The sequence below is a fragment of the Chionomys nivalis genome, chromosome 9 (genome assembly GCF_950005125.1).
Source record: "Chionomys nivalis chromosome 9, mChiNiv1.1, whole genome shotgun sequence".
NCBI lineage: Eukaryota > Metazoa > Chordata > Mammalia > Rodentia > Cricetidae > Chionomys > Chionomys nivalis.
Genome location: NC_080094.1, coordinates 46,303,616 through 46,375,704, shown reverse-complemented (window position 1 = coordinate 46,375,704; position 72,089 = coordinate 46,303,616). Strand labels below are relative to the sequence as shown.

At 46.6% G+C, this 72,089-nt stretch overlaps 1 protein-coding gene across 1 annotated transcript; it reads left to right on the top strand.

The window, feature by feature from the left end:
* The first annotated feature begins 65,918 nt into the window (after positions 1–65,918).
* LOC130882109 (speedy protein E4-like) lies at positions 65,919–71,070 on the top strand. Its single transcript, XM_057782040.1, has 9 exons — positions 65,919–66,009; positions 66,186–66,296; positions 67,000–67,116; positions 68,021–68,137; positions 68,315–68,521; positions 69,903–69,961; positions 70,281–70,366; positions 70,734–70,908; positions 71,011–71,070. The coding sequence occupies exons 1-9, from the start codon at positions 65,919–65,921 to the stop codon at positions 71,068–71,070; spliced, it is 1,023 nt and encodes a 340-aa protein (XP_057638023.1).
* Positions 71,071–72,089: the final 1,019 nt, after the last annotated feature.

Below are 72,089 nucleotides of genomic sequence, written 5' to 3'. Positions count from 1 at the left end.
CCGTCCATCACTGAGGGACATCATAGCAGGAACTCAAGGCATGAACTGAAGCAGAGACCATGGAGGAACGCCGCTTACTGACTTGCTCTCTAGCTCCTGTTCAGGTGGCTTTTTTATATAACCCAGAACCCCTGCCTAAGGACTGTGCTGCCCACAGTGGGCTGGGTCTTCCTACACCAATTAGGAAACAAGAACATTTTCCCACAGACGTATCCATAGGCCGGCACAATTGTGGCAATTCTCCAACAACTCTGAGCTGAGTTAACAGCTGAGACTACCTAGGAGGACAGCCCTCCTCACACACATACACTGGTGACTCAACTCCAGACATCGTCACCAGAGCTGTGAGAACAGAGAGAACACGCTCCTGTTATTACAAGCCACCAGACTGTGACAACACATTTCAGCAGCCCTGGAATGTTCACAAGGGGCAGGATGGTCAGAGAAGGGCATAACAATAAGTGTGGAAGAAGAGATAACTAATCGTGGCACTTCCTGGTCCATTACACCCCTTTCCTCAGCACTAGACATTTTCCCAACACACTGCAAGTCTCCCCAGCTGACTGCACTCGGAAGCTCAGAAACATCCAGTCTGGAACTTGACTGAACCTCCTCCAACCACTTGTCTCTGCTGAGCTGCTTGTTCCTCCATCCCTCCATGTGCATATGCTACAAGCCTGCATCAGGACCACACCTTTCCTCTTCACTACCTCCATCCAGTCCATCACTCAGCCCCTTCTGCCTTCCAGGGGCCTGCCTCCGAAGAAGACCTTAGCAACCCCTCCACATGGTCCCTGTCCTCTGATCTTTGCGTACTCCCCTTGACAGGGCTTGTTACAGTTCAAATCAGGTCACATGGCATCCCGCGTAGGTGTGTCTACTCACTCCTTCCCCAATGCATTAGTTACTTGCTTGTTGCTATGACAGAAAGTCTGGTAAAGCAACTTAATGAAGGAAGGGTTTGTTTTGGCTCCTGGTTCAAGCAATGGAGCCCATCATGTCAGCAGGTATTTATTACATGGTTTGTTCACACCTCAGCAGAATGGGAAAGAGAGAGCTCGGGCGAACACCACAGTGGATATGGCCTTCAAGGGCCATCCCCAGCAACTTACTTCTGCTAGCTAGGTTACAGCCCCAAAGTCTCCACAAACTCCCAAAACAGTGCTACCAGCTAGATGCCAAGTATTTGAACACAGGAACCTGTGGAGGACATTTTAGATTCACGTCATAATATTCCAGCCCTCAGAGGCTAACGGTCATTCACTTGTGTCTGAGGAATAGTCATAACCATTGTCAACACTGTTCAGAGTCTCTTCCTGAGACATGTGGCAATGTCTTAATTGTGAACCCAAGTAAAGAAAAAAATCTTTAAAGTTACAGACATCCAATTGCAATGTTACAGCAGACATTCCACACCAGAGAGAGGAATAATGAATTATCAGGCAAAATTCAGGGAAAAGTAAGACCCAGCTGAAGCAAACACAGTTCCTGCATCCTGGTTCCAGGACCTGGGTCCTGAGTACTGGTACCACCTCAGCTCCAAGATGCTACAGTCTTTCCGCTCTCTTTTCTGCAATGATCTCTGAGCTTTGGGAGGAAAGGGGTGTGACTTAAATGTCTCACTTATGGCTGAGTTCTGCAAAGACAATTATTCTCTGTACTTGGACCTTTCAGATTGAAACCATGGCACCCAGCCACCTAAGCCTGACATGAGGATATGCAGAACCCTCAGTTGTGAGTGTCTGTGTTGATCACCATCCATGCGGGGGCATCTCTGAAGAGGCCCGAGAGCTGCACTGATCTATGCGTAGAAATACAGATTTAGAAAGCATTTTGGTACTATGTCCATTTAGCGTACTAATAGTAGTAGGTTCACCCCGGTCCTGTGAATTACCCAACCATGCGTTCTTGGCCAGACTTACAGTACCAGGCCTATTTCCTCCTGTAGAGTGAATCTTAAATCCAATCAGAAAGGGGTTATCCTCCTAACATCCATACCACTGTTGCTGCCACGGGCATACCTTTCCCCCAGTCATCATTATAGTGCACAGAATTCATAGCTGGGTGAGACTATTGGCAGCTTTAACCCAGGCAGCCTATGTATCACCTTCTGATACTATGAAAGCCAGCTATGAGGGAGAAGCTTCCTGATCAGCACCAGTTTGATTTCTCCACGTCCTGCGACTAACGTGTGTGATATTTTCAACAATATCATCAAGTTCTGGTGGGCAACTGGAAGCACAGCAAGTTATGGTTTGGGGATCTCCGGGACACCTGTGACCAACAACTTAAAAGAAGATCTCTCACACCTGATATTGGAATATTTATTTGGTGACTTATGGCTTCTGGAAGGAGCATAATCACCTGTGTAGGGTAACTCCAATTGAACTTTGATAAGACTATATATTTTGTGTGCTTATAAAATAGATTTCCACAGGGATTTTTCAGATACCCCTGGTGTTAGTTATACCACGCCCAACCCACTCATATTATGCCCGACGTTCCTGTCAGTCTTCACTTGAACATCCATCCCTCCCCCCTTTCCCTTCATATCATCTGTGTTCTACAATCTCCTTCCCTTAAGGTTTTTCAGCATTTTCAAAGGTAAATCTCAGTTACAGAGACTGGGGTGCACAGAGTAGTGAAGTACCCCCTGAATCTCAGTTACAGAGACTAGGGTGCACTGAGCACTGAATTACCCTCAGAGGTTTCTTTCCTTTGCACGCCTTTGCAAATGTTATCCCTGATACATCTGGGCAAAACAGATGACAGGCATGCAGCTCTCACCAAAGTGATTGCTTTAAAACCAGAATAAACAGGTTTAACAACAAGGAGAACCAACATTTGGACTATGATGGCATTCTGACCCAAGCTCAGCATCAGCACCCGACTCCCATCTTCACCTCCCTGAGTGCACACGACAGGTCAGCCAACTATTTTTAGGCTGTATTGTCCTCCTGGACTGAGCAGATTAGCATGGAAACATCCATGGAAACACACATACACACATGAAGAAAGACATTCACTTTCAGGCAGAAAAAAACCATGACTTTTCAATTCTACACCTATGATTTGTGATAGTCACAAAGTGGATATAAATGAAGCACATTGCCATCCACTCTCACAGTTCCACCACAAGGTCCGTGACGCTTTAAAGCTCCTTTGTGGCTGTATTAGCTTTATATGGCTGAATACTGAAGTGTCACACTCTTAACAACTTAAAGCCACACCCATGTGCCACATACAGTTCATTGAGTCAGACGTCTGGTCATGGCACCATTAGATTCTTTGATCCATCTCAGAAGGCTGACATCAAAGTGTAGATAGTAGACTTCCTTTCTAGAATCTTGTGGAAGGATTTGGTCAAGTTTACTCAGGTTGTGGGATGAATGGTCTGTAGAACTAAAGTCCCTAAAGGCTATCATGTGGGTTGGCTGCCACCCACACATATTGCCATATGGTCCCTTCCATCCTCAGACCAAATGGCAGAGTCCCACATTAATTGCTCTCGCTCTAGGCATCTCCTTCACCAGGAAGAGCCTGGCCCCTTCAAAGCGAACACCCTGTTAGCTCGGGTTCACTCAAGATAATCTCTTTTCCCAATAATCAATCTACTTGAGACCTCATTCTACCTGCAGAATTCCACCCCAGCAGCACCTGCTTTGGAGTCTGACTGCACAGCTGGAGAAGGTGCATGTGCCCCAGGGAGTAGAGACTTTGGAAGCCATCCTGATGGCTTAGATTTGGATACATAGGTCCTTGTCTTCTTTTCAACAAGAGTGGGAAAGGGTCCTTCTAATTGTTTCCATATGTTAGAAAATGAAACTTCTTTTGGAGCTGACAATCCACTCTGTAGCCAAGCTGGCAACATTTCAGAGACCAAATAAAATCCAGCCTACCCCGAAAGCTGTTTGCGTAGGACCTGGTGTTAAAGTCTCCCAGCAGTTATTACTATTGGCAGAACTGCAGGGTCACTTGGGCATTGTAGGTTACCAAATGGTGCTCTTGGGACAATCGGGATCCTGAGCAGGTAGGCCTAGCTGGGTGTCTCCTGCACTTGCTGGCTCATCAAACCTCAGTACACAGAGCGATGCCCTGAAGCAGCCTGGGAGCCTGGATGACTGCAGAGCCCAAGGCTTCATGCCAGACCTGCTGAGCCCAAGGCACCTTCCCACAGGGTTCAAAGTTTTAGATGAACACAGTTACATTTGAGAAACATGGCTGCAAATCCCCCAGGTGATGGGATCAAAAGTTGAGGATAATGGGTTATGATTAGGCCATGAGTGTGATCTTCAGATAGAATTAATCTCCTTATCAAAGTGCTCTCTCTCTCTCTCTCTCTCTCTCTCTCTCTCTCTCTCTCTCACACACACACACACACACACACACTGTTCTTCCATGCAGACACATGCATGATCGTGAAGAACAAGCGCTTCCGCAGACACTGAACCTGCTGGCACCCTGACTTTGGACCTTTTAGCCTCCACTGTACACTATATTAGCAAACTGCCATCTGCTTAAGCGTGTTGACAGCAGACTCCAGGAGCAAGGACGCTCTCCCTTGTCACATACTCAAGCATGTTCATTTCAAGTGTCCTCCCAAACTGCTTGTCCTGGGGCAGGCTGGCCCTCTAATTCTGTGACCACAAAGCTACTGGAAGGCAGCATAGTTTACTCAGTAAACGGACCTGGATTTGAATTCTGCATCCCCTTTCTAGCCATGTGATAATTTGGATGTCATACTCATGCTCAGAGCACTGTTTTTCTTGGATATTCAATTCTCCTGGTTTGACTTTTCCTCCAGAACCACCACACTTACTCGGGACTGGAAGGCTGGATTGTTACCCATGGCCCTGAGCTCTGCTGCTCACCGGGGTCACCCAGGGACCCTTCCTGATAGAAGAAGCCCCAGATAAAATGTTTATTATTCAGTGTTGGACGAAACAGCTCCAGCTCTTTTCCTCTTCCCTTCAGCCCACAGCTACGCTGACTGGAACTGGTCCAGATAGTGAAGACTAATTGTTGATAATTATTGGCCAAAGACTTCCAGCCCACTGCTGGGGAAGACAGATAGAAAGCAGGCAGGGGCGTCATCTCAAGGCTCCCCAAGTCTCCCGTAGCTATCCTCTTTTCAAAGCATTCTGAGGAGCAATTAAGGAACCCCTAGAACTCTTTCTCCAGTGGCACCTGTTCCAATGAGTAACAAGATGAAGGATGGCAGTGCAGCCCCACCCCCTCCCACCTCCCTATTCACCAGCTAGTCCCAGAGCCCACCTTGCTGACTGACAATGCCCATCCTCACTCTGGTGTCTGATTCCCTCAGGGAAGGTGACGCTTCCCTTTCAGGAGGTGAATCTGCCCTACTGTAGAGTATGTCTAGCCGAGAAAGAGCTCAGGGAGTTTGGGAAGTCCCAGGATCCAGGTCTGTGGCTTTGTGTCAGAAGAACATGGGCTCCACCAGAGGCTTAGCAGCCAGTATTCTGGTCTCAGCAGTTTCACTTCCTTGTGTTTGGCTAGGAGCAAGTACCCTATCCTGTCTGGATCTTTGTTTCCCTCTCAGCCTGGGGTGGTTAACAGCATCTCCTTCACAGGGCTGAAGGTCTGTGCAAGGACTATGGAGAGGCGTTACTATGCAGCCTTGGCTACGCAAACTCCCCTAGTGCAAACTCATCAGATAACAAATAGGATGGGACCAGCATGACTGGCTGGGAAAGAAGCGAACTTGCATCATGGGTTTCCACGTCTGTGGGGTGGTGTTTGGGTTCTTGAGTGGGGCTCCTTTCACAAGTATGATGACTATTCTTGTCTGTCAACTTGACTACATCTGAAATTAACTAAAAACCCAAGCCACTGGGCACACCTGTGAGGGATTAACTGGATCATTTGAAGTGGAAAGGCCCACCTTAATTCTAGCTCACTCGAGTTCAGAAGACCCACCTGAAATCTGGTCCACACCTTCTGTTGGCAGCCTATATAAAGAACACACAAGGATGCTTTTGCTCTTTGCCTGCTTGTCCTGGCTCTCATTGACAAGTTCGAACCTTCACTGGTATTAGAGGCCCCTTCTTCAGGATTCTGACATATACTGAAGACCAGCTAAGGCATCCAGCCTCCTGGACTGAAAAACTACAGGATTCTTGGATTTTCTGTTGGTGGACAGCCTTTGTTGGACTAGCTGGAGCTGAGCCTGTATGCCGATCTCACAAATCCCTTTTTTTTTAAATATGGAGATTCATTCTATCAGTTCTGTTCCTCTAAAACCCTGACTAACATAACAACTGAGCCAAATTTGGATTGGTGGGTGCTAAAGGAAACCCAGCTTTGTTCCTAGACTCTTCTGGGGACACTAGGTGTCCCATCCTGACTGGGAACAGGGCTCCTGATCTGATCACTCACATCCCACCCACTGGTCCCTCAGAATTCTGGAAACAGTCACACAGTAAAGCAACCTGGGCCTTTCTCAGGCTGTAACTGAAATGGATAGCAGGTCACAGTGGCCTCTTCAGCAGGTTATATCCGGGAACTTGTGGGTCACGCAGGGTGTCCAAGGGTGTGAAGGACAACATGGTGGTTGGAAATGGCTTATGCTTCGTGCCTCCATTTAGAAATCAAATGTGTGAAGTGAAGGCCCCGCAGCTGGCCTTCCAGAGCACCACACTTTTAATTTAATTTTTCTAGAATATATTTTTAGTGGTTATTGCCTTTGGAACATGACAGTCATTTTCTCATCCGGAGCATGAGGAAAAGCAAGGATCACCATTGCAATAAGTTGTGTTTCCAAGGGCTCACTGTGGATGAACCAGAGATGTTCTACAATGTTCTGTGTTTTCCGCAAGAAAGACAGTAGCATTCTTTTACCAAACAGAGGTGTGAAAAGTGTGCCTGTCTTCATGCGATGTTTGGAATATGCCACTTCTGCCAAGTGGGTTTTATTAGGCTTGGAGACGGGGCCTAATGACCCCTGGAGGACAGTTAGGAAATCATCAGGGCCTTTTTTGCTTACCATGATGGCTCTCGGCTCCCATCTGGATCCACAGATACTATGTTGTAGTGATTATATAGTTAGAAGCAAGACATTGAGTAAACACCATTGGACAACCCCTTCAGTAGTACAGGATACTGGTAGGTGGTTCCTTTGAGAAGAGAGAGGAGTGGGTGTAGAAAAGAAAACTGAAATGTTTATCTGGGGCTCTCTCCATTTAAATGTATACTGTTGACCCAAAGTATATTTATATCCAAGACAGAAAAAATAAGCCATGTTATAAAAGTTCCCTTTGGGGACAAGATAGGGTCAGTGTTATCAGAAATAAGGCCTCCCAAGTTCCTTCCAAGATTCTGTCTTCTATACCCAGAAAGATCTCCCTGGACCTTGCTATTCTCAGCAATTTTCATTAAGGTCAAATACTCCATTGCCTGGTCCAGTAACACAGCCTAAGCTTTTTGGCAACTGGTGGGTCCCAGACTCTGCTCTTACCCTTTAGAAGATGCTCCATCACCTGGTCCAGACTATGGTCCCAAATCCAGCCAGGCCTGCTGTGTTCAGCCTCCATGTGCTGAGAAACTGTGACTCTACCCCTCAGGGTTTTGGTTACACAGGGACATGAAAAATATTTCTAGGACAGTTTCTACCCCAACAAACATGACTATCCTACCATAAAATATCTTCATTCCAAAGTCCTGAGGCAGGTCTGGGCTTGGGGTAACCTGAGCCTTTTCCTTTCCCTTCTATCACAAGAAACATCTCAATTTTGGGGTCCTTGGTCTAACATGAGGCATCAGAACGCTCGCTAGAGTGACACCGGAAGCTTTTAGCAAGTTCGTTGCCTTCATGGTCTTGCAGGGGGCGGGGGTCAAGCTTCTTAAAGCTCCTGCAGTGACAGAGCTCTCAAGGCTTTGTTTTCACGGTCTCTTACCACATCGATTTCTGCAAAGCCATAGGTGAGTGAGTCTTGTCACCTAGTCTCCCGGAGTTATACAGGGTGGGTATTCAGTGAGGGAGGAAGAGTGGATGGATGGATGGATGGATGGATGGATGGATGGATGGATGGATATGTGGGTGGGTAGGTGGATGAATGAGCTAGTGGGTATATATAAATGGATACAGGTGAATAGACAGAAAGGTGGAGGGTAGATGGGCAGAGGGATGGATGGATGGATGGATGGATGGATGGATGGATGGATGGATGGATGTTGTCAATAAACTCAACCCACATGAGAAGCTCTTTGCAGGTAACCATGGTTTCAGAGTGGCTCCTGCTACTTCCTGAAGAGAAACTAGCTTTCCCTTCTGCCCAAGGCCTCCTCTCTGGACTTTCTGAAGTAGCTGAAAGGAGAAGCGGGTGGTACTTTGGGTTCATCACAATGTCTCAAATCATTTTTCAGGCTCTTGGCCCAGCCCCTCAGACCTCTTGCCAAGCACTTTTTTGCTTGGTTTCTAAGCCCTTGGGAAATGTTATCTGAATGTTTCCAATTCGTTTATGCTCAGCTCATCAAAATGCCATTTTATAAGAGCTGTTTAAACTCCAAAAGGTCTGGGAAACTTTTCCCTCATATATTTATATGTGGAAAATAGCCAGGGTTCTTCTATTAAATGGGAGGCCCCACTGTGCCGTCAGGCCCCATGCTCCTGATGCGTGCTCTTCCTGCTCCCAGGACAGCCTGACAGACTTAGTAGTGGACACATCCAAGGCCAAGATAACACAACTGGTCAACTGGGTCCTGTCCAAGTCGTGTTATTGTTACAACTAAGAAAGAACACTTGGGCCCCTGTAGAAGATCTGAGTGTCCTGAATGTCAGATGGAAGTCTCTCCCGAAGGCTTTCTCCTGACCTAGCATCCTACAATGCAAATGTTATGCAAATACTATGCAAATATTATGTAAATGGAATGCAAATGAAGCGCTCCTGTTGGGGAGAGGGAGAGTGTATCCCCCTCAGGACAGCCGAGGGCCTCATCATCCTTCTCTATTTCTTCTGCACAGTGCATGTGAGGTTTCTGGATAGCATCTCCCATATACCCCAAGTGCCAGATGATCCAAGACCCCTTTCAAAAGAAGCTAAGAAGCATGGAGGGGCAGGGGTTGCCTTCCTCAAGATCTCCAGCTTGTTCTCTCAGTAGCCTGGAGACAGAAAGAGCATAGATTTACAATGTCTGTCCTAACATTCCTCTCTCCTCCTGAGGCTCTTCTCTCCTGCCTGCGGCAGTGCCCGAAAGGGAAGGATGAACATATCTTACCAGGCCACTCGTTGTTGTTGTTCACAGAGTTCACAGTTGAGTAGGATGGTTGATGAGTTTTCTTCCTGGGTAAGAAACAAAAAAACCTTCCAGCACTCTGAAATCTAGCAGCTGGGGAGAAGCTTCCAGGTCAGTAGCAGCTTGAGTTCTCCTTGTCCTGTGACTCAGGTAGGCAATGTCTTCAGCAGTGGGGTCTTACCATCGAGTTCTGAACGGTAACCAGGAGAAATGACAGTAGTTTGTAATGTTTTGGGGGGAGACTTTAAAGGACCTCACTGATAAATAGCTCAAAAAGAGATAATTCGTACCTGGTAGTGATTTTCTTATTTACTGATAGTTTTTGGTGTCTGGAGGAAGAAGGGTTCTCCTGTCACAAGGTGACTTCATTTAAATCCCTTTTATACCTTAGTGTGTGTGTTTATTTTAGGAGGTTTCCGTTGTAGTAAGTTTCCAGATGGCCTTTAGTATTAGTTCTCCTTCCCCATACTCCCTCCTCTACCCTGCCCTCTCACCCCTCACCCTTAACCCCTCATCCCATTTAACCCTCCCTGTTTCATTATCCTCCATTTTCATCAAGTGGTTTGTGTTTTACTTGTGTTTTTGTGGACTATACTGATTGACTTTCAAGTGTTGAACCAATCTTGCCTCCTTAAAATAAACTCCACTATGTCATGTGGTATTAATCTCTTAAAGATTTCTAAAATTTGCTTACTGATATCCTGTTAGGGATTTTTGGCATCTGTCCTCATGAAGTTTGCAGAGATTTGGGTCCTATTTTTGGTTTTATGTCAGGTAATACCAGCTTCATAAAATAAGCTGTAAAGTGCCCCCTTCTATTTTGGGGGACTAACTGTATAAAGTTTATGTTAAACCTCCTATAAATATCTGGTAGAATTCTCTTCAGAGAAACTATCTGGCCTGGAACCTTCTTCTCGGGGAGCTATAGGCTATAGAGCATACTTTCTGTTTGTATTTCAGTCTCAGGGCTATTAGTGTTTTGTCTTGGGTGCTTGTGGATGTTGGAATTTTCATGGAATAGATCCATTTTCTCGAAATTGTCAAATTTATGTATGAAGTCTTATTTGTTATCTGTGTGATGTCTGTATCAACTTTAGTTTTATCTTTTAGTTTATTTGTAAAAGTGGCAGCCTGTGTTTGCTCTCTCTGACGGTCTTGATATAAGTTTATTCGTTTTATTGAGTTTTCCAGAGAACCTGTAACTGGAGGACAGGTGGAGGAGGAGGGAAATGGAGATGTGGGATGAGCTCTTGTCATTTCTCCTGGTTACCGTTCAGAACTCGATGGTAAGACCCCACTGCTGAAGACATTGCCTACCTGAGTCACAGGACAAGGAGAACTCAAGCTGGTACTGACCTGGAAGCTTTACCCCCAACTGCTAGATTTCAGAGTGCTAGAAGGTTTGTTTTTTTTTGGTTTTTTTTTTTTTTTTTTTTTTTTTTTGTATTCTACCCAGGAAGAAAACCATCTTACTCAACTGTGAACTCTGTGAGCTACACAATGAAAAGCCTGGCAAGATATGTTCATTTGTACAATAGTGGCACAGTGTTATGGATGTAACCAACAATTTCATGATTGGACCCAAAGCCTACTCTACAAACGGAACTCATTCCTGGAACCACTAACCCAAGCACCTGTGGCTCGGCAGGTCAGAGAGGATGGCCTAGTACTATTATTCTGCTAAATGATCACAGTAATGGACTGTCTCCTAAATTCTCATTTTTATACTCATAGATTAGTATATTATTCAACCCTCATCAAAGAAGATTCTTTGCAGTAGGCGGCAATGAATACAGAGACTCATAACTGGTCAACATTCAGAGAATAAGAGACTTCAGAGTACTCGGCCCTAAACTGAACATCTGTACCACACTCCTTCCTTCCAAAGCTCAGAAATCATCATGGAATAGGGAGTAGAAAGATTGCAAGAGCCACAGGGAACAGAAGTCCTCAGAAAACAGTATTTGCCAGACATGATATGGTAGTTGCACATGTGAACTCACACTGGCTGGGACTGCATATATAAACTCAAGTCAGCCAAAATCCCAACATGGATGGAAGAGAGCCTCAAGAAGTCTCACCCCTAACTGATGGATACTGGAGAGGAGAGTCAGTTTCCATCACGGATGTGGTCCCTGAGAGGAGATGGTCCCACGCATGTGCACACATAGGCACACTAAATGGACTCAGTGGTATCAAAGAGAGGGTGCACATGAAGATGGAAGGAAAAGTGGTGGGGGGACGGGGAAGAAGTTGGAGGAGAGTGAATGGGGGTGAGTTTGATGAAAACAGATTATATGCATGTATAGACATTGAATAAAATATTTTTTAAAAAATTAAAATTTTGACAGAAAAAGAGACAACATTTAACAAAATCTGACACTCATTCTTGCCAAAAGTCTCAGAAAAGGAGCTGATGCTTGGCGTTCACCAACAACCACAGCTAACATAGGATCTGATGAAAGATTGAACGCTTTGCACCCAAGACTGGGAACAAGGCGAGACGTCTGTTGTCACAGTTGTTAATCAACTTACTTCTGGAAGTTCCAATAGCACCATAAGGCCACAAACGAACAAAAGGAAGGTGGCACCGTGGTCTCCATGGAAACCACTGTGGAATCTCCCCTCCCCCCAATTTTTTTGAACCAGCATTGATAAATTTAAGATGGTCACAACCACCATGTTTGTACATACTGGTGCAGATGTATGGGAACCAAAAGCAGAATTTCAGCCACACTCTGTCTAAAAATGAAATATGAGGGTATTAATCTAATGTAATACAATTAGGATTTTTATACTAAGATCTAAGGACACGCTAATAAAAAAGACTACAGCAAAGATGTCAATCTTCTCCAAGCAGAAGTCCATGTTTATTAACACCCTTTCGATCAAAATCCTAGCAATATATTTTTATTAATTTTTGGTTAGCATACAAAGAAATGGCTCTCATTGTGATGGGTGTGTCTATGTGTGTGTGTGTGTGTGTGTGTGTGTGTACTTTTTATACTTTGTCTCCCTCTGGTAGCCCTCTCCTGTTTTCTTGCAAGATATTTTTAACTTTATACAAGATTATTCTAAAACTTATACAGAACCTACTACTATTGTGCTAAGGGAACATAGCAATCAAACAACTCCCTGCGACATGTTGCTATACCCACAGGTAAGCCCATCACTCAACCCTCATCAGAGACACCACTTTCTGTAGTTGATGGGAATCGCGAAGAGCTCCACAGCTGGGCAATGCAAAGAGAGTAAACGGCTTTGGAGCACCCATCCCTAAATGGTAGGGAAGATCTGTGAAGACTTGGGAGAGGGGAAGAAACATAATCAAAACACACTGCATGAGAAATAAAATTGATAATAAACGTAATTCAATTTTAATTGATTTATTTAATAAAAATCAATTAAAATTTATACAGAAAAGCAAAGAGACTAGAATAGCTAAAGCAATCATTAAAAACAAAACAGGAAGAGTCAGTCTGCCTGAACTGCGGAGCTAGTGTCCAGCTGCAGTGACCGAGGGTCAGTCTGGCTGAACTGCAGAACTCACGTACAGCCGCAGTGATCAAGGGTCAGTCTGCCTGAACTGCAGTGATCGAGGCCATGACTGGCTGAGAAACCTACACACAGACCAGTAGGAGAGAGGGAGATCTAAGAACCAGTAAGAGGAGGCGTCTGACTTTGACAAGCAGCAAGCGCGAGTGAATGGAACACACTCATCTTTGAACGGGCAATGCTGGAGTAACTGGATGACCAAGGAAAGAGAGAGGAAGAAGGGAGGGAGGGGAGGCAGGGAAAGCAGAGGGAGAGAGCCCCCATCGTCTACTCTCACATCGTCTGCAATGACGCCAAAAGATAAAGTGTGCTGACATAAACCATGAACTATGGGGCTGGTGAGCTGGCTTAGCAGGTAAAGGCAGATTGAGTTCCATCCTCTGAACCCACAGGATGGAAGGAGAGAACTGGCTCCTGTAAGCTGCCCTCTCACCTCGGCTCAGACTATAGCATGGGCGCTCATGCTTCTACACACACACACACACACACACGGAAACAGACAGAGACAGACAGACACACACACACACATGGAGACAGAGAGAGAAGAGAGAGAAAGAGAGAGAGACTAAGTGAATAAATAAATAACGAATGTAAGGAACCCCCCCCCACACACACACACACAGCGTATGAACATTTAAGTATCTCTATAGGAACATCTTCATAACCACAGGCTTGGGAAAGAATTCTTAAATCTAACCCAAAAGCACACTCTGTAAAGGACTGGACCTCATTGCTTTCATTTAGCATTACCTTGTTGAGAGCAAGGTGGTCACAGGCCAAACGCGTCTCTCCCTTCTGTGACAAATCACCATAAAAATGGCAGTGTACCACCACACCCGTAACCTTAACTGTGTGTGCAAGATCTGCTCACAGTGGTACCTATTGAGTACCTGACAGGATAAGTAGCAGATAGGGATCTCAGATAAGAATCTTTAAAATTCTTTCCATCACAGACCTGGAGAACCTTTCAACAAGCTACATGTATGACAAAGGACTCATACCCAGAATACATATTTTTAATAACTCAAAATTAAACAATTAATTAGAGGATGGACAAAGTTATATACATAATCCTCTGACAACCAAACAGATGCCAAAGAGGCACATGAACATGTGTTCCCCATCCCGAGCCACCAGGGAAATGTGAGTTGGGAGCATGAGATCTGTCACTGTCCACCTATGGGAACTATGGAACTAAAGCCAGGAACCATAAGTGCTGGTGAGGAAAGGGAGACCGGGGCCCTTGCGTGGCACAGTTGCCAGAGCATAAGGGTGCTCTCACTCTGGAGAGTGGGTCTCCAGTTAGTTCAACCATAGAGCGTTAGACTCTTAAAAAGCCCCCTGGAAGCTCAGCAACCCTTGCAGGAGAGGAGGCAGAAAGACTGGAAGAGCCGATACCAGGGAGGTGCAGGATGGCACAGGGTCTTCTAGACGTGACGGGACTGTGACCCTTAAGAACTCAGGACAGCTGTGATTACCTGTGCGAGATCATGCCAGCTGACACTCCAGCGCGCGAGGGGAGGGGTTCATGAGCTCCTACCCCCAACTGAGGAGCTATGGACAGTTGATGGCTTCCAGGAGAGAGAGAGAGGTGGTTTTCTTTAAGGGTGTGTTCCCTGGTAGGCCAGTGTGCTTCAGTGGATGGATGGTCTCACACCCGGGAGAACATGGGAGGCATGAACTGGACTTCATGGGATATAGATACATATATATATATATGTATATATATATAGGCAACATGAAGTTGAGATGGGTAGGGATGTGGAGTGGATCTGGAGGAGTTAGAGAAGGGGCGTGACTATGGTCAAAATACATGAAATTCTCAAATAATAAAATTTCATGTTAAAAAACAGAACTGAGGGAAGCTAAATGTAACACAGGCATGGTTATACATCTGTAATCCTAGCACTTAGGAGGCTAGAGCAGGAGACCACAAATTCAAAGACAGCCTGGGCTACATAGTGAGACAATGTCTCAAAAAAAAAAAAAAAAAGCCAAACCCTAAAACAAACCGAAAAAAGAAAAAACAAAACCAAGGGAACAGGAGGAAGAGGAAAGAAAAAGTTAAATGTACTCTTACTTTCCTTACAATCCAGCGACTGAAACAGTGAATATCTATCTCATAGACACAAGACACAATCCAGTGATTATAAAAGTGAATATTTATTTCATAGACACAAGACACTATCTGCCCAGAAACTTACATACACACACACACACACACACACATAGAGAGAGCACTGCACCTGTTAAAACTAACACCAGATAATACAGTGGATGATTTAAGAAACTGGTACAAGCCGGGCGGTGGTGGTGCACGCCTTTAATTCCAGCACTTGGGAGGCAGAGGCAGGCGGATCTCTGTGAGTTCGAGACCAGCCTGGTCTACAAGAGCTAGTTCCAGGACAGGCTCCAAAACCACAGAGAAACCCTGTCTTGAAAAACTGAAAAAAAAAAAGGAAGAGAGAGAGAGAGAGAGAGAGAGAGAGAGAGAGAAAGAAAGAAAGAAAGAAAGAAAGAAAGAAAGAAAGAAAGAAAGAAAGAAACTGGTACATAGGGTCTTCAGAAACCATATGATTCTGGGTGTGTGTGTGTTTGTGTGTGTGTGTGTGTGTGTGTGTGAGAGAGAGAGAGAGAGAGAGAGAGAGAGAGAGAGAGAGAGAGAGACTATGTATATGCCTATGGCTCGGTGTGTGTGAGAGTGTGTGTGTGTGTGTGTGTGTATGTGTGTGTGACTATGTATATGCCTATGACTCGGTTTGTGTGAGTGTGTGTGTAGTGACTGTGTTGATGTGAGTAGAGATGAAGATCCACAGAGAGAGATTTTAAGAAAGCTCTCACGTGGAGGGGCTGTCCCAGACTTCACAGGTCACACTGGAAGACCAGAAAAGACTGTTAGGAGTGTCTGAATAATTCTCTTCCTTAGGGGAATTCCATTTTTCTAACATGGCCTTCCCATGAGTCAGTCACATGTACTCCATGGAAGACAGTCTTCCTTACCCAGATCTGTTGACCTAAATGCACTCTCACTCCAAGTCCCTTACACAAACATCTAGAAAGTTGGGGGAGTGAAAGGCCTGCACACCTAACACTGAGGAGGCTGAGGCAGGAAGAATCATGAGTTCTAGGCTAACCCGGGGTAACAGTGGGACCCATACTCCAAAGACAAAAGTAGGGGATAGGAGAGGAAGAGAAGTAGGGATGAGGCAGGGGTGAGGGCTGGGTAAGGAAAGGTGGACCAAATATCCCGTATTATGACCTACCGTTTGGCCCATAAAATTAGCTACCACAAGGAGCTCTACTCAGTGATAAATTAAAAAAAAAAGGCTGAGTACACACACTAAACTGGTCAGGACTCAAGGCAATTCTGCTGAGTGAAAACCAGCCAGTCTCAAAAGGTCACACACCACACGATTCCATGTATGTGACATTTGAAGAATAACAAAACTACAGACATGGAAAAGATCAGTGGTTGCTGGAGGCGTGGGTGAAGGGCGCATCCACAGGGGTGGGAGGTGTCTGTGGGGATAGACTCCGTCTTGACTACAGTGGCAGTCTGGGGACTACGTGCCTGTAATAACATGCCACTAAGCCTCACAAACGAGATACCCGTGACAGGCCCTGGTTTGGACACTGTGCTGTAATTATGCTGGAACCAGGATAAACTGGGTGGGAGGTGGCCAACCCTCTACACCAAATCTGCAATTTCGTGTGAACCTTGGATTATTTCAGAACAGATGATGGAGGGGGAGGAGGAGAAATTATTCCAAAGAGCCCACATGGAGACTCAGCAATGAACACAGATATCTGTTGAAACAATATGCATGTTCTCAACTTTTTTCCTTGTGTGTATGTGTGTGTGTGTATTTGTGTGTATGTGTGTATTTGTGTGTATATTTGTATGTATGTGTGTGTATTTGTGTGTATGTGTGTGTATTTGTGTGTATGTGTATTTGTGTGTATGTGTGTGTATTTGTATGTGTGTATGTGTGTGCATGTGTGTATGTGTGTGTATTTGTATGTGTATATGTGTGTGCATGCATGTATGTGTATTTGTATGCGTGTATGTGTATTTGTATGTGTGTGTGCATGTGTGTGTGTATTTGTATGTGTGTATGTGTGTGATCACACTGATGTCACAGCATACATATGGAGCCCAGAGTATGAGGATGATCTGTGGGAGCCAATTCTTTCTTCCCCTCACGCAGATCCCAGGGATGAAATCCAGGTGATCCAGCTCGGCTCAGCAGCCAGGGCGTTTACTCACTGAACCATCTCACTGGCTCCTTTTCCTCTCTCATTTAAATGGCAAAACACAACTTTTAAAAAAAATGTAGACAAAAACCTGTCTATTAAAAATTGATGCCTAGAGTCAGGTGTGGAGCCACATGTCTGTAACCCTAGACTTGAAAGGTGGATTCAGGAGGAGCAGGAATTCAAAGCTAGCCTTGGCTACATTTTAAGTTTGAACCTAGGTTGGAGCCAAATGATACTCTATCTCAAAAAAAAAAAAAAAAAACAACCTGGTGCCTAGCTAGGTGTGGTGGCACACACCTTAAATCCCAGCACACGGGATCCAGCTGAGACAGGAAGACCTAGGGCATAAGGCCAATCTGAGTGACACGGAGACCCCATAACTACTCAGGGACTAACAACTGCAGTCCGGTGGTGGAGCACAAGCAAGCATGTATGCAACCCCAGGGGTAAGTCCCCAGAAAATTACCTGCTAGAGCAAGGTGGAGAGGCTGGGCCAAGTAAGATCACCTTTCACCCACATGTCAAACCACCCCTAGGGTGGCCAAGCCCCAGGAACCCAGGTCCCTGGAGGAAGCTAAAGCCCTTGCTGGTCCCTTATCCCCCCCCACACTTCACAGATCCTGAAGTGGTAGAGCGAGCAGCAACATCAGCAGACCGCATGTGGAAATCGGTTGCTTTGGAACCCAAGCTTAGCTTCCATTCCCTCCTCTTCTTCTGACAAGTTCATCTCCATCAGAATCAACAGCCGAAGGGGAAAATGCCCTCACTGCTAAGGTCACGGAAATCTGCACAGCTGCCCTTCACAGGAACACACTAGACCGCAGAGGTGGGCAAACCCTCCTCAGCAGGTTCTTTATCTCAGACTTCATTCATTTCTATTACAGCTACTGCTGTAATAGAAAGCCATAAACTGAACGACTTAGAAACAACAGAAGTCTCTTGGCTCATGGTTCTGCGGGCTGAGAAGTCCAAGGCTGAGGGACCTTATCTGGGGAGGGCCTCGGTGCTGTATCATAACATGGCAGAATGATCAGTGCGGGGGGGGGGGTGAGGTGGGGGCACAGTGAACAACGTGAACCAAAGCCCAATCAACCAACCATACTGGTCTCACTCTGTAGTCCAGGCTGGCCTTGAACAACTCTCTGTCTTGCCACCTTCTTCTCCCAAGTACTAAATTTACAGACATGCGCCCCAATACCTGACTCTGCCCCACCTTTTAATACTACTCCAATGGCAATTACATTTTTGGTGGGAACAGTTTGACTAGAGCGGAAACAGTTAGCGATAGTAACCGAAGAAGGGATCAGAGCGACTGTTGAAGCTACATAGATCCATTTAATCTGGCTTTCCAGATGCAATATCCAACTTGCATTTTAAACAGTTTTCTAGGATAAAAATAAGAACCCTGTAGACATGACCTTAGGGGACCCTAAAGAGTTGGCAGCCAACTGCCTTTAACAGGATTGTTAGACAGGACAGGGCTGGCTCGTGGAAATAAAATAGTGGTCCACGCAATGGAACTTCACCAGGGATGCTCCTTGGACCTTCCCTGGCAACCTCGCCTCCTTCTTGCTTTACACATCTCCTTTCCTCCAGCCAGGGTGCTGGGAGGAAGGGGTTAACTAACCACCCTGGGGCTGGCACCTCCGGTTGGTACTTCCTCCATCGCCCTCTTGGGGTAGTAACCCCGGCTGGCTGGTTCCTTTTCTGCCTGTGGTTGTTCATGCTGACTCAGAGCGCCTGGGCAGAGTCTGCAGCTCTGATGGAGCAGGCTTCACATTAGATCGTATTTCCCACTGTCATTAAATATTCCTGGAAAACAGGAGGATGTTCAACAGTGCAAATGCAGCCAAGGCCATCTGTGTGGTTGACGCTCATCTTGAGCAAGCCAGACCTCGTTGCCTTGCCCATGGAGTGGAAAAAGTATGTCTGCACTTGGCCATTGGCTGGCAGTGGGCTACTCACTGCTTCCCCAGCAAAGACATTGCTTTGAGTGTCTGTTTAAACCACAGAACATGATAACTACAAGTAAATCATAAATGAATAAACCCTATAGCAAAGGTCCTTGAGGCCCTGCAGCCACCTGACCAAGGGAAAATACAAACTTTCCCACATGAGCACTGACGGATACTAGACTTATAGATTTTAAAAGATGATATCAAAGGGTCTTTGGATCATAAATCTTTTTTGCTTGTTTGCTGTTTTGTTGGGTTTTTTTGTTGTTGTTTTGTTTTGGTTTTTTTTGTTTTGTTTTGTTTTGTTTTGACAGGGTTTCTCTGTGTAACCACCCTGGTTGTTCTGGAACTTGAACTCATAGAGACCCTACTGTCTCTGACTTCCAAGTGTTGGGATTAAAGGCGTACACCACCACTGTTCAGCTCCATAAATATTTCTAAATAATTATTTCCACCACACAAAAGACTTCTCAAATCCACAGTTTAAAACTGCTGGGTATCTAGTGGGCAGTAGTTAATGCAGACACTCAGAACTGGTTAAAGGGCCAAGAATTAGTGAGGATAATGCTGGGCAGCGGTGGCATACACCTTTAATCCCAGAACTCAGGAGGCAGAGAGAGGCAGATCTTTGTGAGTTCAAGATCAGCCTGATTTGCAAAGCAAGTTCCAGGACAGGCCCCAAAGCTACACAGAGACACCCTGTCTCGAAAAACCAAAAAAATAAAAATAAAAAAAAGTAGTGAGGCTGAAGTAGTTGGCCCTAAATGGCACACTCTGTCTACCAGGCCAAGGCTCAGGGGCTATTTCAAAAGAGAAAGCAGAAGAAACATAAGAGCTAAAGGATGGGAGATGCGACACAAAAAGACATCTTCTGGATATGACGTAGCCATCAATTCACTGCAGTTACGATTACCTGCACAAGATTAGTCCTGTCAACATTTCATCATGGGTAAGGGAGGGACCCATAAGGTCCTACTCCTCCTTGAGGGATTATTGGTAGGTGACAGTTGCAAGGGGAGGGGAATTCTTCAGTGATGTAGTCACCAGTAAATTATCCTCACTCCCAGCAAATAATCCCTGCCCCTGCCATGTTCAAGCAAGCAACTTTAATTAAACTCAGCGAGTTGTTGTGGAATATTACTTTTGCTGTGTAAAGATGAGTTATATTTGTTTATGCTGCATTTGTTTAACAATGTATAATGTGTTGCTTTGCCTGCCTAAGGAACCTGGTTAGTCTACTAAAAAGCTGAGCAGTCAATAGCTAGGCAGTAGAGGGATAGGCAGGGCTGATGCGCAGAGAGAATAAGTAGGAGGAATCGAGGCTCACGAGTGAAGAGAGAATGAGAGAGAAAGGGAGATGTCTGGGACTGGTCAGCCAGACACAAAAAGCAGGAAAGCAGGACACACAGAATGAAAGAAAAGTGAAAAGTCCCAAGGCAAAACATAGATGAAGAGAAACAGGTTAAATTAAGTTATGAGAGCTAGCAAGAAAGGAGCCTAAGCTAAGGCTGAGCATTCATAACTAATAATAAGTCTCTGTGTCTCTTTATTCAGGAGCTGGTTGGAGCCCTCCCCCCAAGAAAAAGCCTGTTACAGTGAGGTTCACATAGAAATAAGACATGAAGTGGAGAGGACCTTGGAAGAAGGGTTCCGGTTAGAGGGGGAAGGGTTAAGTGAGGGGAACGAAAGAGAAAACAACTGAAACCCATTGCGTGCATATGTGACCTGTCACAGAATTCTAAAAACCCACTAACCATATAAAATATTTTAAAGAAGGCAGTTTTATTCTGTATGCTGTGATGTTTAAAATAATTTACCTCAAGTGGCTCACCTTCTAGGAACATGAGCTGGTGCGAGTCAGTTTCTAAATCCACAGGGCAATAGTCAGGTAGGAACCTTCACACAGTCCATGTTTAGGTTGAAAAGGTGCAAAAACGCCCTGTTCTGCCCCTGTACCCAACACTCAGCCAGTCAAGGTCCAACAAGCACTAGCCTTGTTTAAATAGTGCATATTCAATCCCAGAACTGCAACAGGCACTTTTCTGGAAAAATTTCAATGACTCGTTCCTTCATGTTGGTAACTGGGGGTTGAACCCAGGACTCACAGATTGCCAAGCCCACGGTCCACCACTGAGTACCACTTCTAAACACAATGCCAGTGTTTTTGCTTCAAACAACAAGATGAAAGTCACCTCACAGATAAATCTCAGCACTCTGGTTGAAGTCCAGAGCAACAAGTATTTCAAACTGAGGGTCCCAGAGTCCCCTGACCCTACATGGGTGTCTCCTGGTCATCTACCCTAAGGCCTCCATGTTGAGAAAGCCAAGATTACATGTAGGCATTCTGGTCTACTAAAGTTCTAGCTGATAGCTGTCGGGGGCGGTCATCAATAGAGTCTGACCTCAGTTTGGAGAGCGGAGTCTACATTCAGCTTGCTGAGGTAGACCAGAGAGTTTCCTGGTAGACTCAAAGGGAATTAAAAGGGCACATGGAAGAGGAAGAAGAGGAACCAAGGGGTTGTTCACCCTTTCGATACAGAAAGGGAAGAGGGGGACAGGATCATGTCTAGGTCACTCTGTGGATCTCTCAAGTCTGTTCCCTATCATTTATCCCTGAGTTTGATTTTTTTTAAAACGCTAAAAGGAATGAATCACAATAGGTAGCATCAACTGCCTCAAACACATGTGAACCTTGGGAAGATTCTAAGTCTCGATGTTTGCATCATAACCATGAGAATCCCCAGTCACCGTCAGTAGAGACTGTTCAAGAGGGCTAATGCAGCTCACAATGTCACACCATATCAAAGACAACAGCAGCAAGTTTGTCAATGAGTGTTGTCGATTCTAAGAAATTTGCTATTGTTCAGGATTTATGTAAGAAAACGTGCATTCCCTGAAAACTAAGAACTTACACATGGAAGATACTTGTCAAAAATATGGACTAAATGACTCAAAGTTTGCAAAAATCACAGCTCCTTAAAAAGGCTCAGTAACAGAATTTGGTTCTTTAGGCTCTTCTGGAGGTTCCCAGCATCACCCCCATGCCAAGCTTTTGAAACTTCCAGAGGGGAGATCAGAGTCTTAAGTCCTGCTTGAGAAGCCATGTCTGCCTCACAGGTCCCAGTAATGACAGGAAGAATGTGCTGTCAGGAGGGGACTGTTGGGAAGGTGGAATAGGAAGGGGCAGAAAAGGTAACTAGTGTGTGATGTTAGGAGAATTTCTAATGTCTCAAAGCATTGATGGTGACTATGACTGACAACTGTATACGAGAGTAACTAGTAGAGAGGACTTTCATAGTCCTAATGCCAAAAAAACATGGCTAAGTGTTTGGGGTTATGGACATGCCAGTGTCCGTGATTTTTACACATTGTATACATGCATTGAAGTGCCACTGCTATCAATCTGACAAACCTACAATCACCTATGAACAGACTCATTTGAAGAATTTCCCAGAGGAGATGCCACTGGCATGACACACTTTATTCTGTGGGCATACACCCTCGATCCTGAGGACATTTGGTAGAGAATCACCAAAAGTGGCTCCTCGCCAGAGCCGGTTACATAATGACTTACACAACCATCACATTTAGCACTTAGTGTGGCTGCCCGCATATCTGCTAGTGGCCATCTTAATTAAGTTGTTCCAGATATCCACACTGGTGCCATGTTGTCTAAACCTTAGATTCATTCCCTTCAGACACTGGATCCCATAAGCATGCATAATTATTAGGTGCCAATCAAAGGCTCCATGCAGTTAGGGGGTATATATTCATGCAGTTAGGGGGTATATATCCATGCAGTTAGGGGGTATATATCCATGCAGTTAGGGGGTATATATTCATGCAGTTAGGGGTATATATTCATGGTTCTTTTTTAAGAGACAAATGGTCCTGTTCCAGGTGTGTCCTTGTAAGAAAGAAAATGGAGACAAAAGCCCTGGCCCTCCTTCCCAGTGTCAAGATTCCTGTCACTGTGCACAGCGGCCAGAATGAGGGCTGCTGCACACAGCATGGTGATGCTTGTGTCTCCTGTGTTCCCAATCAAAACAAGACAGGGTTCTTCACTGGGTAGGTCAGTCAATTGGCTGAAAGAAACTAGTGTTGACCCCAAGGGCAGCTGCCTTAGACAAAGCTTCCTCTCAATGTGGACTTAGGAACAGAAAGAAAATCCCACATGAGCCTGGATGAGAGGGTGGGGGATGCAGGGGGCTCACTCCCTCTCCCCTTGCACATGAGTAAATCGTTTCACCTTGTGTCCTCTCCCAGGAGAATAACATGATCCACTGGGGCAATGAAAGTTGTTTCCCTCCATGGGCACAACTACAGGAGTCGCCCTAAGAGAGGCCCTTGGTTCACAAAGTGTTCACAGAGTTCACAGAAGTGAAGACGCCCTGACACTCAAGCCTGGCTTTTCTCCTCCTGGCACCTTGGTACTTTTCAAGTACCACTACGAACTCACTATGGTGAAGAGACAGCCTTGGAGGAAGCAGAGAGGAGAGAACAGGACACATCAGTGGACACCAGGAGAATGACTGTGGAAGGCCCGAAAAACTCGCCCCAGACACACCTTGGTTTCCATGGCAGCCAGAGGATGAGTGGGTACCAGGATGCTTCGTGGAGTCTCCCATCTCTCTGTCCCTCTTCTGAACACCAACTGCCATGATGTATTTATAAATCAAAGTGTCAGGAAGTCAGCCACACAGATGCCTGGCAGCACCCTTAGCTGACTGTGTATCCTGCAGCCAAGCAGAAAAATAAACACCATGACTAGACTTTATATAAAGAACTGACCCCACCCTTCCCTCCATTTCCCTAGAACACTGTAGGCCCCATGGAACATAGAGTTCTGTTTAGATACCTCCTCTCAGCTACCATTAGTTCAGATCCATCCTTTTAAGCCTAGTAGACTTCCCTGGATGGCAGGGTGGACCGGCGTCAGGTGTGATGCAGGATGATCTTCTGAATTCTGTGAATATGTGTTTCTCTCATTGATTGATAGATAAAGATATTTGGGTCAATGGCCAAACAGAACATAGCTAGGCAGGAAACCCAAACAGAGATACAGAGAGAAAGAAGACAGAGTCAGGGAGGTTCCATGTAGCTGCAGGAGTAACACAGCAGGGCATCACTGGTAAGCCATGGCCATGTGACAATACACAGATTAGTAGAAATGGGTTAATTTAATTGGAAGAGTTAGTCAGTAATATGCCTAAGCCATTGGCCAAACAATTATAATTAATATTAAGCCTGGGAGTGGTTATTTTATAAGCAGCTGTGGGGACCAGGAGAGACAGAGAAAAGTCTCCATTTACACAGATGTCCAATAAATACTAGTGAAATACTAAGAGGGAAACCTTGGAAGTGGCTTATATGGGTTTTAAGATCCTTAATGCCCTCTGAGCATCAGCCCCTTGGGTCTCAGGACGTCCATGGTTCCTGTCTGCACAACAAACATGGCAACAATACGAGCCCACTGGGTTAGGAGCCATCCCATGCTCCCCCATAGGTCTCTGAGGATCAATCCTCCCCATGTGTGGGAATGAAGAGACTAAGAGAATCTCTCATCGGCCTCAATAGCAGCATCTGGTCCAGATGAGGGCTTCATCCTGACCAAGATCCACCCCAACCCCCACCAGCAAAAAATGCAATGCAGTACATCACTGATCCCCAAGCCCCACTGTTGGTCATCTACAGTGGCTTCCCACACTGAGCTCAGGCTCTGCAGCAGCCCAATGAGAGGCTCAATCTCTCGGGCCCAATGTACTCATGAAAACAAGCCCCACTGCCTATCATCTTCCTCCTATACCATCCCATGTGCCTTCTACAATTGCTTGTGGGAAGGAGAAAGAAGACAGCCACTAACACAGACCACAGTGCACTAATTGATGTCCCTTCATGGAAGGCCTGGTAAGAAAACTGCAGGACTGGGACCCACTTGCTTGACTACTTGCCTTAGCGTGCCTGAGGCTGTGGGCTTAATTCCCAGCACTACATAAGCCAAAAGCTGTTATTCGTAACTGTAATTCTGGAAATCAACAAATGGAGGCAAGAGGATCAGAAGTTTAAGGCCATCCTTGCCTATGTAGGGAGTTCAAGACCCAACAAATTTTAATTTGAAAAATGCAAAGAGTCGAGCATAGTGACAGTCACCAATAATCCCAAAATTTGAGGATCTAAGACAGGAAGATTAGGAGTTTACAGCCAGAACTTCATAGCAATGCCCTGTCTCAAAACCAAATGGACTAAGCTAGGTCCGAAGGCATAAATTCATAATCCCAGCTGCTTGGGAGGCTGAGGCAGGAGGAGCCCAAGCCTAGGGCCAGTATGGGCTATGGTACAAGTTCCAAACCAGTCTGCGCAGTTTAATAAGGGTGTCATCTCAGCCGGCTGGTGGTGGCCCAAACCTTTAATCCCAGCACTCAGGAGGCAGAGGCAGGTGGATCTCTGTGAGTACAAGGCCAGCCTGGTCTACAAGATCTAGTTCCAGGATAGGAACCAAAACTCACAGAGAAACCCTGTCTCAAAAAACATAACAAGAGTGCCATCTCAAAATAACAAATATTTATTCTCAATAGAAGAATCTCAGATGGCCAAGATACACAACATCCTTAGCCATCAGGGAAATGCAAGTCAAAACTCTGAGGTTCCATCTTATACCAGTCAGAATGGCTAAGATCAAAAATACCAATGATAGCTTATGTTGGAGAGGACATGGAGCAAGGGGAACACTCCTCCACTGCCAATGGGAGTGTAAACTTGTACATCCACTTTGGAAATCAATACAGCAGTTTCTCAGAAAATTGGAAATAAACCTATTTCAGGACCCAGTTATACCACTCTTGGGCATATACCCAAAAGATGCTCAATCATACCACAGGGATACTTGCACAGCTGCTATATTCATAGCAACGTTATTCATAATATCCAGAATCTGGAGACATCCTAGATGCCCCTCAACTGAAGAATGGATAAATAAAATGTGGTATGTTTATACAACGGAGTATTATTCAGCTGTTAAAAACAATGACATCAGAAAACTTGCCGGCAAATGGATGGAACTAGAAAAAAATTATCCTGAGTGAGGTAACCCAGGTCCAGAAAGACAAACCTGGTATGTACTCACTTATACCTAGGTATTAGCTGTAAAGTAAAGGCTAACTGTAGTGCCCGCCTGTCCTGTACTACGTAACAGTGCGGTACTACTCCTGTATTGTGACGTCTGCCCTACAGGACCATTCGCAAGCCAGGCAAGGACCTGGATATTAAACACACAAAGACACACAGACAGAGACACGGGTCATCTTTGAAACAAGAATGCCCCAAGAATGCCCCCTTTATTGTGCCCAGGGGCAGCTTATATAGGGATCCTTAACCGATAGCCACGCCCCAGCCAAACCCCCCAGAAACCACTCTCCTGCCATCAGGAACTCCTGAGGGTCTCATGCTCAAAGCAGCTTGCAGGCTGTCTCAGAGCAGAGGAAAACAAGTTGTTTACAAGAAATTCAGGATCTGGGGGTTCACTGCTCCCGACAGATAACCATGCTACAATCCACAGCCCCAGAGAGGCAGGATAATAAAGAGGGCCCAAAGAGGGATACACGGATTTCCCCAGGAAGGGGAAAGAAATAGAAGAGATCTCCTGGGTAAGCTGGGGCTGGGTGGGGATGGGAACATGAGGGATCAGGCTGGAGGGTGGACAGATGGGAAAATGAAAGAGATGACTTGATGGGATGGCATTTCTGGGCCATGCAATGGAAACTCCCACAAATCTACAAGGATAACCCCAGCTAAGATCCCAGCTAAGATAAGAAATGGTGGATAGCCAGCCTGAACTGACCATCTCCTGTAATCAGATTAGGAACTACCTGCAATTGCCACTGGAGAGCCTTCATCCAGTAACTGATGGAAACAGATACAGAGATCCACAGCCAAGAACTGGGCTGGTCCCAGGGAATCCTCTTGAGAGGGAAGAAGGACTAGATGAGTCAGGGGGATCAGACTCATCATAATGAAACTGACAGAAGCAACTGACCTGCTCATGGGAGCTCAGACTATGGACCAACAGCTAGGGAGCCTGCCTGGGACTGGCCTAGGCCCTCTACATATGTGTGACAGCTGTGTGGCTTGGTTCTTCTTGTAGGACTCCTGGCAGTGGCATTGGGGCCTGTCTCCAACACTTTGGCTGGCTTCCAGGAACCTATTTCCCATGCTGGGTTGCTTTGCCCAGCCTTAATACAAGGAGAAGAGTTCAGTCCTACTTCAACTTAACATGTCACACTTTGTTGGAACCCTTAGGAGGCCTGCCCCTTTCTGAACAGGTGGAAGAGGGGTAGATTGGGGAGGGGTATAGAGGGGAAGCTGGGGACAGAATGGGAGGAGAGAGTGTGGACACTGTGGTTGGGGTGTAAAGTAAATGAGAAAATTAAATAAAAAATAATTGTTTTAAAAGGTTGTGGGACCAACAAGATGGCTCAACAGTCAACCACTCTGCTTGACAACCTAAATTTGACCCCTGGGTCCCACATGGTAGAGGAAGAGAACCAACTCTCCAAAGTTGTCCTCCAACCTCCATAGACACGCCATGGTACACTTGACCTCCATAGACACGCCATGGTACACTTGACCTCCATAGACACGCCATGGCACACTTGACCTCCATAGACATGTCATGGCACACTTGACCTCCATGGACACGTCATGGCACACTTGACCTCCATAGACGCGTCATGGCACACTTGACCTCCATGGACATGTCATGGCACACTTGACCTCCATGGACACATCATGGCACACTTGACCTCTCTAGACGCGTCATGGCACACTGAGCATGCACATACACACAGGCAGATCAATGGATAAATAATAAAGTTAATTCAGGGACAGACCACTTCCTAGAATCATCATGTATAAAGGATCCTGGGTTCACCATCTAGTACCAAAGACTAAGTAATGGCTGAGCTTGCTTCTTCCAGGTGCTAGAATGCAACAGGGCAGGGACAAAGCATGCCTGGAGCTCTGCCCTTCTGGCTCAATGAACTCGGCAAAGCCCTGCTGCCCCTCTCCCTGGGAGTACACTCCATGACATTTGTCTCCAATAACACCCGGTTCAGAATCATCCAGGCCCAGACCGAGAGGTCACTGTTTATATCAGTTTATAATATATTATATTACTTAGTTCCAGGCTTTTTCTTTTAGGCCACCAACCAATTCTCAGTCATGACACAGGGATGCATTATTAGCTTTGAATGCTAGTCCCATCTTAGTCTTGTTTCTGTCTAGCTCTTTCAACTTAAATTAACCTGTTTCTCTTTATCTACCTTTGGCCTCAGGGCTTGCTACCTTTCTTGCTTCTGTATATCTTACTTTCGCTGCTTCTCATGTCTAGCTAGCTGGCAGTGACTGCCTGGCTTCTTGCCCCTAGCATGTCCCTCATTCATTCCTCCTTCTCTTCGTTCTTCCTTTTTCTTAACTCAAGCCTAAATTTCTCCTCCTATTTATTTTCTCACTCTGCTAATCCCGCCTATCCTCTCCTGCCTAGCTATTGGCCGTTCAGCTATTTATCAGACCAATCAGATGCCTTAGGCAGGCAAGATGAAACAGATGCAACATATCCTTAAATAATTAAACACACATCCTTATATTGTTAAACAAATGCAGCATAAACAAAAGTGACACACCTTTACACAGTCAAAGTCATATTCTACAGCATAAACAAAAACAACACATCTTTACCCAGTCAGAGTTAATATTCCACAACATTGCTTTTGTTTTGTTTTTACTTCTTTTGTTTTGAGACAGTGTTTCTCTGTGTAGCCCTGGCTTTCCTGTAGACCAGGCCAGTCTCAGACTCAGATATCCACCCGCTTCTACCTCCTGAATACTGGGATTAAAGGTGTGCATCACTACAACCAGCTTTAGTTACTTTTATTGCTGTGACTCCATACTTGAAAGTGGAAGGATTGACTTTGGCTTACCGTGTAAGAATCAGTATAGCTCATCATGGCAGGGAAAGCACGGCAGTGAGAGAGGAAAGCATCTAGTCCCACTGCGCTTGAAGCGAGCAGAGAACAGAAGTGGGCCTGGCTATAGAAGATTAAGACAAGCCTCTAGAAACCCACTTCCTCCAGCAAGGCTCTGCCTCCTAGAGGTTTTATAATCTTTCAGAACAGCTCCACCAGCTGGGGACAAGTGTTCAGCATGCCATCTTTAAATAAGAACACTATTAAATGGCATTCTAACCCACATATGGTCCAAGCGACAGACTAAAACCTACAGAGCTCATCGTCTACACTCACAGGTAAACTGAGGCAGGTACAGTGAGAATGGTGGTCAGTGGGCCAGCTTTAAATCACAGTTTGGCTCCTGTTCTGTTTTACTAGCAAATGACAACCACTCGGAGACCTACAGTGAAGGGCCCAAGCTGGAGCCTCCCTTCCTTTTCCCTCCATATGGAGCAGAGAAACCTCAGCTAGCATTTCAAAGGAAAGTTTGAAAGATCTCACTGAGACCTGGGGACCAAGAGAAGCAGTAGGCACCGATAACTCAGGAGACAGTAGTTCTCGTCAGTCTGTTAGTGTTGGCAGCAGGAGCGTGTGCATTTAGTAAAATCAGCTGCCCGGTGTCTGAATGTCTGAGCAGATAGAAAGAAATTCAGCACAGACTTTGGACAGATACTCTAACTGTAAAGCAACGGGTTTTGAGGCGAGAGATGTTGGTTCCTGTAAGCAAGCAAAGCCATAATGAGCATGCTTGCTTACTTCTGAGGCAGGGATTTGCTTCCAGAGGCCTGAGAGGCTCCTGAGGACTGGTACAGTAAAATGGGTAATTCAGATTAATGACTTGATCTCTTGATGCAAGCTCAGTTGAGCATCACAGAAGCCTGGCTCGGTGTCTGCTCAGGAATACCCCACTCCTTATCTAGGACTCATACTGGCTCCATGAGAGACTTGCCAGGTCTGGTGTTCATGTATCTTCTCCCCACTAAACTGGGGGGGGGGCAGCACTTACGAAGACTTAGGCAGTGATGGTTCAGACACCCAAACATCTGTTGTTCTTGCTAAGTAAAAACAAGTGACTAGTCACAGCAAAACCATGAAAGAAAACCACAGTGACCTAAGGATTTCTGACTCACCCTTCAACCTGGGTACTTTGTGACATTCCGCCCAGAGCTCTCAGCCACCTGCAGCAGAGCTGAGACCTGCAGCTTTGTCTCCCTGGCTCAGGGTAATTGCCCTGCCCCCAGATGGCTTTTGCCTTCAGAACAAAATAAAGAGAAACCACCTTCCCTCCCTAAGCCCAAGTGACTAAGAAAAGCTGGCAGGGACCCTCCCTCAGACCATAATTGTGGGAACCTCTTGCAAAACAATTTTCGTTGCCAGATAAACTGTGTCTTTTTCCCAGCAGCCAAGTGCCACACCTCAGAGACGGGTGAGAGATTTCCTTTAAGATACCACTGAGCAGATGTGAGGTGCTGGAGCTCTTCTGCCCACTAGGGGGAGTGGTGCAGAGTGGCATCCTGAGGGAGGCTCCATAACAGCCCCAGTGTGTGCATGGCACCGGGGCTGCTCTAGCCAGCAGCCTGCTGGAGCTCAGGCATCAGCAGCCTTTAGCTGGCGCAGGGTTCGCATCGGTTGCCACTCAAGACCCTTTCTCTGCAGGATGGACGGCTGTGAGTCCCAGCTGTCCAAGGGAATATAGGAGCCAGGTGAGCGCCATCTTCACCTTAGAAACCGCGCCAGAGTGCTTTGTCGTGTTCTACAACGCACAGCACAGGTCTTTTGAGTCACATCTGACAGAACTGGGGCCATACCTCTAGTCAGATGCAGTCTTTATAGATAGGATTGCATGGTTAGCTGCTCCCCAACACTGCCCAATGTGGGTGACCTGTGGGGAATTAGGAACCCTGTCTCTGTCAGAATCTCCTTCACAGCAGGGGCAGTAAAAACCACACTGGACCTTCCATCACCTGAGCCGCTGGGTTCCACAGCTCAGTTACCTACAAGTCTCAGGCTGCCAACAGAATGTCTCTGCTCCCTAAACACCAACCAACGGGTGCCGTGTTAAAGACCTCAATGTCGGGGCAGCAGTGGGCAACACAGAGAAGAAACACAGGCGGGGGTTGAAGGATTTGCCTCGACAGCAGAGTAAGAGGAGATGATTCCGGAAGAGCAGCCAACGCCATGATCAGTGACTGGGCACCCTCTCGGGGCACCAGGAACCCTCACTGGTCAAGAACAGTATCTCCACGGAGGTCTCCTCCACAGACTGAAGTCCTCCATCACAGTCCCACTTCCGCTATGTTCTTTCAGTACATGATCACAGCCATCTTAGATGCTGATGGTTCTCTCAGCCCATCTTTGAAAATGTATTTCTACATGTAGGACTGTTTTGCCTGCATGAATGTCTGGGGACCACACGCATGCAGTGTCCTCGGAGACCAGAAGAGGGCATAAGAGCTCCTGGGGCTGGCATTAAAGACAGTTGTGAGCTGCCATGTAGGTGCTGGGCCCTGAACCCAGCTCCTCTGCAAGAGCAGCCAGTGCTCTTAACCACTGAACCATCTGTCCAGCACCTCTTAGGCTAAGAGGAACTAAATATAGTTGACCTCACAGAGCTCCAGTTCAGTCCTGTGGGCATCAGACATTACATATAGCTCTTTGCTCTACTGCGCCCCCTACCTGCCTGCAGCAGAACAAATTCTTCATTTTCCTGACGGAGCCTGGAAAATCTGATGTTTACCCCCAACCTAAGGGTGTTCTGGGCCTCAGACACCTCAGGAGAAGGGCCCTCACAGGATTTTCTACTCCCTGAAGAGCGATCCTTCCCACAGCCTCCTCCGTCGCTTCATTTAGGCATCATGGGAACTGGCCTGGTGTATCCTGGCTGCAAGCATCAGGTTTTCAGTTAAAATGTTTTTATGTCAGTAAATCTTTTAAAGAGTTCTTTAAGATAAAGTAAACTTGACATTTGAGGATCACAGCCTTCTGCAACACTCCAAGTCATCCTTGTGATTCCCAACTCAGAAGTCAGCAGAGGTGTGTGTGTAGTGGTGGGGGGGGGGGGAGTCTGAGCCTGCAGGAAAGAGAAAAATCACTTCAAGAAGCCAACTCTCCCTAAGGATAGCCCCCTCAGAGTCCGTGTACTGAGAAGTGTGTGTAAGGGACAATTTTGACATTTCTCAGAGGGAGCGTCCAGCCTGGGCCTGGCTGTTCCCAAGGATCTGCTAGCTATAGACGTGATAGAGAGACAAGACAGAAGTGACAGTGGCTGGTGTCCAGCAGCTCTGCATAGGCCCTGGGCACCACCGCTGACCACACTTGAGTGATTTATTCCCATGACTTTACCTAGTGCATTATACCTTTGCAAACTGAATAGCCTAACGGTGAAAACAATAAAGACTTGACTAGAAATGTTGATAAGCCAAGGAGTATGCAATGTTCTAGAAAGAGCTTCCCAGGCATCTATAATTATTATTATTTCCACAAGCTAAGTCCTGAACATTCATTCATTGCCTTCCTCCTCTTCTGGCTTGGAGCTCCTTGGAGAACAAGCCCAGTCTTGACCTTCTCCTCACATCACAAACCAGGGGCTGTGAAAGGGAAGGGGAAGCTCCTCACCTCCACAGGCCCCAGCTGAGGCTGCTTTCTGTCTCTGGAAGAAACATTTTGCAGAGCAATTTGGCAGTGTAGGTTAGGAGCCTGAAAACAGTTTGCGTCCTTCCACCTGGCAATAGCCTGGGTCTGGAAAACCGCTGGAAGGAGTCAGTCAGAAACTTGGACTGTCTTCCAAAGAGGGCTCAATGAAGCTTTATATATAGCCGTTAAAAGCTGGCAACATCGTGTCTGCCTGTCTCACCTTATGGGAATGGTTAAGTAATTACGGGGCATCCAGAAGATGGGATATGCTTCACAGTTTCAAGATGGCGCCTCCCCGGCTATTTAACGATGTGGAAACATAGGAGGGTTTCCATGGTGTTAAGTGGGAATCTATAACACAAAGTCAAATACACGGAACAATAAAAGAACCTATGTGTGAGCACAGACAGAGAACTGGACAGGAATATAAACTGTCAAAGGGACTTGCTCTGGGTGGTGAGATTATAGCTCATTTTTCATGCTGTCCTTTGTCACTGTCTATACGCTGCCTTTATGGGTCTTTTAAGGGACTGAAGAGAAATTTCTAGCAAGAGAGAAAAAAAAATCCCTGGCTAGTGATACAGGCTGAGATTAATAGCTTTTCTGTGTGGAAGAGTAGTTTAACATTTCAGTGAGGATCCCAAGCCCCTACCTTGGTCTGACAACTTTGCTTTGTGGAATTGAACTTGGTGTTAAGTTTCCAAGAGCACAGCAGAGCAAGAACCCCCAAAGTCTGCGGTAACAATCAACACAAGCCGCGTCAGCACCCCTCGTTTTAAAAACACCGTAAAGGCGGCAAGAGGTTCTGTAACTAGGGTATTTACACTGGGGGATTGCTTTTCATAAGACGCCAGGTATCGGCATAGGGCAGAAGGTGCTGAAGATGGGCATCCACCTCAGCGTTGCCCGCGAGGAAGGCAACGGCTTCCACTTCATGACACAGCTCCGCCTACTTAGAGTGCTGAAGCTTTGGGAGGACAGCCCACATTGCCCGGTGTGTCCCTGGTGGTCACACACAGGCAGCACTTGTAGGCGTGCCTTCCTCGGACCTGAAGACCTGTCTTCCTGCTGCCTTCGTTCACCCTCGTGCTTTCTCCCCCAGGCCTCCATGTTTAGATAACACAGGGTGCTTCTCCAATACCATCAAAGAAGCTGGCTGCTACACGCTAACATCTAGAACACAACCCACTGTTCCCCCTTTGAAAAGGGAAGCCAAACCTGGGGTGGTGACACACACCTATAATCCCGTTGCTCAGGAGGCCGAAATGGCAAGATCCCAAGTTCCAGGCCAACCTGGGCTTCTAACAAGAGCCTATCTAAAAAGAAAAGAAAAGGGAGAAAGAAGGAAAGAGAAAGAGGGAGAGAAAGAAAAACGGAGAGGGAGGAGGAAGGAGGAACGAGAAAGAGGAAGAGAAAGAAGATGCCAAGGGAGAGGGGAAGGAGGAGGAAGGGAGGGACTTACCTGATGTCACACTCTTGCTGAAGTCAGAGGCTACCCCTTCCCCTGTGCCCAGGTGACCCAGCCCAATCATGTTCCTCCTAACAGTACTACAGATCCAGCCCCAGGAGGGCGAGGGTCTGCTTTGGAACAGCAGCGTGTGTCTCTGGGCACGTAGCAGTCACATGCGGCCTGCCTTCATGCTGCAGCTCAGCCTAGCGATGATTTATGTCATGGCTTGGTCTGCCATGGAGCTGACAGAACAAGACTCTCATCCAAACCATGCACTTAGAAACCGCTGCAAACTCAGCAGCCACCCCACTGGGATGTGGATGAGTGGCCTCCCACTGGGGTTCAAGACCAACGGTGAACCCTGGAAGACAGTGTTTGATTTAACTCCCTCACAAGGCGCATGGCAAATGTAACATTTTTTTAAAGCCTATCTGGGTGCAGCTGACATATCACACAGCCTCTCCTTTCCCCAATCTTGGTTCTCTCTACCAGCAACCAGAGCAAGCGGTGTTTATGTCTTGCATAGCAGAAAACATCCAAGCTTCTCGCAGCTCCCACGGCAGTCCTCGGACTCCAGACAGCTGCATAAGAAATGAGGAGCCTGAGCAGCAGAGGGGGGACCAGAGGCTTGCTGAGCCGAAGCCAAGGATACTGCAGCAGGAGGAGAGATATGGCCAGGAAGTACCTGCCACCCAAGAAGCCCAGGCTCCATGTCTGCCTGGGACTTCTCCACTGGCCAACTGAGGCTGAGCAGGAGGAGAGAAGGATCAGACTTCTCCACTGGCCAACTGAGGCTGAGCAGGGGGAGAGAAGGATCAGACTTCTCCACTGGCCAACTGAGGCTGAGCAGGGGGAGAGAAGGACGCCTGAAGAAAGCCAGCCCGCAGCACTCCCAGTGTGCGGTGGAGGTGGAAATGTCTGCGTGCATTAGGAGATCACAGGAAAGCAGGCCACTTCCCAGGCTGGCCTGAGATGCCTTTCCGTGAAACTGTCCGGATAGCTCAACAGTCGACCTGAGCCGACTTCTCCCATTAGTAGGTGTGTATTTCCCGTGGGAACATTACTATGGCCCTTATTCCTTAGATTCCTGGCCTGTCAGGTTCATGGTCAGAACCTCTCACCAGGTGCTCACCACAGACCCACTACTGCTTATAATACAATCCATACCATATGATAGCGCACGGCAGTCAAACAGTGTCCTTACTTTGGGAACCGCTAAGCAAGTTCACTTCCAATGAGCTCACCACCCAAAGTGATTATTACGTGAGGTCATGCCTGTGTTAATTAGCCATTCCACAGCGTACGTATACTGTAAAACAGGGCACACATGATAAATATGTACAATTTTGTCAGTTTTAAAAATAAAATTATATTAAAAGACTTCTTATAATCATTCATCATTAACCATGGGACATGTTGTCAATTCTGTCACCATTCAGAAGTATATTTAGATGGTATTTTTAGTACACACCTACATGGTATCTCATGAATTGACATGCGCAATCCACCAGAGACTGACCTTGTACAGATGTAAGGGACGGGTCCCATTATAAACTCCATCTCAGAGATGAAGAAACTGAGGCACTGGAGTCTACAATCTTTTCTCAGGGCCAGTCAGGAAAGGCAGGCTTCAAATCCAGTTTGGCTATTGAACATGTGTTGCTAAAGATATATCATTCTGTTTCCCTAGAAATGCTTGCTGAATAATTAATCAAGGCCATCAATCAGAGGTCCTTAGGGAACTGTATTTCTTCCTAACAGTCTAGTAAAAATGTGTCCTCGGGGCTTGTGGGTGTAGCTAGTGATAGAAATACTTGCTTGACTTTCTTGAGGCCCTGGGTTTAGTACCAGTGCCAGAAAAACAAAACAGAAAACAAATGAAAACCAGTTGGCCCAGGGCTAGGAAGATAAGAAGTGGGAGAAGAACCTGCACACTGTGACGCTGTCAGTACCCATGACAGAGATGGCTGTTTCACCATCCCAGACAGGCAGACCTCACCAGGTGTGCAATAGGCTGTCGATGGGGGGAGGGGGGCTGAATGTCAGTGTTTCTTCCTTGGGTTTCCCACGTTGGATACATTTTAACTTAATTTTGCCTTTACCAAAAAAAAAAAAAAAACCTTGAAAAAATCTAATCCCACTCCCTCACTCTCTAGGGGTCCACCATCTCCAGTCACACAATGTGTCCAGAGCTAATGTGAAGGAAAAAGGAAAAAGCCTGCCTGAGCAGCCCAGAGCTGGCAAGTGCTGGGGCTGAAAAAGATGCAGAGAGCAGGAACAACTAGGGGCCTGGTTTGCAGGACAGAGGTTACAGATGGACAGTACCAGCTGAGCTCAAGGTTTCTGAAAGTCTCTAGAAGGTGCGCTAAGTGAAAGGTTGGTTTGGGTGTGTCGTTTTTGTTGAACTCAAAATGGATACAGGGGCACGTCACTGTTTCTTTTCTCATGAGCTAGAAAATTGCATGGTGTGTGCTTGCAATGTTTCCTGGGAAGGTCTGGATGTGGTAAGAGGGGCGAGGCCAGGCTCGGCTCAGCCGTGGGAAGAAGCAAGGTGCACACATGACTCCCTCAACCAAAACACAGCACAAGAGGTTCTGGGAACGAAAGCCACAGGTGAGTCAGCACATGCTAGAGGGGGCAGGACAGGGCACGTGGGTAAAGCCTCATCCCGTCCCAGAACCTGAGAATGTTCCAAGTGGAAGGAGGGGGAAGCTCTCCATCCCAGGTAGGAGGCAGAGGGCCAGGTCACAAGAACCCTTAGGTGAGTCCTAACTAGTACTGACCCACCCCCGAGGCTACATGGCTTAGGCTTCAATCCTGGAGCCTGTTAGGGCTTGAATTTAAAATGTCCCACACAGGCTCAACTGTTTGAACACTTGATCCCCATCTGGTAACATTGTTCTGGAAAGTTGTGACATCTGGGAGGAAGACTTTCCAGGGGAAGTGGGCCACCTGTGGTGGGCCCCACTCTCTTCCAGACTGCCCTCTGCTTCCTGATCGCAAGGACAATGAGAGCCACCTCCTCAGATTCCCACTGCTGTGCCTGTCCCACCATGAGGGGCTGTGTCCCTCATTAAACCACGAACCACAACAAACGCTTCCCTCCTTCGTCTGCCTTGCCAAGTCTTTTGTCAGGGCGGTAACTACGCTGGGCACAAGCTGGCCTCGTTTAGGACTCTGAAATGTCTGACCCCCCCCAAACAGAACCAGCCAGCGGAGGCCCCTCCCCCAGCAGCTCAATAAACAGACACAGCTATCATCAATGGGTTTGGAGAGTCCAGTGACTGTCAGAAACAGTTCCCTCAGAGTCTGGCGCTCAGCTAATCCTGCAAGAATGAGTTCATTAGCCGGGCGGTGGTGGCGCACGCCTTTAATCCCAGCACTTGGGAGGCAGAGGCAGGCGGATCTCTGTGAGTTCGAGACCAGCCTGGTCTACAAGAGCTAGTTCCAGGACAGGCTCCAAAACCACAGAGAAACCCTGTCTCGAAAAACCAAAAAAAAAAAAAAAAAAAAAAAAAGAATGAGTTCATTTTGTACCCAGCAACCTTGTCACTGGCTTCCTATTGTTACCCCGGCTGAGAAGCCGAAGCGTCAGAAAGGTTTAGAACTTGGCTGGTGGCCACTCATGGCTAAATGGCCCAGCTAGAACCTGAGCCCAGGCAGCTCACTCAGGCCTTTTCACAACTCTGCTGTCCTGAAATGTCTCAGTAGACTGTCACACCCTAACATCCAGGGAATTCTGTAAGGGTTGGGGCCCTGGACTGAACACAGAGTCATCCAAGTTGGAGCAGCATCTCAACATTCTAAGATGTTGGGGGCATCATTCTTCGGCTCTCCCTGCCAACATGCCAACAAAGACAGCCTCATGCAGGTTTGGTTAAAGGCAGAATCAGTGTTTTCCACATCTCCAGCAAGGCAACAGCAGCTTAGGATCTAAGGGGGGGGGGGTAGGACATGAGGCAGCAAGGGTGGGGCACACTGTCTCCCACTGCATGGTCAACAGTGCACTGACTAGATGCCACTTTGTTTGGACAGTGGAGCCGAAGTGACAAGTAGATGTTAAGAAATGCCAGGGTGCCCCAGCCCCCAGCTCTGCCCTGAACCTCACAGCCTGTGATGAGGCAGCCTCACAGAGACCTGCGAGCAGCAGCCTCCTGGGGCCCCAACTGCTTTGGGAGCCTGGAATTGTCCCCCTTTGCCCTAGAGTTAATAACACTAAAGTCTCCTGCTGACGATTCATAGCTCCGAGTCTCTAGAGTCAAGTAGATGGCAGGCACCAGGCACTTCTCTCAGCCACGGGCTCTTGACCGAGGTTGACAGGCCCTCTGCAGGTTCTGTAGTCCGTTCATTTTCATTGGCAGGCGTGATGCTGGTTTTCAGAGCAGCCATTTCTGGCTTGGCACATGAGTATGAGAGGAAGGAGAAAGGCCGTTGGGTTTCAGCTCCTTCTTGGCTCTCCAGGAGAGGGAAAGCAGCAGCCGCAGTCACAGTGAACAGTGAGCAGTAACCTGTTGGCAGCTGTGAGCTTGTTCTCAGAAGTTTCTGGTGTAGGGGCCGTCACCGGTGACATGACTGGGGACATCGCTGACGACAGGGGCAGGCTCTCAGGGGCACCCTCCTCAGGGGGACACAGGCATACACTGGCCTGCTGCTGACTGTATTTTTATATTCATACTTCTGATTTTCTTTTCTGAATTCCGTAAGTATTCAAGCGAAAGGTAGGTCTTTCCAGGAGCCACACAAAGTCTACATAGATGTGCTAGGGTATATACAAGCCACAGGTGTGCTGTCCTGTTACTCCAGCTGTTCCAGGGGAATCCCAACTGCCTCTAATGCCAGCTGCCCAAAGGCAGGTAGAGGGGAAGCCAGGGGAGGCTGGATCTAGGGTGACAGAAACCAGAGGAGACTGGGGAAGGCCAATAGCAGGGCTACCCTGTTGCTTTCGGAGCAGTGAGGGAAACGGTGCTGACTGTACCCCCAGATCTGTGTTCCTGAACTGCTCAGATCTTGCTGAACCAAACCTTCACCTCCATTACCCATTTGCTATCGTCTTAGGAATTAATTATCCGATTGCTCCAGGCAGAATCCTGGAGCGGGAAGAAGGCCACGGGCACTCTGCAGATGCCCGCAGGGCAAGACAAGCCATGCTTGAAGCTGAAGAACAGAGAGGCCCTTAGAGGATGGATTCGGATGTCCAGCGCTTGCTTTGCTCTGACTACATCTAAAATGACCAGTCCCCTGACAGAATTCACCCGTGAGACGTCTGCCGGCATCCAAGAAGTATAAAACCACTTCAAGAGGACCTCTGCCTGTAGGACTGTCTTGTGCCAAACTAAGGACTTGAATTTTTGATATCAGAGTACGTGAGAGCAAGTCAATGTATGGTTGGAAACAAAAAGAAACCTCACAGATGCAAACATCCAAAAATAAACAGGGAAAACATCAAGAGCATCCCAAGACACAGCTGAGGGTCTCTGAGCTTCTTTCATTCCAGATGGCTGCTTTTCCTTGAACTATGGAAAATATCTTCCAGACTAACTGTCCTAGAAGGTAAAGGACAGTTTTGTGTAAGTGAAGTCAATTAAGAATAGGTGGTGTGGGCTGGGGAGATGGCTCACTGAATAAAATACAAGCCTGAGGTCCTGAGTTCAGATCCAGTTCCTAGCATCCACACAAAAAGTCAGGCTTGGTGTTACACACTCCTAACCCCAGTGGCAGGAAGGAGGGGAGAGCAGAGCAGACGGACCCCTGAGCCTGTAGACCAGCTAGACTAGCTGAATCAGGGGACTTGGGGGTCAAAACGAGGCTCTGCTTCAATTTGTAAGAAGTGGGAGGAACTGAGGAAGGCATCCGATATCAACCCGTCTCTCTGTCTCTCTCTGTCTCGGTCTCTCTCTCTCTCTCTCTCACACACACACATAGGGTGGGGGTGGACAATAATGTGGTTTCATAGTAAACAGTAGCAACTAGAGCTTGGGAATGGTGGGGGAAGGGTGGCCTGGGGAGAAGCTAGTTAATATAGAAAAGTAGTGGGGCAGGAGTAACTTCTTGGGTTTTATTGCATGGTAAGGTAGCAATGCCTGACAATAATTACCGGTGTATCTCAAAATAGAAAGTAAAAGAGCTTTTAAACGTTTTCTTAACACAATATAAAACAAGATACGGGACTCAGCGAGTACCCTGTTGCACTCATTACATGCTGTGTTAGAACCTTTCCTCGTTGCCCCAACAAAGGAAACTGAAGGAAGGGTGTGTTTTAGTGTTCTGGTCTATGATGGAGGGGCAGTCGTGACGGCAGGAGCCTAAGGCAGTTGGCCACATTGTATCCAGAGTCAGAAACCAGAAAGAGGTGAATGCTGGTGTTCCCTGGTTTCTTCCTGTGTTTCTTTGCATTCAGTCTGAGATGGCAGCCCATGGGATGGTGCCCTGTCTTGTTAGCTCGGTTAAGCTTTCTGGAAACGCTCCCCATACACACCTGGAGGTGTGTCTCCTAAGTGAGTCTTTGATTGTTGGTTGGTTGGTTTGGTTATTTTGTTTGTTTTTGTTTTTGAGACAGAATTTTTGTGTGACCCTGACTGTCCTGGAACTCACTGTAGATCAAGATGGCCTTGAACTCACAGAGATCCACCTGCCTCTGCCTCCCAAGTGCTGGGATGAAAGGCATGCACTGCCACCACCGCCTGGCCTCTTAAGTGACTCTAAATCCAGTCAAGTTGACAATGATTAACCACTACACCCAGCTCAGGAGCACAGCACTGTCACATCAGGCCCCATAAAAGTGTCCACTTGCTAGGCATCAGTTTTCAAATTTTCAAATAGAAAATTAACTGGAGATTTAATTACTAACAACAAAGCCCATGGTGGTAAAAGAAATGATCAAATTGTCCTGGGAGAAACAGGGTAGGGTTGACTTGGCAGAGAGAATGGGTGAGATTAGCAGAAGTATTTGGAGTGGGCAAGACATTTCAAAAGGCGAAGGAAGCATGTGTATGCATTAACTGTCTACATGTCAGGATTTCAGGAGTACTGGAAGTGTCTGGGGCAGCACAGACCACATAGTAAAAAGAATTATTGCTCCCCTTAATCTTGACCCACCATTTCAGCCTTCTAAAAGCCTATATTTTTATGTATTTGTGATATTAAAAAAAATCTGCCATGGATACCATTCCACCATTTGCACTCTGTTTAGTGATGTACCATGGAGATATATTGATAAATACCTCCACCCCCTTTTAACAGCATACAATATATTCATGTCGATAGATTCAAACTGCTGGGCACATTCACTGTGTCACCCCAAACCCTGGTATCTGCAGGTGAGTAGGGAGATGGTGCACCTCACTGCTGAGTCTCCCTCAGGATAATCCAGACAGGTCAGGGAAGGGAGGCTTCATGCACTGGCCCCTTCTAGCCATGTTCTCAGTTTCCTGAAGGATCAAAGGCAGCCGCTGTTTGCTGATTCCAGCTCCCTATCTATCCTTGCAGGTTGAGCTCCCCTCTTCCCAGGGGAGACCTGGGCTTTGTGTATTCCAAGAGCGACACTGAGTTCTATGGATGCAGGGCCTCCACCTGTGAGTTCCCACAGCTAATCTTTCAGATACAAAGTCCTTGGCCTTGCATCTCACTCAGCCCTAAGTCCACCCGGAACATGTTTGCCTAGAAGATTGACTAGGAAATGCATAAAATTTAAAATCCGTAAAGCAAAAGAAAAGCAAAAGAATTCATAGAGAACCTTCTGAGCTGAGTGTGCCAGCCACTGCAAACTAAGCCATTCACCCACTAACTCATTGTCCTGCATAAGAGGCTTTGTCCCCTGCCCCCAGCCCCCGTTCCTCTTATCCTCATGTGTCTACTCATGACCTGTACTCACCTGCCAAGAGCTCCTGCCCCACCTGGGGCTACTAGCCAGCTTGGAAACGAGGAGGCTGGTGGAATTCCTGTACCATCTCTGCCCCCCAATGTTTCTGTCAACAGGCACTGGGCTTCCTGCTTTCTCCTGCATTTCTTCTCCATCCAGGTCTTACCTGAGTTCCTATGTGCTTATCTCAGCCTGGTGTGGGGAGTGGTGGCGAGCATGTGCCCACATGTAGGTGCACATGCAAGCCAGAGGACACTCTTGGGTACCATTTCTCGGGCACTGTTTACCTCTTTCTGGGGGAACAGGCTTGTTCACTGACCTGGAACTTGCCAAGTAGGCTGGGCTAACTGGCCAAAGAGTCCTAAAGATCTACTTTATTCACGGAATCTAGTCTCCAAAGCTGGGGCTCCTCTGCAAATGTTCAGTTTCACAGATAGCTGGATGAAGAGCAGAAAACAGGTAACGGAGAACATGCTGAAATAAAGAAAAAAACAACCCTAGTTCATAGAACTGTCTGGTTTCAAAACAATCAGGATGCCAGTGACCTTCAGCAGTGGCCTTTTGCAATCAGTTGAGGACATGTGACTATCCGGTGGCTATCCAGCCCATGCTGGATAGTTAGTGGGGTAATATGGCCATCTCACAGTCCCCAATAATAAGGGTATACAGCCAGTCATCACCTCCTACCCAGGCTCTTATGGTCCCCCTCTCACGGGGGATGAGGTAAGTCTTCTTTTGTTCCTGTACCCCACTCCCCACTTTGTAGTGGTTAGGGAGGGAGGCAGGCCCTTGCTGTGGTCTGGCTTCGGGGCAGAGTAACCACAAGACAATCATACTGCCAAAATTAAACTCGCGTTAGCAGAGTTTCTGTGGGTGCTTAGGCTCAAAGGCCTTCTTTACAGCATTGAATCATATTTCAAAAATACCCAAGGGAGTGGCGGGGAGGAGTTGAGAGGGGAGAGAAATCGGCCCTGCTGCATGGATCACATTATGTACAAAACATCAACTCCCACCTGTGGCTCTTAGAAAGCACTGAGTCCTCCACACTCCGGGAGAGTGTGAACTGCATGAGCTCAGCAGCTCCATCTTCATCCCTCCCAGGACAGTGTCACCCACTGAGCAGAGCAGCGAGATGAACAGGCCCATGTGCCCACAAGAGAAGCACCGTGGTGGGCAGAACATTGAGATATTGCACAGGGTGGAGGCACCCAGGAAACAAGAGGCATACGAACAAAAGTTGCAGTACTGAGACAGAGATAGGGGTCTGCACAGAGTGGCATATCACGCGAGTCCTGGTTACTTCACAATGGACAAAGATAGTCCCACTCCGGGCTCAAATTCTGTGAACTGACTAGATGCAATGGCACACACCTTTAATCCCAGTACTTGGGAGCAGGTGAACTTCTGTGAGTTCAAGGCCATCAAGGGCTACTCGATCAGACCCTGTCTCAAACTAACAAATGATGTCTGTGACCCATTACATAGCCTGTTGTGTGTTGAGTCCTGTGCTATGCCTTCAGGCTAGGGAGCCCAGGTGACTCCTCTGACCATGCCAGAGCCTTCCTCCTCCACGGTCCACGCAAATAGCTTCAGACCAGACATGCACTAAGATGACTGCTCAGAGACACAGACTATGACCGCAAACTCCCTCTGTAGTCAGAGTCTTCTGTGGGCCGCCAGCTCACAAATAACTACACAGATTTATTATTAATTATACAAGCTTGGCCTTGGCTTAGGCCTGTCCCACTAGCTCCTTCACTTTTAACCTGCTTTTATTTTTATTTATAACTATGTTTTACTGTGTGGCTTTTTACCCCTTTTATTCTGTATGTCCAACTTCCTGAATCTCCATGGAAACTCCTGTGCGCCTCAAATCATCTCTTCCTCTCCCTCCCCCGAAGTCCTACCTGTATCTCCTGCCTAGCTATCGACCATTCAGCTTTTTATTCACCAGCCTCAGCAATACACCTTTACATAGTGGAAAATTTCCCACAATACTCTTGGTTCAATTTTCCTTACAGATGATTTTGTTAAATTTTTGGTGAATGATTTCAACAAAACACTTTTGAAAAGTGTGTGTGTGTGTTCTTGTTGAGCACAGGTGTGCGCCATGATGCATGTGTGTGTGATATTTTTGAGTGTCAGTCCTTAGCTTCCACATTGTTTGAGACAGGGTTTCTTGCTTGCCATTCAGGCTAATGGCCTTTGATGGTCCATGGCTATTCCTGTCTCCAGCTCCCATGTCACCACAGGAGCACACATAGACGTGTGACTTCATCTGGCTTTATGTAGACTCCAGTGATCTCAGGTCAGGGCAAGCGCTCTCCCTTCTGAGCCATCTCCCCAGCTCAGGAGCCACTTTTAAAGGCCCTTAAACAAGGGAAATAACACAGGACCTCACTCCTAGATGAAGAGCTACAGGCAGTTAAAATCTGCTGACAGAGGGCGATATGTCTACCCCAGATATGAGTACCTAAGAGGCAATCCAACCCTAAGTGATCAACACTAAAAAAGCAAACACACAAGCCACACTAGACCAAGTCCACTAGGTTACATTTATACATTCATTTGTGCACATGTGTGCACACGCGTGTGCATGCACGTGTGTGTGTGTGCGTGTGTATAAGAACAATGATAATTGAAGAATAAGAGGTCATGGTTGTGGAAGGAAAAGGAGGGAGAAAATTTATGCAATTATCTTTTATTTTTAAAGTATTATTTAAAAAAATAAAGGTCCTTAGAATAGAAAGTTCTCTCAACTTTTGACCTGAGAACATGAAAGACAAGCAAGCTCTGGAATGCTATGTCACCTCTCTTCCTCCAGACACGTGTTTTCAAAATGTAAGGTTGATCCAAGTCATGTGGACACCACAACTAAGGCACCTGTGAACTTCTCCATCCAGAAAAGGGGTGCAGCCCAGCGTCGTTAGCTCCAGTATGGTACAGAAAAGGCAGCCATCCCTCCTCCAGTTTCCAGCGATCAGATGATGCTGTGCCATTGAATCCATGTCTGCTTTGCCTCCACATCACTAGGTCAACTGAGAACAGCAGTCCTCCTGTGTCACCTCTATGGCAAAGTTGAGTCTGTCAGAGATAGGAAGTGATCTGCAGCCTCTGTAGAGGTTGTGTGTAGAGGAGTGGGGACAGACAGACGAGAACCCAGAAGAGGCTGGGGAGGTCCCTGGCACCAAGTCTCCATACACTAAGTGTTTTTCGTGTGTGTGCATGCGTTTTTTGTGTGTTTTGTATGTGCGTATGTGCACATGTGTGTATGTATTCACACACATATATGTATATATTCACACACATACTCACATATATGTGTATATTCAGACACACATATGTATGTATGCATTCACACACACCATTGAGGAACTTTATAAGTTAGATACAATAAGAAATTAGCAACTTAGAATACACCAAAACAATGAAAACAGTGTTATGAACCTAAAAGTTATTTAAAACTTGAGGCTGGTGAGCTAGCTCAGCAGTTGAGAGAACTAACTGCTCTTGTAGAAGACCCAGGTTTGGTCCCAGCACCCACATGGGGGCTAACAACTGCCTGTAACTCCAGTTCTAGGTGACTCAGCACCACCTTCTGGCCTCTGCTGGTACTGCACACCGTGGTACACAGGGTAAGCAGGCATACACACATGCATATAAGTAAAAATAAAAATGTCTAATTGTTTACGGATATCAGAGACTTATGAACTGTTCCTCTCTGGGACGTTTTCCTTGTATATTTTCAGAACGCCACTGCCCTTGGGTGACAGGGACAGGCCACTGCACAAAGCCAGGGCTGGTGCAGAACTGAAATGACTTGTGGGGCACTCAGAGAAGAAGGTGAAATCCAGCTCTGCCTCACACCACACAGCAACTCTGCCAAGACTAGAACACCGACCAACTGTGTAGTGACCTGCTCCTTCACAAGACCAGGGACCAACTAAGAACTCTTCAGACATGGGGGATGAACGCATCTCAGCAGAGCACTCACCGACAGGAAGCAGGCCAGAACTCGCTCCTAGATTCATTTGTAAGATCTCTCAAAATAATTTATGAAAAACTCGACATGAATGAGCAGGGCAAAAGTAGTTGGTCTAACTTAAAGTATCAAAATGACTATCACCCTTCACTCACGACCCCCATCGGCACAGCCCTCCATAAGAGATGCAACCTAAAAACAAAATTTGTATGTCGAGCCTTCAGCCTATGGTCTACGACACTTGACAGCGTATGAAACAATGGCTGTCTGCTTGGAGATTTGCCATCCCTCCGTGGAGCCCCAGGATGCGGAGCTCCACAGTCGCTGCACTTGTGCTTTTTCCTCACTGCCAGTTTTTAGGTTCCCTTTCTGAGCACGCCGAAGGCCCCGTGCTAACCGTTTGGGCAGCTTTTAGAGTTATAACTTCATGACCCAAAAGCCAATGACCAAGCACAGCGCAGCAGCCAGCTTAACCTCCGCATCTTTACCAAAATGAGCGACATAATGAACCTGAGAGTCCAAGTTCCCTAGAATAAAACTCCTTCAGGTTGGGGGCGGGCTTAGTAACAGAATGCCCTGAGAACTGCGCCAAGTATCACTGTACACGTCCTGTTGACAGCTAGACCTTGGCTGACTGGAACACGTGACTGAGGAAAAGTGAAAGGCAGGTTGTGAGCTGGTGTTACCTGGAGCTATCTTAGGCCAATTAACTTTTGGATCTGACCTCACATGCTCATGACAAACAGGTAAACCCCTCAGAAGGCATCGCTGAGCTTAGCAGGACTCTGTCCTCCCCAACCCTAAGGCTAAGAATGTTAGACTATGTCTGCCCCTCTAAAACAGGTTCTTCCCCCATCCTCTGCTCTACTGTAGCTCATCTACCTAGCAGCCCCGCCAATGTAATTAGCTAGTCTACTGATTCATGACTCTTTTTTTGGACTGTGGAATATGGCACTCAGAGTAACTTGAATTACGTGTTCCTGGGACATGGTCATTCATATTTGGCTCAATAAAAAAAATAAATAAACTAGTTTTTATTTCCTAAAAAGCAGGACAGTTCTTTTAAATTGGCAAAAACAAGCATAATATTAAACTACTGAATTAAGTAATATTCCTTTAGTTGCCATGTATAACTGAGATCAAAATTTAAGCAACACCCAGACACAGTTCTTTTTATTCTGTCCACCAGTCAGTAGCCACTTTTACCTGGGTCTTCCCACTTAGCTTAAAGAGAAAGTTAAAGTCTATAAAAGCCAGCCCGTCAGTAACCTCAAGTCCAGTCACCTGGGTCATGACTACCGAGTAAGAGTTGAGGAGCTAGGGCACAGCCTGGGGACCTAGAACACGGGCCTGGCCTGACAGTAGACCCCCCGGGAGGCATTGGAAAGCATGTGGGCACACTGGATCTTACATCTGGAGTCCAGCCTTTAGAGAGTCATCCAAAGCATGGCGAGAAAACAACCCTCTCCAGGAAAGTCCAAAGCAGAGCCGCCCCCCTCTTTCATTCTGCCTTGATGGCCATGAGGCCACGCTTCTAACCCAGCCTTTGTCCTGTCATGCTATACTGCACAATAGTGTCCAGTGTGATAGGATCTCTGTGAGTTCGAGGCCAGCCTGGTCTACAAGAGCTAGTTCCAGGACAGGCAACAAAAAGACCCAGAGAAACCCTGTCTCAAAGAAAAAAAAAAAAAAAAAGAAATAGCATCCGTGTCTACCTATACCCATGCCTCACTCAACTGATTAAATAAAGTCTCAAATGCTTCTAAGCACCAGCCTGTACTGTTGCTACAGATCACTAGAAGAATGGCCAAGGCAAAGTTCTTTGCTCTTCCATGGGAACAAAAAGACGGGCAATGAGAGTGATCGTGAGCGACTACGAAAACGAAGGTGGCCATGGTGGTGCAAACCCGCCACTCCAACTCTTAGGAGAGCTGGAAGTAAGGCTAGGCCAGCATGAGCTACATATAAAAGCCATGCCTTGAGGGATGGGGGAAAGAGGGAAGAGAGGAGAGCAGAGTGGGGAGGAGGAAGCAGCCAGGGTCCCTTCACCAAAGCCCCCACTAGGCCAGTCCCAGCCCTCACGTGGCTCTGTGGGGTCCTCATGTGAACCCCACCATCTGCTTCCTGATCACACCCTACTCCTCCATTCTGTTGATTCACCTGATTATGCCATCCAAGGCAGCGGAGACTCGTCCATGCCATAACCATGCTGTCCTGTTTGCCCACTGAGCCTGCCATACTAGCTCCATCTCCGCCGGGCCGCTGTCCCAGGTGCTAAGCCAAGTGTGCACCTAGCACCTGGTGCCCTGTGACAGGGGATCAGACTGTGTATGTGTCCTGGTTTCCCTCCTGTTAGGCCCAATACCCAGTTCACAGTGACTCTCCAGTTGACAGTGTTGATGCAGAGGAAATGGGCTGTATGGGTAGAAGGGAGGGTCACCCATCTGGGTGCCTCGGGTGGCCAAGGTTCCCGAATAACCTAGGTCTGCAGGCAGCAACAAGCAAGTCTGTGCATATTTGACTGCTGTGTTTCTCACACGAGGAGAAACACGGCTCCAGGATCTTATGTTGAAACCTTCCGCTCCACGTGACAGCACTGACGAAAAGGCGACACTCACCGGAGTATCACAGCACCCATGAGCACCTTCTCCACCCAGAGACGTTCCTCAGAAGAAAGAGCCCTCCTCTAACTGTAAATTATTTCAAAATGGCAATGTGTTTCAGAATTGAAATAAAAAGCTTCTCCCACAATTACAGCCATTTTGTAACTAAACGCCAGTTTTCCAGCTCCCTCTAGACCTACTTATTTTAAGACAGAGAAATCCTACTGTTTCCCAACATGTCCTTTATTGGGTAACCTGGGTTTGTACTGTGCACTGCTTATCATTCTGGGATTTCTCCAGACTGTGGAATGGGGAACAAATTAGATTATACTATATGCCACTGTCTTTGAAAGATGTGTCGAAAGCTGGAGTTTAAGACAGGCTAAACCTTATAGCTCGTTAGCCAGGACCTGTTGGCTGCTAAGAGCAATAGAGGTAAGCAGAGAAGCTGACCCCAAGGGAGGAGCTGAAGAGATGGCCCAGTGGCTGAAACGCTTGCTGTGCAAGTATGGGGACCTGAGTTTGTGTCCCTAGTATAAGCCGGGTACAGCCACATTTGTGATCCCAGGACCTGGAGGAAGTCTGAGAGACAACTGTATCTCTGGAGCTAACTAGCTGGCCAGTCTAGCCAAACTGAAAAGTTCCAGGGTCAGTGGGAGGCCCTGTCTCAAAAAATAATGTGGAGACAGGAAGGAGAAAAATACCTGAAGTCTACCCCTGGCCTTACACAGAGAGAGAGAGACAGAGACAGAGGGAGAGAGAGACAGAGAGACAGACAGAGAGAGAGAGAGACAGAGAGAGCGCACTGACCACAGGAGACCCAGTACCTGCAGTTGGGGCTGTGTGCTACCAGCTGAATGGATATCAGGGAACCTCAAAGTGCCTTCTGACACTAAGACAGGATCCTTGGGCTTTTTAAAAGGATGTGCTGTGGGCTATAAGCTTAGGACAGGACGTTTTCTTATACCTAGTCATTCCTCTGAATGGAAAACATGAAGACATTTCCCCCATCCAGGCTTAGATGGAGTAAACCTCACCTGAACTTGACCCGGCTCTGTGATGAATAAACAACATCCTTTAATCCCACAAATCACATGACCCAGGGCTACAGTGGGGGCCAGGAGTCTACGCCTGCTGTGAAGGTTGCAAGCTTACTCTGATTTCCCAGGGAGGAAGCCAAAGGATTCTGTGAGAAGCAACTACTTTGTACTTTAAATAGTTCGCAGACTTATGAATCATCGTTGCCACAGGTCAGCCAGAGTGGCCCAGGGGCTGCCCAAACCCAAGGTGCCCAAAGAGTGTGTGGATTCTACAGACCTTGAAGGAGTTTCAATTCAAGTCATGTCAACAGCTCTTTTGCCCCCAATACTTTTCTTTGGATTGGGAGTCAGTTCTTACCAGATGTGAGACACAGTGCCACCGACCCCATGCCAGTATTCACAAAAACCTTCCTTGCTCCACAACTTTCATCTTGGGTTTAAATTTGACCACGCCTTTCCCGAGAGCACATGAGAGAAAGGTCGGGAACTCAGCAGTTCAGGATGTTGAAAATGTCTCTGCCATTCATCACTTCCCACAGATATTTCTCCCTCTGGCCTTCGGGCTTTATCTCAATATAGAAGGAACTTGAAACTGCCATCAGAGGCACGGACATAAAACTGACAAGCGAGGGCCCAAAGCACACTTGAGAGACTTGACTCACATGCACATTGTGACAGGATGGATGAGTCTCCCTCAGTAAGACTTTAGGGAGCCTAGAGTTCAAAACCAGGTCACCTCAACAAGATCTCCTCACCCACAGCTATGTTTCCATCTCCCCCCCCCCCAAAGCTAAGTAACTTGATAACTTAGGAAATCCTTTCAGATGTCCACCGCCACCACACAGATAGATCGCTATGGGGTTCAGGAAGGCCAGTGATACATTCTGGGCTAATGGTGTCCATGTTGATACAAATGGAACAGCTATCCTGGAAGACAAATTTAGTAAAAGCTTATAGAATTTAAACATGTACCTCCATATGGCCCACTCATGAGTATCTCACTCATGAGTATTTTACCCCTCACAAAAAAATAAATCAATAAAAATAAAAACAGAAGCCCCCACAAGGGCTCACTCATAAATATATTCAAATAAATGGTTCATAGTTGTCCCAAACTACAAACTGTTCAAACATCCAACTTGTGAAGGGAAAGGCTGATTGTGACAGATTCCTACAGTGCAGTCCCCCTGACCATCAACAGGGATCTACTACTAACTCAGGGGACATGAGCAACTCTCAGAAGTCGAACAGTAAGTAAAAGAAGCCAGGCACAAAAGATGACAGGCTGCTTGGTGTCGCTGAAATTCTATAAAAGGCAAAACAATAGTGATAGAAAACAGGTCCCTGATTGCTGGGGCTGAGAAGGGTGGACTGCAAAACCGGTCAGGGAACTTGTGTGGGTGGTAGGATTCTGTGTGTCTAAGTTGTCACTGGTGGTTGTATGACAAGATACGTGTACAATTACCAGAATTCACAGCGTATACAGTAAGTGATCTTCAGAAATCTACCAGCAATGTACATGAACTGTCCCACAGCAAAGGAGCTGACAGGCTGTGGGCATCCGCCTCAGGGTATAATACACAGCAGGCAAAGGAGTCCTCAGAAACAGGTGGAAGCTTCCGTATCTGCAGCTTTAACATCTTCAGATTCAACTCTCTGAAAAATATTAAAGAAGAAAAATGAAGAAAAATCTATAAAAGTAACAATATCACAAAATAATAATACCACTAATTTTCATTTAGCACCTTGACAACGTTTTACAGGGCATTTCGCATCATTTTAGGTATTTATTGCAAGCCCAGAGGTGATTTAAGGTCACAGGAAGATAAGCACAAGCTATAGGTAAACACTGTTCCATTCTATGTAAGGACCCTGGACCCACGTCCCCCTGGACAGAGGGATGATGGTACAGCAAGCATAAATGCTAAACCGTGGCGACATGGCATTCCTTCAAGATGTGTCAAGAGTCTCTTTCTTCCTCTCTAGAAAACAAGCCATGACGCTGTTTCTCACTTAGAGGACAAACCCTGAGAGCGGGCTTGTTATTTTTCCAGATGTCGCACACGTACAGAGCCTGGGAAAAGTTTTGAGCAAGAGTGGAGAGCACCACAACTGACCTGTGTAGGTCAGCAAGCTGACCACAGGCTCTTCCCACCACCCCGCTCACTGCAAAGGTGTTAGCAAACAGGGGGGCCAAGGCTACCACATTACATGCCAACGGTAGGTACCAATTTCTGTGAAATAACAGAGAAACCAGCACAGACCCTCTTGAAGCCAAACCCCGAAGAGTGCCAACAATACCACAGTGGCCCCCAAATTAAAGGTTGCAGCCTCTAGTCATGAAAGGGCTCCCATGGAACCTAGCCAGGATCCTTGGGCCCTGCTCAACGCTGCCCCACATGCCCTCTGAAGCCACAGCGGGTGTTAGGCTTTTGCAATCCAACACTGATGAATTTCTCTGAAAACAGTAGGGCAGCTGATGTTCAGATGTGATGAAGAATACGCAACCTTTGAGTTTCCCAGGGATCCTTATCCAGGGCCTGGCCCAGCTCTGTTCTTCCTTCTTCCAAGGGACGTGCTCTTCACCCCTCTTGGTGTTGCTGGTCTCCTCTGTGTGCAGCTATTGCTTAACTCACAAGACATGAGCTGTGGAAGACAAAAGGCTTGAACTAGATAATAAACCATGCAGGGTATCTAACTTGTGCATGGTGGAGCCCAGCCTGCATTTAGCCCTCACGATCTCAGTATTGTAGCTTTGAGGGAAGGTTTTCTGTTTCTCAGACTGCCTTGCATTCCACACGTGCAGATGCTACTGGGTGGTGTTTTAAATCACCCAGAGGCCAGCAGGCCAGGATTGAGGAAGTCATGGTTAAAACAAACCATGTACTCTGATGTTGATGTTGATAGTGTTGTTTGAAATGGGATCTTGGCATATAGCCCAGATTAGCCCCAGAGTCAAGACTCTTATGTCTCAGTTTCTCAGGTGCTGGGATTACAGCAAGATACCACCATGTCTGACCCAGGAAGTGCCAATGAGAGGTGCTGTGAGCCCATTAAAATGTTGGCATGTGGGTGCAGGGGTGGAGGGTCCTCAAGTCTAAGGTCTGAGAGTCAGTAGTCTTGCAGTGCAGACTCAGAAGACAGATGTCCCAGCTCAGGAAGAGGTGATGTACTGTTCTCCCATCTGTTTTATTTGGTGATTACTGGCGGCTGATTCCTGTCCATGTTGGTGAAGGTATGTCCTCTCCATCAGTTACAGACTCAAATGCTCATCTCATCCAGAGGCCCTCACAGCTACATCCAGACACAGTGTCTGCCAACAATCTGGTTACTCCCTAGTTCAGTCAAGGTGGCGTAAAACAATAATCATCACAGGGGTAGAGATGTTTAGCAGTTGAGACTGCTTACTGCTCTTGCAGAGGAGTTCAATCCCAAGAATTAATGGCAAGTTGCCCTCAGCCACCTGTAACTCCAGCTCCAGGGAAACCAGTAGCCTCGTGTGGCTTCCACAGGCACGTGCACACACAAGCACACAAACACACACATTTTCACACACATATGTACACAGAGACAAATAAAACAATAAAATAGAAACTTTAAAAAACAGGAATACATAATATATAACACAAAATACATGAAATACTCCCCCATATATGACAGATAATCTGATTCCATTTATATGGGGCGCCAGGAGTAATCTAGTCCCTAGAGACAGAGAGCAGGACGGCATTGTTACTGGCTGGAGGAACTTCTGGTGTTTACCAGGTATAGGGTTCCAGTTCTGTGAGGCGCAAACAGTTCTGGATGCTGAACCTGAAGGCATTTAACACGACCGACCTATTCACCCTTCAAATGGTGAAGCTGTCTTGGCTTGGTGGCACACGCTTGAAATCCCAGAGCAGGGAGGTTATGAACTCTAGTCCACGTGACCTACACTACAGGACCCTGCCTATGAATAAATAAATAAATTAAGCTGAGATGATGGGTTTCGCACTATCTGTATTTCACTGCCATTAAAACTTCTGTGCAAAGTTTCTGAGTGTATTGAGACCTTCGCTGCCCCATCGTTGGGCAGGTTCCGCCTTTTTGTATGGCTGAGATGTGTCTTCTTCAGCTTCAGATTCATCTGGTGTCAATTTCATTAATGGCAGAACAAAGTTCAAATAGGCCCTTCTCCAGAGAAAGGACGAACTACAACAAAAGAAAAGGTAAGAACGCATGCATGGGTGGATGGATACTGCAGGCAGGCTCACGACTCTGCTGGTGATCTTCACACCAGGCCTGGACCTGTGGGAGAAGGGAGTGGAGCAGACAGGCAGCCTCCAACCACACTACAGTCCACAGCATGTGTTATCACTGGCTCTCTGGACTCTAAATGTTTCTTTTAATGAGTCACGAAGGTTGACTGGCTGTTAGATTTTTTTAAAAACTCGCAGGATTTTCCTTATATAGATTGTCCTCAGGAGACCTCTGGCTGAATGTTCTCTCCTTCCTCCTCCCCAGTTAGCAGCTGCTTCTTAGCATGTGTGTTTACAGAAATACCAGTAGTTATTGCATGTTCCTTGCCATGTGATTAAGCGCTGCCTTAAAGCCCTGGCTGGATTAGAAAAAGATCTTCCCCCTTCTGCGAGAGTGGAGCCAAACTAGTGTCCATGATGGACAGCTTGTGCCACCTATTGGCCAATGATAGTATCACATGTCAGATGTCTCTACCTGCTAAAAAGAGGTAGCTAGAAAATGTAACCGCAGGAGTGTGCACACCGTGTGGGCACACACATGGGCAGATATACACTCACATACAGAATCATATATTTTGGCATTATATCACATAGTGTATACTCAAACATGGGGATGAGTAGAGCCTGTCCCACTGCTGATAACTTTCATTTACAGCATTGTCCATGTCGTAGTTGGCAAATATTATCTCCTTTGCCCCTTAGAAACAGTGTATGAAAGGTTAGAGAGATGACTCGGTGGTTAGGAGCACTGACTGTCTTCCAGGGGACCCAGGTTCAATTTCCAGCACCCACATGGCAACTCACAATTGTCTGTAATTCCAGTTCCAGGGGACCTCACACTCATGGCAAAACAACAATGCACATGGAAGGAAGGGAGGGAAGGAGGGAGGGAGGGAGGGAGGGAGGGAGGGAGGGAGGGAGGGAGGAAGGGAGGGAGGGAACAAGGAAGAAAGGAAGGAGGGAGGGAGGGAGAGAGGAAAGGAAGAAAGGAGGGAGGGAGGGAGGGAGAGAGGGAGGGAGGGAGGGAGGGAGGGAGGGAGGGAGGGAGGGAGGGAGGGAAGGAAGGAAGGAAGGAAGGAAGGAAAGAAGGAAGGATGGAAGGAAGAAAAGAAGAAAGGAAGAAAAGAAGGAAGGAAGGAAGGAAGGAAGGAAGGAAGGAAGGAAGGAAGGAAGGAAGGGTGTGAGACAAGTTCCATTATTCTTATTTTAGAGGTGGGGAAGGTCAATGAATCAGAAGCATCATTGGATATGTACTGGGAAGAGTAATAGTAATAATAAAATTACTATCTTGTCCCTCCACTTTTAATTTAATTTTATTTTTTTATGTATATGGGTGTTTTGCTTGCTTTTCACCTGTACTTCACACGCATAGTGTTCAAGGAGGTCAGAAGATGACATCAGACCCCCCTGGAACTGGAGTTACAGACTGTAGTGAGCTTAGGAAGAGCAGCCAGTGCTCTTAATACTGATCCATCTCTCCTGCCCCCCCCCTCAATTTTTCAAAGCAAACATACCATTGTAAAGATGTCTAGTGTACTCTGAAGAATCCAGAAGATTCTGCTTAAGAGACCTACAGCAGGGGCTAGAGAGATGGCTCAGCAGTCAAAAGCACTGGCTGCTCTTCCAAAGGACCTGAGTTCAATTCCCAGTACCCACATGGCAGCTCACAACTGTCTGTAACTCCAGCTCCAGGGGATCTGATAGCCACACACTGATACACATGCAGATAAAACACCAATACACATGAAATATAAACAAACAAATAAATAAATAGTCCTACAGAAAATGGCAGCCAGTGCTTCATTCTAGGTTCATTCTGACAAGCTCACTGCTCTCTAGACCTCACACAGTGCAACAGTGGCTGTGTCCTCGCTCCCTACCTGGCTCTTGGTATCCACACCCATGTGGCTAGTTCTCCAACGAAAATCAACTTTACATCACGAAAAGCTGCTGCCACTGCGGACACGCACGCTCTGAAGCACCTTCGCAAGCATTTGAGAATAGTGACAGCAAACAGGAAAAGTCTCCAAGTGTCACCTTGGGAGACAAATGACGCCTGTGGAGAGAAATGGTCCAATAAAACGGACACTTAAAAACGTCAGTGGTGTCTGTTGAGAACCACAGTTGGAAATTAGGGAGAGAACCAGTTGCAATGGCAACCTCCCCAAAGACAGAGCCATCCCTTTAAGAAGAACATTCTACACGGGGCCTCTTCTCACACTCCTTGCTAGTGAGTCGTGGGTGAGGATCATCAGCCTCACTTGCCTTTCTTTACTGAAGGGAAAGAAACAAGACCCTCAGCTTTATCCCACTGCTTCCCCTTGGCGATGTTAACAGCATGCCTCCATCCACAGTCAAGGCAGCCTCCTGCTAGTGTGAGGCAGGGACGATGACTCCTCCTCACAGCATCAACGTGACTGGAACACGCAGCCTGGGGTGTGGTCCACCTGCAGAGTGCAGCCCAGGTCTTCGTGGGGGATGGCACTGTTTACTTACGAATTCCTAGAACTCAGGGTTCACCTAGGGAGAGAATAGATTCCCCATAGCAGAAATTTCAAATTAACGTCCATGTCATCAGTGCTAACTGGAGGCCATTTTCTTATTAGATGTCTATAACTGAACCTTGAGGACTGCTGTTGCTCACAAGAGAATAAGAAAGAAGGTGGTTCAAGGTTCAAGGAAATGGGATGGAGGGTCCATTTCCAGGCACCATTCTCATATTTGCAATGCTGTGTTAAAGGAAGGTGTAAGAGTCCACATCCACAAGAAATTGGAAAGCAGGGATAATAAAAGTCCTTCTGTATAATCTATCTCTCCCCTCTTCTCTCCCTTTCTCTTCCTCCCTCTCTCCTTCCACCTCTCCTTCTCTGTCCCAGTACCAACAGAAAACCATGAAGGTGGTTCACAAGGAAGACCAGACAGGATGCTGTCTCCCAGCCCTGCTGCTCCAATGTTTCTGCAAACATCGATGCATGGATTTTCCTGACATACAGCTGTCCAGTTTGCTTTCCACTGCCGTAATAGAGACCATAGTTGAAAGCAAGCTGGGGAGGAACAGGTTTATTTCAGCTTACACATCCCAAGTCACAGTCCATTGAGGGAAGCCAGGGCAGGAGCACAGGGCGGCAATCTGGAGTGGGAGCTGATGTAGAGACTATGAAGGAACACTCGCTGCTTACTGGCTTGTTTCTCAAGGCCTGCTCAACCTGCTCTCTTATACTACCAGGACCAGCTGCCCAGAGGAGGCAACACTGGGCCCTCCTACATCAATCATTAATTGAGAAAATGTTCCACAAACTTGCCTACAGGCCAATGGAGAAATTTTATCAGTTGGCATTCCCTCTTTCCAGATGACCCTGGCTTATCTCAAGTTGACAAAAAAAAAAATCTAACCAGGGCACAAGGGAAAATAAACCAACAATTTGTTGATGCTGCAGAAGGCAATGAAGCCAGGAAATGGGGGGGGAAAAAAGGTGAAAAACTCCCATGAGAGGAAGAGCAACCCACAGGAGAGAATCCAAGGCTATACTCACCTACCTGGCAGTAAGAGGGAGCTGAGAGGCAGAGAGATGTGCTTATGCCAAGAGAGGGTGGCATGGGCAGAGCTGAACAAACCAGACAAAAGAAGACATAAACACTCAGCGATGTCACAGAGGAAGCCACATCCAGCATGGGCATTTTGAGCAAAAGTATCCACTGAAGGCCTATGAGAAACCTCAGGTTCACCCTCAGAAAAGCAGTTGTTCACCGAGTGTTTGCTGGATGGATATCTACTATGTGCCAGCCTTGTAGGCTAACAACACAACAAAAGTCAACCTTGTCTCTGTGCCCAAGTGGGTCACACTCAAACGGAGGGTGTAAAAAACAAGCATACAGCCATGCTTTAAGCAGAGTAGAGGCAACCCAGACCCAGAAAGACAATTATCATATGCACTCACTCGTAAGTGGTTTTTAAAACATAAAGCAAAGAAAACCAGCCCACAAATCACAATCCTAGAGAACCTAGATGACAATGAGGACCCTAAGAGAGACATACATAGATCTAATCTAGATGGGAAGTAGAAAAAGATGAGATCTCCTGAGTAAATTGGGAACATGGGGACATTGGGAGAGGGTTGGAGGGGAGGGGAGAGGCAGGGAGGGGAGCAGAGAAAAATGTAGAGTTCAATAAAAATCAATTTTAAAAAGGAAAAAAAGAACATCCAGAAAGGATGCATGAGGGCAGAGGTCTGTCTGGGACAGGGCATCTGAACAAGAACAGCTGAGGAAGCGTCCCTGGGGAGGTGACACCTAAGAGGAGCATATATGGATGTTAGCTTGCAAGGGTGTCTGAAGCAGAAGGAAAATTTCTTGTTAAGACTCAGATCACGACCCCTGGATAGTTGGTCAAGGAGAGAAGCTGAAAGGAGCCAGTTTGGACTTCATAATGGAAATGTTACACTGAGATCAAGCAATGGGATCCCACTGAGGATACCATTAGCTCTTCTCTTGGAAACCACTCCAGCTTCAGGTTAGACGGTGGATTGACAAATGACAGCATCATGAGCATGACACAGTGACGGACACAAGTCTCAGCTCTTTGGTCACCCCAAGGAAGGCATGGGGCTTTGGCTTTATAGGGCTCCTAGAAGCTAGAGCTGGGCAGGGGAAGGGTGATGGTGGGCACAGGCTTTGAGAAAGAGTTTAGGCAAAGGCCAGTGTGAAAATAGTACTGCTGACATAGTCGTGGACACACCTACCGGGATAGGTAACCTACCGGGATAGGTGAGAAGCCACTGTGGAGCATCCCGAGTTCTCAGCGTATGAGGCATAAATGGAAAACAGAGCCATGTGGAGCAATGGAATTGAAATGAAAGAGAAAGCAGCAAAGTAATTAGGGAGACTACTCCCAAGAATATTCAGCATCTGGGGTGGGGAGTAGGTGGGAGAGACCAGAAATGACTGATGTCCTTGTCTCTTTCCTGTTGATGCAGCAAAACTTCAGATCCTGAGAAACCTAGAGGTTTATTTGTTTCACAGTTTTGAAGGTAGGCCATCAAAGATTTGGCAGCCATACCAATTAGACCTCTGATGTTCTTCTGACATTTCAGTTGTGAGCCTAGACTTTAATGGCTGCGCCATCCCACCAGCCCCCCCCCCCCCGTGAGGTTCTCCAGGGAGCCAGTGTTGCAATGGTAGTGTGCATTGCTGACATCATAAGAGCCAAGACAGATTCAGGGAATACTCTTGCTCTTCTAGAATGACTTTCTCTAGAGGAACTTACTATCTCATGAGAATTACATCCTCCTGCTCCACAGGCCCCATTCCCAATGAACTAAGCATCTCTTAGAGGTAGCCCAACTCCCTAGAAGATCCTCAGTGGGGATCACGTCTCCAGCACACACTCAATCCACCACTAACCTAGCAGGTAGCCAGGAATGTTGGGAAATCAGCTACATTTAAAGGCTCCAAAGCAAAAGATGCTGGTATTAAGTAGTCACAAGTGATAGAGCCAAGAAGGATCTAATGGGATGTCACAGACACAGGGAGGCTTTGGAGGACCCTTGCCCAGCCACCCAGCCAGGCTGACCATGACCTGAAGAAAACGGAGTCATTAAGGTCTGGCCAAATAGTGATTTGTACCTTCAAGATGAGTGTACCTTCCAGTATTTGTATCTCAGATTGTGTGAGAGCGAAAAGAAACAGCAGCCAGGGCAGCAAGGACTTCCCTCGGGTCTCAGGAGGAATCATCCCTTCCCAAGATTTCTCCATCACGCAGTAACCCAGTCCCTTTGCAGCACTGTGAATTCTGGGTGTATATTCAACAATTTGCTCACAAAGAAACTGCCAATAGGATTTTATATTCTAGACAGACAGATGCACCATAAACAGTCAGTGTGCTGGATGACAGAGTAAGAGATGAAGAGAGAAAGAGGATAAGAAGTGCCAGTCAGAGAGGGGAGGATGTTACAGTCACTCTACTGGGGTGGACAGGAAGGAAGGTGGGCAGTGCAAATGTGGTCCTGTCTTGGGCCTACTCACAGCCCTTGTAAGTTGCCCACACACACCCACACGGTGCCTACTGGAAATGAAAGAATGCAGGTTCCCATGAGTGGGATTGAAAACCAGGAGCCACAGAAGAACAATTCTTCTTGGCAGGGCCATTAAACCCCAAAAGCCTGCCATGAGTAAGCTCTCTCTCTCAGACTCAGCTCCATGGACAGGAAATGAAAACGCTTCAACCTTCCCCAAGAAGGAAAATAATTGAGCTCCATAAATGCACCTGAATGAGAATAAATAAACTTAACGTAATAAGCTGCTATACAAATGCCACTGGTTATGTCCATCTAGGACATTATGAATTCCTCTGCAGACACTCTGCCACATATGACGCTCATATTCACAAAGCTGGTACGAGGTAGCCAAGCAACTGGTTCATTTATAGGTGACATAAATTAAGTTCCTGCCTATTTAACATGCAAGAAGGTGACATTTTCATAATTTTAATATGTTTGCCTACTTACACAGGTGTGCCCTCTCCAGAGGTCCTATACTGTCCAGGGATTTCTACACGGCAACTGAGCTGCACAGGTGCTACAGTTTCCCAACACTGTCCCACTAGGGCACATCTAAGCCTCTCTAAACATGTCCCATACTCATGGACCTTTGCAGGTAACAGATAATCATGCTTCAGCCAGTTCTCCCATGGACAACTGGGTAAGTGGATAAGAAATGAGACAGTTGTGTTGGTACAGAAACCAAGGATTCATGAATTCCTAGACAATGCCACATAGTCTTACAGTTACATCCCAGGACAACAGAACAAGCAGAGCTCTACTTTCCTCCTTCCCTTCCTCCTGTCTTCAAATCTCTTCTACATAAATGAAAGAAACGTTCACTCTTGCCTTTCGCACAGACTGATTATGTGGACAGAGATGAAGCCTGGTTACAGCATGGCTGTGTTCTGCCTGCTGGGTGAACTTCCAGTTAGACAGCCAGGGCCGTCTACATAAGAGCACAGTAAGAATGATATGTTTTAGTCTTTATGGCCTGTTGGAAGAGGCATTCATTAATGAAGGCTCCCCTACATACCCCTGCCCAGAATTCTCTCTCCCCACTGTAACCTGCGATGACATCTCAGTTGACATATCTAGGGACATCTCAATTGTCCCTAGAAAGTCACACTTCTTTGTCAATGGTCCTCTGTGTGTGTGCCATTGTCCATCCTCCAAGGGTCAACAGTCCTCCTCGGTGTTCACAGTCCTCTTCCGCGTGTAATGAACCAGGTATCTGTAGGACACACCCCCAACAATGACTCTGGACATGACTGTCCTTTTTTCTGTTTCATCCACTCAATTGTAACTCATTAATGTCATCACAGTGTCACCTCACAGAGGACACATATTTGGATCTGGCTTTTCCTTCCAGTCTGGAGATCATTCCCTGAATTTATATCATGTGCTTACTACCTAATATGAGTAGGTAGCCTACTCCTTCCTGCCTCTTGCAATACTGTTCTTGAACAGCTCTGATTAGTTTCCTTGCTATGGCAGCATGTCTGAGTCACCATCAAGCTAACCTGCAAGGCTCCAGAGACCACACACTACAGGGATGTATGAGGCTATTGGAGTCTCCCTGCCTCTTCCCTCTTCTCCCTCCAGGCAGCCAGCACCATTATAGAAAACTTGTGGGGCTACAAGACAGGACTTAGCGTTTGGTCCTTAGAGAGACTCACCTCACTTCTTAGCCCAGGCCGCAGCTTCTGGACCTACACAGGTCCTGTCTGTGGGTGGCCAGAGAGCTTTTCAGTATTGTAGTAGGCATGCAGGCAAGTGCCTCCATGCCCATCTCAGAAAGAGGACCCTGACAAAGGGGTAAAGCAAAGACAGTTTTGTAAAAATTATGCTGGAGCAAGAGCAATTCCACAGTGCAAAACAAAATCAACTCAGACCTCACGTAATGAACTCAAACCAGGGTGTGGACTTAGTGGTAATCTTCAAAATTTTTGAAAACACACACATAACTCCACAGAACTAAATACATTTCATGAAAATTTATGACTTTGGATCTTCAAAAGCCCTTACCTGGAAGACACAGACAGGCTCAGGGACAAGGGAAAAGATTGGCAAATCACATATTTAACAAAGGACTGTATCTAGATTTTAGAAACTGTGCAAAAGGGGCTGGGAGATGACTTTGTGGATCAAGTACATGCTGGATGAGAAAGAAGACAAGAGTTTGACTCTCCAGCACTCATGTAAAAAGCAAGGCTTGGTGACCAGTATCAAATACGGGAGACAGGTAGGTCCTAGGGGTTCACTGGCCTACCTGCCTAGCCAAAACAGAGAGCGTCAGGAACTTTGAGAGTTCCTGTGTCCCCAAAATGAGGTGAAGATGTAACTGAGGAACATGATGACATATACCCCTAGCCTCCACACATACATACACAAACATTCACTCACACTCAAGCGCGCGTGCGCGCACACACACACACACACAGGGTCACAGAATTCTACAACAAGAATGAAGCAACTACACTAAAAACATCTGGTCAGACATTTCTTCTGGTAAGTCTATGGAGAAATTATCATTTACTATTAGAAAATATCAAAGTAACAACATAGTATGTGTAAAGTATAAAATAATAGTACAATGACACACTGCCCAAGCCACGAGCCAAGTCCCTCATCCACTTCTAATATGAGAGCAAAACGACAGATTATTCTAGAGCAGAGACCACCAGTGTTTACAAAATATACCTACACTGCTTCAACTTGATCTGCAGGATCCCAGAAGGACATGTATTAGATAGAGCCTTGCTCCAGCCTTCTGGGTGTGGTGGGACATTTAAGAGGTGGAGTCTACTAGAGGTGTAGGGCCATGCAGATGCTTGATGTGGGATTCCCCTCTGTATGTTGTGAATATGTCTTATTACCATTGGTTAATAAAGAAGCTGATTCAGCCTATGGCAGGGCAGAATAAAGCCAGGTGGGAAATCCAAACAGAGATATATAGAGAGAGTAGGCAGAGTCAAAGAGACACCATGTAGCTGCTGAAGAAGACAGATGCCCTGAACCTTTGGGTAAGCCACAACTTTGTGGCAATACACAGATTAATAGAAATGAATTAATACAAGATTTTAGAGCTGGCTAGAAATACACCTGAGACATTGGCCAGTGTTGCAATTAATACAGTTTCTGTGTGATTATTTGGGTCTGGACAGCTGGGAAACAAATAAGCCATCTCCGTTTATAGGTGGTGCCCAATGTGGGGCTCAAACCCACAACCCTGAGGTTAAGAGTCCCATGCTGTACAAACTGATCTAGCTGATTCTGGTTACCTTTGAAGGGGGATGTGATGACATTCCTTTCTTACTTTCCAGCCATCATGAGGCAAACATTGTGGCTAACTCACAGTCCCTGCACGGATAGATTGCCTCACCATGACAACACAGCCAAGCAATCATTGATTTAAGTCCCCAAAACTGATAGGAAATGAACTTTTTCTAGCATTTTATTTTGCAGTAAAGGGGATTGAACTCAGGGCCCCGTTTACTAAGGAAGTACTCTACCACTGATCTACACCTCCAGCAGTCTACCCGCTTTTCTCTGTAGTCTGTGTGTGGAGGGGTGGTGGTGTGCAGTGTGTGTCTCATGATGTAATGTGGAAGTCGGAGAACATCTTGTAGGTGTTGGATCCCTGCTTCCATCACATGGTTTCTGGGGACTGACCTCAGGCCATTAAGCTTGTTACAAGGGAAAGGTCATCAGGATGCTTGGCAGCAAGCACCTTTACCAGCTGAGTCATTTTGCCTGCCCATCTACCCTCTTTTTCAACAGACTGTCTGGTGTATTTTGTCTCATTGCCAGAAGGCGGCTAACCCATGCATGGACACGTATGATCTTGGAGTAGTCGAAAGAAACTAACTATTGATTCTTGCAAATACTTAGATGGATCTGAAATGTTGCTGAGGAACAATGTTCATCCTGTGTTATAGACTTCCTCTTGTAACATAATATTCTGATAAGGAAAAATATCCCAAAATTATAGAGCTGATTGTCAGGTCCAAAAGAAACTCAAGACAAATAGCAATCTGCGTGCCTATTAGCATAACAAAGCAAATGGTGGCCTCCAGGTGTACTCAGTACCTGTGGCTCTTTTCACCCCACCCCTACCCAAAACTTCTAAAGTTCCTGGGCTTCCTACCCTCCCTTCCTATATAACCCTGTCATTGCAGGCTTTCACTCCCTTGGTTATCTTTTGTTTTCGCCTCCTCCTCTCTGAAGGTCTCCACCTCCCCAGCTCCCCTCATGGCCTGGTCCAAATGCAGGCCATGTTTAGTCTACTGTTTTCTCTCCCTGCTCTGAACTCTTCCAGATGCCTCAGGCTGTGCTCTCCCTCATCTCAACAATATACCCTTCCCCTCAACCATACCTTGGAGTTTCTGTGTCCTCACTTTATACACAGATGAAATTAATGGTACATGCATGTAAATATAAAAATCCTACATAATGTTGGTGACCAATCTCCCCCTGCAGTACTAAATGATCATGAAAGTCATTACCACAAGAGAGAATTTGGAGACGGGATTGTATACTCTCTAAGTGTAAGTTTTGACACCTGCATAAACCTTGTTATCAACATATAAAATTTTAAAGATGATTTGATTATGGCCAGGCAGTGGTGACACATACCTCTAATTCCAGTACTTGGGAGGCAGAGGCAGGCAGATATCAGTGAGTTCAAGGCCAACCTGGTCTACAAATTGAGTTCCAGGACAACCAGGACTGTTCTACAAAGAAACTCTGTCTAGGGAAAACTAAAAAAGGAGAGATGATTTAATTATAACATGATAATAACTAAAGACAAATACACAATAAAATAAACTGGATGAGTAGCTCTCTACTACAGATGAGAGGTCAATGCTTACTCCTATGATTTCTAAATTTCCTTTCCCAGGAACATACTTTCCTTTGCAATCATAAAGGATTTGACTAGGCACAAGGTGAAATATAAAAATAAGAAAGCAATGGGACAAGAGAAGATTACTTGAGTATCCAGAAGAGATGCCTTTACTTGAGATGTCCATGATCTGTTAACTGGGGGTGTTTCTTTCAGAGACCAGAGAGTAAGTTCTGTTAGAATGGTGTGATGTCATCAGTGTCTTCAGAATGTTTGAGTTCACTTAGCAACAGCCAGTGCTCTCCTGACAGTTGTTGAGACTTGAGCTCTGGGAAAGCTCTGAGAAAGCCTTGAGCAACAAGATATTGAGAAACCAAAATAGGTGCTCACACGGGTGAGTGTCACCCAATGCCAAGCTAGACTGAATGTCAGGGCTCAACTACCTTCCTTCAGAGAGTTAAGAGCTGTGTCAGAGATTTCCCTGGGAGTCTCCAGAAGGACAACAGGTGATATGATGAGAATGGAAACAGGTTTTAGATTAAGGGAAACAGAGGACAGGGAGAAATGTAAACAAAGGGAGATGAATTAAAACAGGGAGGATGTTCAAGAAGAATCGTGTCTACCAAAGACTGCAGTTAAGACACAGCCATAAGGAAGATGATGTGGGACACAGGATCTGCATGTGTAGGGAGATTTAACTGCCTATGAATTTATAGTGGTTCATAGATATATGGAAAGAGGGATGACAAAGAAAACAGGTGTGTGAAGTCATCCGGTCTGACCCTACTGGAACATGACTGATGCCCAGTAGCCATTCTTACCATTGGCAAAGCTACAGGGGCCAATCCACAGACATGTGGCATGCACTAGGCAAGGCCAGAAATCACCTTCTCATGTGTAAATGAAGTGATTTATAGTCATTCACAGATTACAGACTAAGTAAGTAGGATCTGATCAAATGATAATTCCAAAAGGAATCAAGACTGATGGGGGCAGAGCTCCGTGGAAGAGTACTTCCCCAGCATGTGTGCAGTCCTATATTCAAGTATCATAACCACAAAACAAAAAACGCAGCTACCGTTGACTATGGAACCATGATTGCAAACTTTATTACAATTTTGTCTTAGAAAAAGAAGGTTACACAGAAATAGCCTGGGGTTGGAATCAGTCTGATCCCCTGCCTTGCTTGGATAACCAAAGACAGGATTCCTCTATGTCTACACCAGTCACCTCAGACACAGCACCAAGGTTTCAGAAGCCAATGAACTGTCAAAAGAAAAAAAGACTTGGGAAAGTAAAGACAGGTGTGTATGACCCTCGGTGTTATTGCCCTGGTCCCCAGATGCATGAAGGAGGAAGCAGCATGGCCACTGAGCCTAGCCCCACCCTCTTCCCCAGCTACCCTGAGTCAGCTTCCACAGTAGCATGGCAGGGTGTTTCCTGGTGAGCCAGGAGGTCACTTCTTATTTACTCTTTACAGCTATATCAGACAGAAGATCAGAGAGGTCAACTGTCTCTCTTAAGGCACTGTGCAATCAGAATGACTCACGAAAAGAGGTGCCAGAGAATAGTGTTTGCTTAGCCAAAAAAGGTACATAGGAATTCAACCCTACACCACCTTGGTAAATAAGTGCATATTGGACTTAGGGGGACATTCCTCTTAGATATATTCACATTACATGCTAATTCTATAATGTGTATGAGAAGGGTTGGGCCTGGCATTGGTCTTTCTGTGCTCATGCTGTGCTCTTCTCTTCCTGCAGCTCTACAGGCCAAGAGTATTCCAGTTTCCAGGGGTGCCTCTGCAAAGGATGTCTGTGAGCAGAGATCCAAGAGGAAGAGGGGACACAGAAAAAGAAAACTGGAGAATGTCATGACTGGTTTGTGTCTGCATGCATGTCAGTATGAATGACACAGCATGGCCACTATGCAGAGTCCCTCCATCTTCCCAAACTGTCCTAAATCCACTTGTACAGGGCCATAGCAAGGGTGTCCTGGTGGGCCAGGACATCACTTCCTTGGTCACTGTTGTAGCTATGGCAGATAAATGACCAACAAGTTCATCTGTCTCCACAGGGGTAGCCTCCAGGCAGAAGGATCCAGAGAAAGAGGTAGCAGAGAGAATCTGGTGCTTGGCAAAGAAGAGTACATAGTAACTCAATTTCTAGTCTCTATTGTAGATACGCAAGGGCCATCCTCCCAGATTTCTTCAGATGTCACATGGAATGAGAAGAGAACTCTGCCAGGTCCAGGTTGTCCCTCTTGTGGTCACATGGGGTCTCCTCTTCCTGCAGATCCAGAAGATGACATCATTCTTATCTCCAGTGATGACTCTCCAGGGGATGGTCCTGAGCAGAGATCTAAGAACAACAGTGGACAAAGAAAAAGGAAACTGGAGAATGTCATGACTGGTATGTGTCTGCATACCCCTTGGCATTCATGTCCCAGGATGAATGATAGAGCATGGCCACTATGCAGAGTCCCTCCATCTACACAAGCTGTCCTAAATCCACTTGTACAGGGCCATAGCAAGGGGGGTCCTGGTGAGCTAAGTCATTCCTTGGTCACCTTTGTAGCTATGATAGATAGAAGATAAAACAATCTATCTCCATAGGGGTTTGCTACAGACAGAATGATCCAGAGAAAGAAGCACCAGTAAGGAGCTGGTACTTGGTAAAGAAAAGCACATAGTAACTCAATTTCTTGTCTCCTTTGTGGATATGTCAAGGCCTTTCCTTTCAGACTTCTTGAGTTATGGTATGGAATGGTCAGAAGGGAAGAACTTGGTGGTGACCAGGTTGTCCCTCTTGTGGTCACATGAGACCTTCTCTTCCTGCAGATCCTGAAGACAACATTATTCTTATCTCCAGTGATGACTCTCCAGGGGATATCCCTGAGCAGAGATCCATGAACAATGGTGGACCAAGGAAAAGGAAACTGGAGGATGTCACGACTGGTATGTGTCTGCATGCCCCTTGACATTCCAGTTTCAGTATGAATGAAACAGCATGGCCACTATGCTTGGTCCTCCTATCTTCCGAAACTATCCTAAATCAAGTTCTACAGGGCCAACAAGTTCATCTGTCTCCGTAGGGTTTTCCTGTAGACAGAATTATCCAGAGAAAGAGGCACGAGAGCAGCTAGTGCTTGGCAAAGAATAATTCATAGTAACTCAATTTCTAGTCTCCTCTGTGGATGAGTGAAGGCCATTCCTTGAGACATCGTGAGATGTCACATGGGATTATAAAAAGGGAAGAAGTCTGCCATGCCCAGGTTGTCCCTCTTATAGTCATGTGAGGTCTTTTCTTCCTGCAGATCCAGAAGACAACATCATTCTTATCTCCAGTGATGACTCTCCAGGGGATGTCCCTGAGCAGCAGGCCAAGAGCAAGAGAGTCCAGAAGACAAAGACACTGGGAGATGTCAAAGCAGGTATGTGCCCATCTTCCCTAGACACTGTGGTCTCTGTTTGAAGAGCCAGTTGCAGCCAAGTGACTACTTGTCACTCAGTCCTCAAAAAGAGACCAGTTCCTGAGTAATGGTCAGTAAGTGACCAGGGTTCCTGCTGTGGTCACATCCATGCTTACTCAGAAGCTTTTGTCCACACAGCTGCCCAGAAGAGCAGCCTGCAGGATTCAGGCACAGCCACCTCTGAAGCTACCCCTGGAGCTGCCTCAGAGCTGAAGTTCTCCAGAAGAAAAATGAAGAGGAGCATATGGACAGTGGGCCATATCGAGGGAACAAAACTCACCATAAAGAAGAAGAGAAGACTCTGTTACCAGTCTGAGGACCTTGAAGCCTTCTACCGACTCCTCGGTTGGTTCTAGGAACTCGGGATTAGATACTTAGGGCCAGTTCAAAACTGAAAATGGGGTATGAAGAGTCCTGGCTCGAACCTTCCCCCAGTGCTCATGGGCCCTTAGGGGACCCAAATAAAGGGCCCCCTTGTTATGTGGAGGTGTCCCCTTTCTATGACAACCTCTCAGATAGAGGAAAGCAAGACTTACTCATGAGTACTGATGTAGGTGCTTCTCTCCTCACCAAACAACCCAAAAGTCAAGATGGTGCACACTAGAGAGACAGGAAATATCACTGATCCCAGCCTTGGGGATGCACTGCTGGGTAGACACAAAAACTAAAATACCCAAACATTTTACAAATAAAGATGCTATCAGCTCTTGGCAGCTTCACAGGAAAGGATCTGAAGGCCATGGCACCTAGAGGTGGGACAGCAAGAAGACAGGAGATCTCTATGGCACTAGTAGGGCACAGAGGTCTCTCTAGGTGGTATTAGGTCATAGAGCTGGGAGCAAGTGTGGCAGATTGTGAACAACACCCAGGTGCTCTAGCCAGTACAGCACCTACCAGTCACGGGCAGTTGTTTACTTTGTGTTAAATGGAGTAAACAGACAATGGACGTTCAGTTCATCGGTCTCATCAGCTGTGATTCTGTGTTCAGGGCCTACATGTGGCTGTGGGCTGCCATATTGGATGGTAGAGGACAGGATGCCTTAACACTGAGCACTCTATCAGACAGCGTCCTCTGAGGGTCAGGGACATTGCAGAGGACCCATGCTGTGCAAGCACTATTTATTTATTATTTGCCTGGCAGCTGGTGACGCATACACAGGACCCCACCCCACACCAGCAAGTCTACTTAAAAGAATGGTGCCTCCAGGAAGTACCTCAAAGACAAATGAGCTCTTATGGAGAAGGGGAATCTGGTCCCTACCTCAGAGGAGAGGGGACCCAGGCTATGAAGCTATGAATTTTCTATCTTTACCCAAGGATTCAGTCATCATCCAGAGATGAGGATCTTGGTACAGTCTCAGTATGGGAAATGGGCAGACTGTGCAGTCACAGAGATCCAGGCCACACCTAAGGTTTGAATGAAGTAAAATTTAACATTGAGAGCTATGTTCAATAGAAAGTATCAAATGTCATCATTGACCAAGATCAAGAATCAACACCAGCAAAGTACAACATGGCTGTGTCAATGACAGCGACAAACTATGTTCTTGATATGAAAGTTAAGGCCTTTTAGATAGGTCCTGCTTCCTCTCAGGAATTCAAAGGGGTTGAGGATGAGGATGACGTCTGGAGGCCACACATTTCTTCCAAAGTTTCCACCACCATCACACGCTTGGCCCAAAAAGATGGGAGATCCAAGTGCCTCTCATACTTGCTTTCTTTGCAGAGGATCCTGTGGTCCAGAACTTCTTGGCAGCTGACATTTTCTTCAGAATGACTGACAAGGTATCTGGAACCTCAGATATTCTGCAGTTACTGCCCTCGGGGATACACAGAAAACATAAGACTGTACTAGGCCAGGATAACCCAGGACTGCTCTCCAGGACAGAGGCAACAGAGACATGTTGCCCATCCCTATTATATCCCCCAGCTTCCTTCCTGGTTTTCCAATTAGCTCACATCCACAAAGCAAATGTATTCCACTCCCCCTTTCTGTGTATAATTTGGAGTATAATGATCAGCTGCACAAGGTCCAGGCCCCACTGAGATTTCTTGCCCTCTTGTCTACTACCTGCCTCCCCTCACTCGCTCTCTGTCCACACAGTACCTGCTGTCCATGGTGGTGGAGTACTTTGGCCGACTCGGGCTTCCTGGACATCTCTACAACAGGATCCACTTCTTTCTGGCCCTGTGAGCATCACGAGGGAACAGATCTTTCCAAATCCCATTCCCAAAGCTCCCCTCACTACATAAGGCCTGAGTGGTGTTCCTCAGCAATAAAGTAGTTGAAACTTTCAAGGGCCCAGAAGGGGGAAAGGGAGGGTCCTGACATCATGAAGGATCTTTACTACCTTTAAGAAGGAAAAACAGAAGTGTCCTTTTCCTTGACTGAGAAGTGAATGGGTCCTTCAGGCTTTGTTCCAGGATGCCCTGGGGATGCTCTATCCTAAGGTAACCCTGCACAGACTGCTTTTCCACCCTATCTCTAGAGATACATGCTCCCACCTTCCTCTGACTGTCACAGTTAGGAATATGCACTTCCCCTTTCCTGTGACAGCTACATCGCCTTTGACATGGAAGAGGATGACCCCATATTCAAGAGGAGCATCTTTCAATTCCTGCTGGGCACAGACACATGGCAGGACTTATACAAGGACTTCCAAAGGCTGCAGGGGGAGTTCCTCCGAGTCATAGATTACCGAGCGTGGCTCACACGGCAGGAGTGTGAAGAGGTCTCCCAGGGATCAGCCCAGGGAGTGGGTAGACAGGGTGCTGCCCAGAGAAGAACAAGGATGGGTTCATCCTCCTGGACTCACCTCCTATTTCCCTTTCAGATCCAGAACCAGAATCCACAGCACTGGGTCTGGAGCCGGGTGCGACAGAGCGCCCCTTAGGTTCCCAGGCCTGGGGACCGTCAGCAGGTTAGTGGAGGTCCTGGCCAGGGGCTCCTCACGCATGAGCTAGCTCTGTCCTCTGGGTTCCTAAAGCTGTATGTTCATAAGAGGAATTCTCCTGTTCCCTTTCTTGGAGTTTACTCTTGAATGAGAGCATTGGGCATATGACCACTTCTGAGGTACAGAAGAACATTCAAATCCCAATTCCCCAACTGAATTACATCACTGGATCATGCAATCCATGGTGCAAAGTTTCAATGTGCATGTCCTTTTTGATGTAGTTTTGTTGTTGTTGTTTTGGTTTTTAACTCTCAGAAACAGAGAATACTGGCATGTGAAAGGAGGGAGCGGGCAGGGGATTCTGAGAGCAAGACCTAACCATGGCAAGGCAGAAACAACCCCGTCTGGCATCTCACGCCAATGCACACTTCATTTAGTTGAAATTTCCCTTTTGGTTTGGATTTACTCCAAGTGGGGAGAGAACACCAGTGAAATTCTTAAAGGTCTCTTGTTCCTCAGTGTTTGTGCTAAAATAACCCACTAAATATCCTGCCATGCTACAGGGTGTGACAGAGCCCCATCAGTCCAGGAGATTGCGACTGTCAGTGGAAAGATGAAATCAGGAACCCTGCGTTATGAGATAACTACATTGGGTGGAATTTTTACTTCATCCCCAGCACTTTGCTACAATGGCAAAACTCACCTCATACGCACTCAAGGGACCCCGTGATTCCAAATCCAGCAACAGTGCTCACGGCTACCTGTGTTTTGTCACTTGGAGCAGTGAGAATTGCATAGTATTTCCCACTATGAGCTTTGTGAGTGATGTGCAGAAGTTTGTCTTTTATCCTTACACTACTTTCTCTCTCTCCTTGTATAGTTGCTCCTGCCCATCCCTGCCATTTCCTCCCCTCATCAAGAAACCAGAGCTTATACTCATGAAACAAGCACCCCTAGAATCCTACATCCATCCCTGGGCTCTCCTTATACATCCGGGATGAAGGATCCAGGGAGAGGAC

What these genes read in the sequence shown, in the direction of transcription:
- LOC130882109 (XM_057782040.1), top strand. Translation starts at nt 65,919, where the DNA reads ATGTCTACACCAGTCACCTCAGACACAGCACCAAGGTTTCAGAAGCCA. An exon ending in ACTTGGGAAAGTAAAGACAG is followed by an intron (nt 66,010 to 66,185) that starts GTGTGTATGACC and finishes TACTCTTTACAG; the next exon opens with CTATATCAGACAGAAGATCA. An exon ending in AGCCTTCTACCGACTCCTCG is followed by an intron (nt 68,522 to 69,902) that starts GTTGGTTCTAGG and finishes CTTTCTTTGCAG; the next exon opens with AGGATCCTGTGGTCCAGAAC.